The sequence below is a fragment of the Salvelinus fontinalis genome, chromosome 21 (genome assembly GCF_029448725.1).
Source record: "Salvelinus fontinalis isolate EN_2023a chromosome 21, ASM2944872v1, whole genome shotgun sequence".
Classification (NCBI taxonomy): domain Eukaryota; kingdom Metazoa; phylum Chordata; class Actinopteri; order Salmoniformes; family Salmonidae; genus Salvelinus; species Salvelinus fontinalis.
In genome coordinates, this window is record NC_074685.1 from 42,281,994 (window position 1) to 42,354,082 (window position 72,089).

A 72,089-nucleotide genomic window follows, 5' to 3' on the forward strand; every position below is an offset into this window, starting at 1 on the left:
CTGAGCTGCCTGCCTGACCACTCTGCCTGCCCCTGACCCTGAGCCTGCCTGCCGTCCGGTACTGTTGCCCCACCTCTGATTTACTGACCCCTGCCTGCCTCGACCTGTCTATTGCCTGCCGCTGTTGGATTATTAAACCATTGTTAATTCGACGTTGTCTGCATCTGGGTCTTACCTTCATACCCGATAAGATAGCTCTGAATTCACGATATGGCAAAAGTTGAAAAGCCATAACAAATACGTTTTTTCAACAACAGGTTATGGTCAATAATATCAAAGGTTGTACTTAAATCTAACAGTACAGCTCCCACAATCTTCTTCTTCTTAATTTATTTCAATCAATCATCAGTCATTTGTGTCAGTGCAGTACATGTTGAGTGCCCTTCTCGATAAGCATGCTGAAAGTCTGTTAATTTGTTTACAGAGAAATAGCGTTGTTTGGTCAAACACCGTTTTTTTCCAACAGCTGGCAGCAAGCTGATAGGTCTGCTGTTAGAACCAGTAAAGGCTGCTTTACCACTCTTGGGTAGCGGAATTACTTTGGCTTCCCTCCAGGCCTGAGGACAAAGACTTTCCTCTAGGCTCAGATTAAAGATATGACAGATAAGAGTGGCTATAGAGTCAGCTACCATCCTTAGTAGCTTTCCATCTAAGTTGTCAATGTCATTATTGATCGATAACAATATTGTTCCACCTCTCTCACACTAACTTCACAAAGTTCAAACTTGCAAGGCTTTTCTTTCTTTATTATTTTTTGTATGCATGAATACGATGGCTCACTATTCAAGATTGCCCACTTTTCAATGATGTAATCATTAAAATAATTGGCAACATCAAATGGTTTTGTGATTAATTTGATTCGATTACCATCTGATTAGATGAAATAATTTCATTTAAAGTACTCCAAAGTTTTTTTTCCGTCATTCTTTATATCATTGATCTTGGCTTCATAATACAGTTTCTTCTTCTTTTTGTTGAGTTTAGTCACATAATTTCTCAATTTGCAGTAAGTCAGCCGATCAGATGTGTAGCCAGACTTATTAGCCACTCCTTTTGCCCCATCTCTTTCTACCATACAGTTTTTCAATTCCTCATCAATCCATGAAGCCTTAACAGTTGTAACAGTCAGTTTCTTACCAGGTGCATGTTTATCAATAATTGGAAGAAGCAATTTCATAAATTCATCAAGTGCAGCATCTGGATGCTCCTTATTAATTACATCAGACCAACAAATATTTTTAACATCATCCTTATGAGAGTCACAGCTAAATCTTTTGTATGAACTCTTATACACTATTTTAGGCCCAGTTTTTGGAACTTTGGCTTTCCTGGATATAGCCATTAAATTGTGATCACTGCATCCAATGGGTACGGACACAGCTTGAGAACAAAGTTCTACAGTATTAGTAAAAATGTGATCAATACATGTGGATGATCTTATTTCTGTAGTGTTTGTAAACACCCTGGTAGATTGATTAATAATCTGAACCAGATTACAGGCACTGTTTACAGTGAGAAGCTTCCTCTTGAGTAGACAGCTGTAACGTAACTCTAAATCCTCCTCCTCCTCAGACGAGGAGAGGAGAGAGGGATCTGAAGACCAATGTGCAGCGAGGTATGATGACATGATTTATTTAAGACACGACAAAACAACAAACACGACGTAGACAGAAGACGAACTATACTTGAATAAACTACAAAACAAATAAACGATGAAAACAGACCTGGACACGAACTTACATATAACTTGAAGAACGCACGAACAGGTACACGACTACAAACAAACGCTACAGTCCCGTGTGGCACGAACATACATACAGACACAGGAGACAACCACCCACAAACAAACAGTGTGAAAACACCTACCTTAATATGGCTCTCAATCAGAGGAAATGAAAACCACCTGCCTCTAATTGAGAGCCATATCAGGTCACCCTTAAACCAACATAGAAACAGAAAACATAGACTGCCCACCCAAACTCACGTCCTGACCAGCTAACACATACACAAACTAACAGAAAACAGGTCAGGAACGTGACAACAGCTTGATGAAAACCAGTCAATATTCAGGTCACCAAGAAAGTAGACCTCTCTGTTTACATCACATACATCAAGTAGTGATGCACCGATACTACATTTTTGGCCGATACCAATATCCAATATTTTCCTTGACAAAAAAAACTATACCGATGCCGATAACTGATATTTAAAAAATGCAGCCTTTTAAGCATTCTAGTACAGTTAAATAGATAACACACACACACGGACACAGCGGTCTAAGGCACTGCATTTCAGTGCAAGAGGCATCACTACAGTCCCTGGTTCGAATCCAGGCTGTATCACATCCCGCCGTGATTGGGAGTCCCATAGAGCGGCACACAATTGGCCCAGCGTTGTCTGGGTTTGGCCGGGGTAGGCCATCATTGTAAATAAGAATTAGTTCGTAACTGAATTGCCTACTTAAATAAAGGTTACACACACACCACACTGACCCAAAAATGATTTTGTTGGCATTTACGTATGTCCCCAGTACCAGTAAAACATAATCAAAATCTATTTCTTTCACTTACTTGCTGTGCCGTTTCGTTGTTCACTTGTTCAGTCGTTTCATTCTCAACCAGGATTTCATCATACATGTCAAACAGTGAAGTTTCAACTCTGTCTGTCCTTAGCCTCTCTTCCTCGGTGCCCACTGTCGCTGTGTCTGTGTCCATCTTGTCCAGCTGTGTATGTAACATTTCACTTTAACCCTGTTTTTTGTCTGCATCAAAGTAGCGGTCCTTGTACATAGCTTCGAGCATGGTGGCGACACTGTAAAGAGAGAATGCCACCGAATCGCTTGTTCAACGCCTGTGTCGGCAGTTTTTTGAGCAGGCGTTTCAATGCCATGACATAAGGTATCACGTCTGCTACAGGTGCAGTTGAGCTTATTTCTAAAGTCAGTTGTTAGAATTAAGCTAGCTAGTGTGTTCATGTTTCCAAGTTTCAAACATGTTCTCGAATGCCATTGAAATGGCAGAAGCGATGTGACAACCAGCATATTCATGAGCATGCAATACGACTTTCCTCAGTACGAAATCCTTGACGACCCACTGTGCTGTCAGACTCAACATGCTTATGGGGCTGATATTGCTGGTCCAAATGTCAGTCGTGAAGCTAATAGCAGTGATGCTATTACTGTGTAACTCCGGTATGGCAACATCTGAAAAATAGGGCAGTTGGTAGTGTGCTCGACCAGTCAGCGAAAGCCAACATCACCCACGACAGAGAACGGTTGATTGTCAAAGATAATGAATGCCATTATCTTGGCGTTAATGGATTTCGCCTTTGAGTTGACTCGCTGAAATTTTCAAATGACTTGTTGACTATTCGACTTGTTGACTACTCGATCCGCACAGCACACATTGTGTGCTAGTTTAGGAATGCTGTGTTGCACGTGTAGTGCAAAATTTTACGTTGTGTCATTACGTCATGTACCTACATTATATAGGTATGCAAGTCAGCTTTGACATCCGTTTTGCACATCGGCGTTAAACTAGACATCGGGCCAATACCTATGTTGGCATTTGTAGCTAATATCATCTGATTCCGATATGTTCCCCGATATATCGTGCATCCCTACTATCAAGCATTTCACAAATATTATTTAGATACTGCCTGTTAGCACTTGGTGGCCTATAGCAACACCCCAAAAGGAAAGGCTTTAGATATGATTAGAGAACCTGCAACCACAACACTTCAATAACACTTGACATAAGATTTTCTCTAAGCATTACAGAGATATGGCTCTGAACACATGTCAAGTTGGCATGAAGAGATTCGGGAGACAGGCGCAGCAATGCGTAATAGTTTTTTTTATTCAGCCCAAATTACGGCGTGCTGTGTAAAGGCACGGGGAAGAAGACCAAACAAACACGTAACAAAAACACAGGATTGAAACTCAAACAAAAGAGCGAGGAGTACCTTGAATAAATAACTAAATAACACACACAGGATGATTAACACACTGGCCGAGACCCGTAATCATCTGCGCAATCCACAAGGGCACGAAAGCCCAAAACACACAGCACAGGTACTCACACGAACCAACGGACATAGTAACAATAATCGACCCCACCATGGTGAACAAAGGGCACATATATACAAATACAATCAGTGGGAATAGGGGACAGGTGTGCGCAATGAAAGTTCCAGAGGGATCCGGAACAAACACCTCTCCCATAAGAATTTCTGTCTCTTCTATAGATGTTATATCCTTGTATTGCTACTTATGTATCATCAAATGAATTATCTAAGTGAGAATATATGAACATTATCTGATGTTAGCAAGTTATGGATTTCATAAACATTATTTCTAAGGCTACATACAGTGCATTCGGAAAGTATTCAAACCCCTTGACTTTTTACACATTTTGTTACGTTACAGACTTATTCTAAAATTGATGAAATTATTTTTTTTCAATCTACACCTAATACCCCCTAATGACAAAGTGAACAACTCTTAAATACCTTACATGAGTATTCAGACCCTTTGCTATGAGACTCGAAATTGAGCTCAGGTGCATCCTGTTTCCATTGATCATCCTTGATATGTTTCTACAACTTGATTGTAGTCCACCTGTGGAAAATTCAATTGATTGGACATGATTTGGAAAGGCTGTCTTTATAAGGTCCCACAGTTAGTGCATGTCAGAGCAAAAACCAAGCCATGAGGTCGAAGGAATTGTTCGTAGAGCTCCGAGACAGGGTTGTGTCGTTGCACAGATCTGCTGAAGTGTACCAAAAACTTTCTGCAGCATTGATGAACACAGTGGCCTCTATCATTCTTAAATGGATGAAGTTTGGAACCCCCAAGACTCTTCCTAGAGCTGGCCGCCGGGCCAAACTGAGCAATCGGGGGAGAAGGGCCTTGGACAGGGAAGTGACCAAGAAACCGATGGTCACTCTGACAGAGCTGCAGAGTTCCTCTGTGGAGATGAGTGTCAATGGTGGGTGTAGCTGGTGCAAGGAAGTCAGGCGCAGGAGAGCAGAGATGAATGGCCAATGCACATTACTAAGGCAATCATAATACAGAACGCAACCGCGTCACAAAACAAATGCCCACAGCACAAGTGAGGCAGCAAAAGTACAAAACCCAAGTACAAAGTACCGGCTGCCACAAAGCACGGGTAAAACAAAACTCGGCGTAAACCAGCCGGAAGCGTGCCAACCTTGACAAGTAAACAATACCCCACACAGACATGGAGGGAACAGAGGGTTAAATACACATGTTAATTAGTAGGAGATGTAAACCAGGTGTGCAGGAAGACAAGACAAAACAATGTGGAAAATGAAAGGTGGATCGGCGATGGCTAGAACTGAGCCGAAGGTTCAGACTGAGCCGAAGGTTCACCTTCCAACAGGACAATGAGCCTAAGCACACAGCATTGACAATGCAGGACTGGCTTCGGGACAAGTCTCTGAACGTCCTTCGGTGGCCCAGCCAGAGCCCGGACTTGAACCCAATCAAACATCTCTGGAGAGACATGAAAATAGCTGTGCGGGCCTCCCGGGTGGCGCAGTTAGCACTGCGATGCAGTGCCCTAGCCAAATAACTCCTCATACCCGGCCCTGGTCTGCAGGATCACTGACACTGGACACAGAGTAGCAGGCGCAGCAACTGATGCCAACTGCGTGGCAGGATCCAAACTAAAAAGTTAGCTAGCTACTAAGAAACTTTCCAATACACTTTCAAAACAACAACCTTTCCAAAACAACAAACCCCCTTGTTCCGCGTGAAATCAGGAATTTAAAAAAATCTATTTCAGTACTGTTCTGAGTTCACACCATATAACGAAGACAAATGTTGACCTCGGCTGCCTTGAGCTACATTGACAAACACCAGCCAAATAGCCCAAGTAGAAATATGACATAACTAAATGTTGATATCTTTATTATCCTCAGCAGGAGCTGTTTCTGAAAACCCAGATAGAAATCCTTGGAATTTCCTTTGAATTCCCACAGGGATGTCTGCTGCAGCTATACATTACAACCCCCTACACACACACACACACGCACACACACACACACACACACACACACACACACGCACGCACGCACGCACGCACGCACGCACGCGCACACACACACGCACGCATGCAGCACGCACGCACACACACACACACACACACACACACACACACACACACACACACACACACACACACACACACACACACACACACACACACACACACACACACACACACACACACACACACACACATTCCTCCAGTGTCTGGGTAGGCAGCTGTCATGCGGTTTGGCAATACTCTATTAGCATATGAAAACATAAACATAGCAGATCAATGCGAGATTTCTAGGACACAATAGTTTAAGAGGTTACAGGCATTCCTACTGTATAGAAATACTGGCAGTGGAGGAGGAAGAGATGGTTTGGAAAGGTGGTTGAGGGAAATTATAGAGGAAAAAAAGAGAGAGGAGGGAGAGAGCAGAGGGAGAGCAGCTCAATCTAATCAAGTTGGAAGTTTTCTTAATTACACATATGGCTCGGAACTGTGTACGCGCAAGTGTAAAGCTAGTATGTGTGTGTGTGTGTGTGTGTGTGTGTGTGTGTGTGTGTGTGTGTGTGTGTGTGTGTGTGTGTGTGTGTGTGTGTGTGTGTGTGTGTGTGTGTGTGTGTGTGTGTGTGTGTGTGTGTGTGTGTGTGTGTGTGTGTGTGACAGAGAGGGTAACAGAGGGAGTGTTTCAGTTTCAAAAGCAAGAAGAGGTAGAAAGTGTTAAAGGAGTAGAGAGGATATGACAGAAAGAAACAGAGAGAAAGAAACAGAAAGAAACAGACAGAGGGGAGAGAGCAGTGGTGTAAAAAGTACCCAATTGTCATACTTGAGTGAAAGTAAAGATACCTTTATAGAAAATGACTCAAGTAAAAGTGAAAGTCCCCCAGTAAAATACTACTTGAATAAAAGTCTAAAAGTATTTGGTTTTAAATATACTTAAGTATCAAACGTACATTTAATTGCAAAAACATACTTAGGTATCAAAAATAAAAGTAATAGTATAAATAATTTCAAATTGCTTATTTTAAGCAAAACAGACGGCTCCATTTTCTTGTTTTTTTATGTGTGGATAGCCAGGGTCACACTACAACATGCAGACATAATTTACAAGCGAAGCTTTTATGTTTAGTGACTCTGCCAGATCAGAGGCAGTAGGGATGATCAAGGATGTTCTCTTGATAAGTACGTGAATTGGACCATTTTCCTGTCCTGTCAAAAATATAAATAGTAAAGTACAGATACCCCAAAAAACGACTTAAGTAGTACTTAACATTTTTGCCTAAAATGACATACCCAAATCTAACTGCCTGTTGCTCAGGACCTGAAGCAAGGATTTGCATATTCCTGATACCATTTGAAAGGAAATTTGTAAGATGGCACCGGAGAAGAAGGCAGACGTTTTACGTGTCCACAGCCGATTGTGTTTTTTTGTTTGTTTATTTGTGTTGTTTGTAACTTATTTTTTAAACTTATTTGAAAACAATGTTGAAGCTACTGTCTCTTATGACCGAAAATAACTTCTAGACATCAGGACTGCGATTACTCACCACAGACTAGCATAATCCTTTTTTTCCTTTCATGTCTCTGACGAGCCCGACGTGAAGGATATAATGCTTCCTCAGGAACAGGCTCCGATCCCCGTGATCTGCGTGAAAAGAAGGCGGAGAAAGATTAAACTACCAACGGGACATTAAAAACTGTACTTCACAGAGTCTTATACTTCACAGAGTCGTGGCTGAATAACGACAATATCAACATACGGCTAGCTGGTTATATGCTGTACCGGCAGGATAGAACAGCGGCGTCTGGTAAGACAAGGTGCGGCATTCTATGTAATTTTGTAAACAACAGCTGGTGCACGATATCTAAGGAAGTCTCGAGCTATTGCTCGCCTGGGGTAGAGTATCTCATGATAAGCTGTAGACCGCACTACCTACAGAGTGAGTTTTTATCTCTATTCTTTGTAGATGTTTACATAGCACCACAGTCAGAAGCTGGCACTAAGACAGCATTGAATGAGCTGTATTCCGCCATAAGCAAACAAGAAAACGCTTACCCAGAGGCGGCGTTCCTAGTTGCCGGGGACTTAAAGCACCAGTGACTCGTTCAATAAAAAAGTAGTCAGATGAAGCAGATGCTAAGCTACAGGACAGTTTTTCTAGCACAGACTGGAATATGTTTCGGGATTCCTCTGATGGCATTGAGGAGTACACCACATCAATCATTGGCTTCATCAATAAGTGCATCGATGACGTCATCCCCACAGTGACCGTATGTACATACCGCAACCAGACGCCAGGGATTTCAGGAAGTATCCGCACTGAGCTAAAGGCTAGAGCTGCCGCTTTGAAGGAGCAGGACTCTAACCCGGAAGCTTGTAAGAAATCCCGCTATGCCCTCCGACAAACCATCAAACAGGCAAAGCATCAATACAAGACTAAGATCGAGTCGTACTACACCGCCTCTGACGCTCGGATGTGGCAGGGCTTACAAACCATTACACACTACAGATGTGTACTGCGAGCATGCGCTGCCCAACTGGCAAGTGTCTTCACTGACATTTTCAACCTCTCCCTGTCCGAGTCTGTAATACCAACATGTTTTAAGCAGACCACCATAGTTCCTGTGCCCAAGAACACTAAGGTAACCTGCCTAAACGACTAGCAACCCGTAGCACTCACGTCTGTAGCCATGAAGTGCTTTGAAAAGCTGGTCATTGCTCAAATCAACACCATCATCCCAGAAACCCTAGACCCACTCCAAGTTGCATACTGCCCCAACAGATCCACAGATGATGCAATCTCTATTGCACTCCACACTGGTCTTTCCCACCTGGACAAAAGGAACACCTATGTGAGAATGCTATTAATTGACTACAGCTCAGCGTTCAACACCCTAGTGTCCTCAAAGCTCATCAATAAGCTAAGGACCCTGGGACTAAACACATCCCTCTGCAACTGGATCCTGGACTTCCTGACGGGCCACCCCCAGGTGGTAAGGGTAGGTAACAACACATCCGCCACGCTGATGCTCAACACAAGGGCCCCTCAGGGGTGCGTGCTCAGTTCCCTCCTGTACTTCCTGTTCACTCATGACTGGCACGACTCCAACACCATCATTAAATTTGCAGATGACACAACAGTGGTAGGCCTGATCACCGACAACGACGAGGCAGCCTATAGGGAGGAGGTCAGAGACCTGGCCGTGTGGTGCCAGGACAACAACCTCTCCCTCAACGTGATCAAGACAAAGGAGATGATTGTGGACTACAGGAAAAAGAGGACAGAGAGTGCCCCCATTCTCATCTACAGTGCTGCAGTGGAGCAGGTTGAGAGCTTCAAGTTCCTTGGTGTCCACATCACCAACAAACTACCATGGTCTAAGCACACCAAGACAGTCGTGAAGCGGGCACGACAAAACCTATTCCAACTCCGGAGACTGAAACGATTTGGTATGGGTCCTCAGATCCTCAAAAGGTTCTACAGCTGCACCATCAAGAGCATCCTGACTGGTTGCATCACTGCCTGGTATGCCAACTGCTCGGCCTCCGACCGCAAGGTACTACAGAGAGTAGTGCGAACGGCCCAGTACATCACTGGGGCCAAGCTTCCTGCCACCCAGGACCTCTATACCAGGCGGTGTCAGAGGAAGGCCCTAAAAATTGTCAAAGACTCCAGCCACCCTAGTCATAGACTGTTCTCTCTGCTACCGCACGGCAAGCAGTACCGGAGCACCAAGTCGAGGTCAAAGAGGCTTCTAAACAGCTTCTACCCACAAGCCATAACACTCCTGAACATCTTGTCAAATGTCTCCCGAGACAATTTGCTGTTCCCCCCCCCACCCCCTCTTCACACCACTGCTACTCTCTGTTGTCATCTATGCATAGTCACTTTATTAACTCTAACTAAATGTACATACTACCTCAACTAACCAGTGCCCCCGCACATTGACTCTGTATCGGTACCCCTCTGTATATAGTCTCGCTATTGTTATTTTACTGCTGCTCTTTAATTACTTGTTACTTTTATCTCTTATTCTTATCCGTATTTTTTTGAAACTGCATTGTTGGTTAGGGGTTCGTAAGTAAGCATTTCACTGTAATGTGAAAGCACCTGTTGTATTCGGTGCTTGTGACTAATACAATTTTGATTTGATTTGAAACAATTTTAAGTTTGTGGAAATGTGAAATGAATGTGGGAGAATTATAACATATTAGATCTGGTAATAGATCATGTAAAGAAAAAAACATACGTTTCAAAAAATGTAATTGTACCATCATCTTTGAAATGCAAGAGAAAGGTCATAATGTATTATTCCAGCCCAGGCGCAATTTAGATTTTGGCCACTAAATGGCAGCAGTGTATATGCAACGTTTAAGACTGATCCAATGAACCATTGTATTTCTGTTAAAAATGTTGTATTAAGACTGCCCAAATGTGCCTAATTGGTTTATTAATAACCTTTCAAGTTCAAAACTGCACTCTCCTCAAACGATAGCATGGTATTCTTTCACTGTAATGGCTACTGTAAATTGGACAGTGCAGTTAGATTAACAATAATTTAAGCTTTCTGCCAATATCAGATATGTCTATGTCCTGGGAAATGTTCTTGTTACTTACAACCTTATGCTAATAGCATTAGGCTACGTTAGCTCAACCGTCCCGTGAGAGACCCACCGATCCTTTAGAGGTTTTAAAGTATTTTACACCACTGGGAGAGAGAGAGACAGAGAGAGAGAGGATATGACAGAAAGAAACAGAGAGAGAGAGGGGAGAGACAGAGGGGAGACAGAAAGAAACACAGAGAGAGAGGGGAGAGACAGAGGGGAGACAGAAAGAAACAGAGAGAAGGGAGAGACAGAGAGAGACAGAGAGAGAGGGGACAGAAAGAGAGAGAGATAGAATGGAGAGAGAGAAAAACAGAGAGAGAGAGGAGAGAGAAAGAAACAGAGAGAGAGAGGGTATAGAGAACGAGAGACATAGAAAGAGAGAGGGGAGAGAGAGAGATGAGACCCGAGCTGTGTGTGTGTGTGTGTGTGTGTGTGTGTGTGTGTGTGTGTGTGTGTGTGTGTGTGTGTGTGTGTGTGTGTGTGTGTGTGTGTGTGTGTGTGTGTGTATCTGTGTGTGTGTGTGTGTGTGTGTGTGTGTGTGTGTGTGTGTGTGTGTGTGTGTGTGTGTGTGTGTGTGTGTGTGTGTGTGTGTGTGTGTGTGTGTGTGTGTGTGTGTTTGTTGAGGGCCCCGTGCTGCAAATTGCATCTGTTCCTAATTACAGAGTGCTAATGAAGGCCTGTGTTCCTGGTGGGCCCACTGAGAGACAGCCTGGCCCCAGACTCTGTGTCATAGCATAGAAGAGAGAGAGGAGAGGGGAGGAGGGATAGAAAGAGAGGGGGGAGAGAGAGCGGAGAGCGGAGAGAGAGAGAGAGAGAGAGAGAGAGAGAGAGAGAGAGAGAGAGAGAGAGAGAGAGAGAGAGAGAGAGAGAGAGAGAGATAGAGAGAGAACAGTCAGCCCACTGACACCCCTATCAGACCACAGCAAAATCACAGTCTACTTGAACAGAGCAATACTCAATCATGAAGCATCAAAGCCAAAGGAACTGAGTAACATAAAGAAATGCTATAGATGGAAGGAATGCAGTTTGGAAACCTACCAAAAAACAATTAGGCAACAACAAATCCAATCCCTTTTAGACAATTTCCTGGGTAAAACGTTCCACTGCAATAGTGAAGGTGTAAACTTGGCAGTAGAAAATCTTAACAGTATATTTGACCTCTCAGCTTCTCTATCAAATCTAAAAATCTCAAATAGAAAACCGAAGAAAATGAACAACAATGACAAATGGTTTGATGAAGAATGCAAAAATCTAAGAAAGAAATTGAGAAACCTGTCCAACCAAAAACATAGAGACCCGGAAAACCTGAGTCTACGCCTTCACTATGGTGAATCACTAAAACAATACAAAAATACACTACGGAAAAAGAAGGAACAGCACGTCAGAAATCAGCTCAATGTAATTGAAGAATCCATAGACTCTAACCAATTCTGGGAAAATTGGAAAACATTAAACAAACAACAACACGAAGAATGATCTATCCAAAATGGAGATGTATGGGTAAACCACTTCTCCAATCTTTTTGGCTCTATAACAAAGAATAAAGAGCAAAAACATATACATGATCAAATGCAAATCCTAGAATCAACTATTAAAGACTACCAGAACCCACTGGATTCTCCAATTACCTTGAATGAGTTACAGGACAAAATAAAAACCCTCCAACCCAAAAAGGCCTGTGGTGTTGATGGTATCCTTAATGAAATGATCAAATATACAGACAACAAATTCCAATTGGCTATACTAAAACTCTTTAACATCGTCCTTAGCTCTGGCATCTTCCCCAATATTTGGAACCAAGGACTGATCACCCCAATCCACAAAAGTGGAGACAAATTTGACCCCAATAACTACCGTGGAATATGCGTCAACAGTAACCTTGGGAAAATACTCTGCATTATCATTAACAGCAGACTCGTACATTTCCTCAATGAAAACAATGTACTGAGCAAATGTCAAATTGGCTTTTTACCAAATTACCGTACAACAGACCATGTATTCACCCTACACACCCTAATTGACAACCAAACAAACCAAAACAAAGGCAAAGTCTTCTCATGCTTTGTTGATTTCAAAAAAGCCTTCGACTCAATTTGGCATGAGGGTCTGCTTTTCAAATTGATGGAAAGTGGTGTTGGGGGTAAAACATACGACATTATAAAATCCATGTACACATACAACAAGTGTGCGGTTAAAATTGGCAAAAGACACACACATTTCTTCACATAGGGTCGTGGGGTGAGACAGGGATGCAGCTTAAGCCCCACCCTCTTCAACATATATATCAACGAATTGGCGCGGGCACTAGAACAGTCTGCAGCACCCGGCCTCACCCTACTAGACTCTGAAGTCAAATGTCTAAAGTTTGCTGATGATCTGGTGCTTCTGTCACCAACCAAGGAGGGCCTACAGCAGCACCTAGATCTTCTGCACAGATTCTGTCAGACCTGGGCCCTGACAGTAAATCTCAGTAAGACCAAAATAATGGTATTCCAAAAAAGGTCCAGTCGCCAGGACCACAAATTCCATCTAGACACTGTTGCGCTAGAGCACACAAAAAACTATACATACCTCGGCCTAAACATCAGCGCCACAGGTAACTTCCACAAAGCTGTGAACGATCTGAGAGACAAGGCAAGAAGGGCATTCTATGCCATCAAAAGGAACATACATTTCAACATACCAATTAGGATCTAGCTAAAAATACTTGAATCAGTCATAGAGCCCATTGCCCTTTATGGTTGTGAGGTCTGGGGTCCGCTCACCAACCAAGACTTCACAAAATGGGACAAACACCAAATTGAGACTCTGCATGCAGAATTCTGCAAAAATATCCTCCGGGTACAACGTAGAACACCAAATAATGCATGCAGAGCAGAATTAGGCCGATACCCACTAATTATCAAAATCCAGAAAAGAGCCGTTAAATTCTACAACCACCTAAAAGGAAGCGATTCCCAAACCTTCCATAACAAAGCCATCACCTACAGAGAGATGAACCTGGAGAAGAGTCCCCTAAGCAAGCTGGTCCTAGGGCTCTGTTCACAAACACAAACACACCCCACAGAGCCCCAGGACAACAGCACAATTAGACCCAACCAAATCATGAGAAAACAAAAAGATAATTACTTGACACATTGGAAAGAATTAACAAAAAAACAGAGCAAACTAGAATGCTATTTGGCCCTAAACAGAGAGTACACAGCGGCAGAATACCTGACCACTGTGACTGACCCAAACTTAAGGAAAGCTTTGACTATGTACAGACTCAGTGAGCATAGCCTTGCTATTGAGAAAGGCCGCCGTAGGCAGACATGGCTCTCAAGAGAAGACAGGCTATGTGCTCACTGCCCACAAAATGAGGTGGAAACTGAGCTGCACTTCCTAACCTCCTGCCCAATGTATGACCATATTAGAGAGACATATTTCCCTCAGATTACACAGATCCACAAAGAATTCGAAAACAAATCCAATTTTGATAAACTCCCATATCTACTGGGTGAAATTCCACAGTGTGCCATCACAGCAGCAAGATTTGTGACCTGTTGCCACAAGAAAAGGGCAACCAGTGAAGAACAAACACCATTGTAAATACAACCCATATTTATGGTTATTTATTTTCCCTTGTGTACTTTAACCATTTGTACATCGTTACAACACTGTATATATATAATATGACATTTGTAATGTCTTTATTGTTTTGAAACTTCTGTATGTGTAATGTTTACTGTTAATTTTTATTGTTTATTTCACTTTTGTATATTATTATTACCTCACTTGCTTTGGCAATGTTAACACATGTTTCCCGTGCCAATAAAGCCCCTTGAATTGAATTGAGAGAGAGAGAGAGAGAGAGAGAGAGAGAGAGAGAGAGAGAGAGAGAGAGAGAGAGAGAGAGAGAGAGAGAGAGAGAGAGAGAGAGAGAGAGAGAGAGAGAGAGAGAGAGAGAGAGAGAGAGAGAGAGAGAGAGAGAGAAGTGGAGACAAGCATGGGGAAAGAGAAAGAGGGGGCAGGGAGAGAGAGGGGGGAGAGAATACAACCCATATTTAAGTTTATTTGTTTTCCCTTTTGTACTTTCACTATTTCGTTTGTTACAACACTGTATACATACATAATATGACATTTGAAATGTCTTTATTCTTTTGTAACTTCTGTGAGTGTAATGTTTACTGTTAATTGTTATTGTTTATTTCACTTTTGTTTATTATCTACTTCACTTGCTTTGGCAATGTTAACATATGTTTCCCATGCCAATAAAGCCCTTGAATTGAGAGAGAGGGGGGAGAGAGGGAGGGGCAGGGAGAGAGAGAGGGGGGCAGGGAGAGAGAGAGGGGGAGGGAGGGAGAGAAGGGGCAGGGAGAGAGAGGGGGGGGGGCAGGAAGAGAGAGAGGGGGGAGAGAGAGGGAGACAAGGGTTTGCTAGTTAGCCTTTCACTAACAGGAAGATTGGTGAGTGATAGTTTGATTTGGTTAGATTGGTTTGGTTAGCATGGTTTGGTTAGCTTGGTTTAGTTAGCTTGGTTTGGGGTTGCAAGAATGTTGATTGTACACCACATACATGTAGTCAATTAAACACTTACCCTCGCAGTAGATGTGACCTGTGTCAAACAAGTTCTCATTTGCACTGTATGCCAGAGGTCTTAGGGCTTTGGCCCAGTGTGTGTGTGTGTGCGTGTGTGTGACCCTAATGAAAGCAGCAGGCGTAATTAGCAGGGATTTCTCAGCTAACGAGTTTTCTCCCCGCAGCCAGGGGAGTGGTGCTAGTGGGGTGGCCCGTGTACGACATTCCCACACCCTACTGAGAGGGCAGGTGGCCTCCACACTCACCCCACCCTCCCTCCCTCCCTCCCTCCCTCCCTCCCTCCCTCCCTCCCCTCTTCCCATCTTCCCTCCCTCCTTCCAACCTCCCTCCTTCCATCCTCCCTCCCTCCTTCCCCCTCTTCCCTCTCTTCCTCCCTCCTTCCCTCCTCCCTCCTTCCCTCCAGCCCAACATTTGTGAAAGGCTTTCAAAACCACTCCTTCCTTTGTGTCAGTTCCCTGATGTCCGCTACAAGTTTGCAAGACATTTGTTAGCAGCAAGTCACAAGAAATGAGATGTTGCTTAGTCCTTTCAAGTGGCTGGCAGGTCAGTGTTCATGAAAGAGAGGAGACAAGGAAAGGAAGCTATTTAGAGAAGCTTTTGCATTGATCTGTGGACTTGAAAACCATCAAACTACCTTCAATATATCCTCTACCCTCAATATACCCTCTCCGTGTTCTTATTTACTGGAGTGTGTAATGGTTGTAAGATACTCAGCTAGATAGTGCCAAGACACTCCCCCTTTGGTCTCCAAGATTACACATATTCCGACCACTGTCATTCGCCAGCCTGTCTTCATTTCCCAGGACCCTCCGAGTACCAAACCGTTGAGGCGACACATGCTCTGTGTAATGAAGACAGTGTGTGTGACATACTGTGTCTCTCCCCCCACCCCCATTTGACAAAGGGATCAGCCTGTATCTTATCCCCCCTCCCCTCCAATTACTTGGGGTAACTTGTGTAAACAGACCCCCCCCCCCCCCCCCCTCTGTCCCTCCCTCCCCCTCTCCTCATACCCCTCCCGGGCTCAGCTGTCATGCTCCTTTGATCAGGGCCCCCGGCTCATTAATGCCCTTATCTTTAGCCTTAATTAGCGCCCAGGGTCACTATGGCCTCTAGAAACAGACGCGGGACCTGCTGCGCGGCGTGGCCGCCCCTCCGTTAGACTGTCAGACTCTGATCCCAGCCGATGGGGTCATTGACCCCGGGTTAGCGTGGTGGTGTGGGCTGTGGGTGGGTGTCATGTTGACAATAATGATGATGATGCGTGTGGCCAACTGAGAAGCGTTTGGCTGAGAAGTGCAGAACTCCAAACTTCAAGTCAGGGTAGGTCATTGGTCATAATTCAAAAACTCTGCTTTGACTGGCTGTAAAAGGTCTTGCTTTAACTGATCCCATTACTTCTGTGATTGCTTCTGGGAAGGATGAATGGATGATGGATGGATAAAAATGGTTGTATGGGAGGGACACTAGAGGAATAACACTGTCAGACCCCAGCATGGCTCTCATAGACCACTATAATCAAATCAAATCAAATTGTATTGGTCACATACACGTGATTAGCAGATGTTATTGCAGGTGTAGCGAAATGCTTGTGCTTCTAGCTCCGACAACATCTGACAAGTAATATCTAACAAATTACACAACATATACCCAATACAAACAAATCTAAGTAGGAATGAATTAAGACTATATACATATGGACAAGCGATGTCAGAGCGGAACAGACTAAGTTACAGTAGAATAGTATAGAAAACAGTATATACATATGAGATGAGTAATGCAAGATATGTAAACATTATTAAAGTGACTAGTGTTCCATTCCTTAAAGTGGCCAGTGATTCATAGTCTATGCCTATAGGCAGCAGCCTCTAATGTGCTAGTGATGGCTGTTTAACAGTCTGATAGCCTTGAGATAGATGCTGTTTTTCAGTCTCTCAGTCCTAGCTTTGATGCACCTGTACTGACCTCGCTTTCCGGATGATAGTGGGGTGAACAGGCAGTGGCTCGGGTGGTTGATGTGCTTGATTATCTTTTTGGCCTTCCTGTGACATCGGGTGGTGTAGGTGTCCTGGAGGGTGGGTAGTTTGCCCCCGGTGATGTGTTGTGCAGACCGCACCACCCACTGGAGAGCCTTGCGGTTGCGGGCGGTGCAGTTGCCGTACCATGCGGTGATACAGCCCGGCAGTATGCTTTCAATTGTGCATCTGTAAAAATTTGTGAGGCTTTTTGGTGACAAGCCAAATTTCTTTAGCCTCCTGAGGTTGAAGAGGCTCTGTTGCGCCTTCTTCACCACACTGAATGTGTGGGTGGTCCATTTCAGTTTGTCAATGATGTGTACGCCAAGGAACTTGAAGCTTTCCACCTTCTCCACTGCGGTCCTGTCGATGTAGATAGAGGGGTGCACCTTCTGCTGTTTCCTGAAGTCTCTACTACTGTTGTGTCGTCTGCAAACTTGATGATTGAGTTGGAGGTGTGCTTGGCCACACAGTCTTGGGTGAACAGGGAGTACAGGAGGGGGCTGAGCACGCAACCTTGTGGGGCCCCAGGGTTGAGGATCAGCGGAGTGGAGGTGATGTTTCCTACCTTCACCGCCTGGGGGCGGCCCATCAGGAAATCCAGAACACAGTTGCACAGGGCGGGGTTCAGACCCAGGGCCTCGAGCTTAATGATGAGCTTGGAGGTACTATGGTGTTGAAGGCTGAGTTATAGTCAATGAACACTTGTGTGTGTATAAGGTAGTAGTTGTGGAATTGTTAGGTTAGATTACTTGTTGGTTATTACTGCATTGTCGGAACTAGAAGCACAAGCATTTCGCTACACTCGCATTAACATCTGCTAACCATGTGTATGTGACTAATAAAATTTGATTTGATTTGATTTGATTTGATTTGAACAGCATTCTTACATTGTTATTCCTCTTGTCCAGATGGGATAGGGCAGTGTGCAGTGTGATGGCGATTGTATCTTCTGTGGATCTATTGGGGCGGTAAGCAAATTGAAGTGGGTCTAGGGTGGCAGGTAAAGTAGAGGTGATATGATATGATCCTTGACTAGTCTCTCAAAGCACTTCATGATGACAGAAGTGAGTGCTAAGTCATTACGTTTTGCCTTCTTGGGTACAGGAACAATGGTGGCCATCTTGAAGCATGTGGGGACAGCAGACTGGGAGAGGGAGAGATTGATTATGCCCGTAAACACACTAGCCAGCTGGTCTGCGCATGCTCTGAGGACGCAGCTAGGGATGCCGTCTGGGCCGGCAGCCTTGCGAGGGTTAACATGTTTAAATGTTTTACTCACGTTCGCCACGGAGAAGGAGAACCCACAGTCCTTGGTAGCGGGCCGCGTCGGTGGCACTGTGTTATCCTCAAAGCGTGCGAAGAATGTGTTTAGCCTGTCCAGAAGCAAGATGTCGGTCTCGGCGACATGGCTGGTTTTCCTTTTGTAGTCCGTGATTGTCTGTAGACCCTGCCACATATGTCTCGTGTCTGAGCCGTTGAATTGCGACTCTACTTATCTCTATACTGAAGTTTAGCTTGTTTTATTGCCTTGCGAAGTGAATAACTACACTGTTTATTTTCTGCCATATTAACAGTCGCCTTGCCATGATTAAATACGGTGGTTCGCGCTTTCAGTTTTGCGTGAATGCTACCATCTATCCACAGTTTCTGGTTTGGGTAGGTTTTAATAGTCACAGTGGGTACTACATCTCCTATACACTTCCTTATGAACTCAGTCACCGTATCCGTGTATGCGTCTAGATTATTTTTGCAAGTTACCCGAAACATATCCCAGTCCACGAGATCAAAACAATCCTGAAGCGTGGATTCCGATTGGTCAGACCAGCGTTGAATAGTACGAAGCATGGGCACTTCCTGTTTGAGTTTCTGTCTATAGGATGGGAGGAGCAAGATGGAGTCGTGGTCAGATTTGCCGAAAGGTGGGCGGGGGAGGGCCTTGTAAGCATTCCGGAAGCAATGAATAGCAATGGTCGAGAGTCTTAGTAGCGCGAGTAGGACAGTCGATATGTTGATAGAACTTCGGCAGCCTAGTCCTCAGATTTGCTTTGTTAAGATCCCCAGCTACAATAAATGCAGCCTCAGGATATGTGGTTTCCAGTTTGCATAGAGTCCAGTGAAGTTCTTTGAGGGCCGTTGAGGTTTTGGCTTGAGGTGGGATGTAAACGGCCGTAGCGATGACAGAGGATAATTCTCTTGGGAGATAATATGGTTGGCATTTAATTGTGAGGTATTCTAGGTTGGGTGAACAAAATGACTTCTGTTCCTGTATGTTCCTAGAATTACACCATGAATCGTTAATCATGAAACACACCCCTCTGCCCTTCTGCTTCCCGGAGAGATATTTATTCCTGTCTGCGTGATGTACTGAGAATCCTGCTGGCTTTACCGACTCCAACAGAGAATCCCGAGAGATTCATGTTTCCGTGAAACAAAGTATGTTACAGGCCCCGATGTCTCTCTGGAAAGAAATCCTTGCTCTAAGCTCATCAACTTTGTTATACAAGGACTGAACATTAGCGAATAATATACTCAGAAGCGGTGGGTGGTGTGCGCGCGTCCTAAGTCGAACCAGCAGGCCGCCTCGAGTGCCTCTCCTCCGCCGGCAATGTTTTAAATCGGCCTCTGGAATAAGATCAATTCCTCTGGGGAGAGTGAACAAAGGATCTTCTCCAGGGCAGTCGTATTCCTGGTCGTAATGCTGGTAGTTCTGGTGAGTTACTGCCACTCTAATATCCAATAGTTCTTCCCGGCTGTATGAGATGACACCAAACATTTCCTGAGCTAATAACGTAAAAAATAGTACATAAAAAAACAAAATACTGCAAAGTTTTCTAAGAGCTAGTCGCTATGCTGCCATATCCATCGACAACTGGCTCTGCTGTAACTTCAGGTCAATTCAATTCAAGCATAGATTAGGTCCTGAGCAAGGCCCCAGAGTGTTGCCTTGGAAGACAGAAGCTGAGAAAGGCCCCAGAGTCTTTCCTTGGAAGACAGAAGCATTGAAAGACCCACAGATAGGGTCTACGGTGGAAATATATTCAGTTTTCTCATTCATTAGTGATCGTGAAATAAAATAAACCAGGAAAGAAATGTTTGTTGTTACAATGTCCCTAACTTATTGCTATGAGTACACAGGAAAAACCATAGTGGTATGGACCAGCCCGACACAACGGAAAGAGAAATGTAGAGATTCATCCTCACTTTCTCTCCACCCCTTTCATTTTGTAACGTCACCAGTATCCAGAGACCTGAGTGAAGAACCAATTAATTTAATATGCAAATCACTCCCTTGTCAGTCCGTGCGATTTCTGTTAATTAGTTTCCAGGATCCCCAGATTGAGATGGAAAGGAAGGATAGGGGGCAGAAGGTTGGTTCCCTGGGGGGAGATTGGAGAGAAGTGGAGGTGGTGGATCCTGTGAATGGAAAGGGGCCCAATGAGAGTATCAGAAACAACACATGTCAGGTCTAATTGGTACAGGTGTGTCCCAATAGTCTATAGTGGCATCCTCTCCTTGTCTTTTCTCCTTTGTGTGTACCTCATTTGAGGTCACAGGAAAGGGAGAGCCATTTGCTGGTTGCATACTATGTGTTCCATACCCAAGCATGTTTCTATGTGTTCCATACCCAAGCATGTTTCTATGTGTTCCATACCCAAGCATGTTTCTATGTGTTCCATACCCAAGCATGTTTCTATGTGTTCCATACCCAAGCATGTTTCTATGTGTTCCATACCCAAGCATGTTTCTATGTGTTCCATACCCAAGCATGTTTCTATGTGTTCCATACCCAAGCATGTTTCTATGTGTTCCATACCCAAGCATGTTTCTATGTGTTCCATACCCAAGCATGTTTCTATGTGTTCCATACCCAAGCATGTTTCTATGTGTTCCATACCCAAGCATGTTTCTATGTGTTCCATACCCAAGCAGATGAAGGAATGGAGACAAGGAGAGGAAGCCATTTTAGACTATTGATATGCATCCCTAGAAAAAATGTGATAGCATTAGCTAGTGAAGGAGAAAGGTCTTCACTCTCCTAGAACAAAGTAGGAAAGTCCAACGGGAGGGCAGACTGATTCTCACTAGACACACAGACAGACACATCCGTACCCCCGAACCATTTATCATACTCTCCAGTGAGTGTGCAGTGTTGCATCCTAGCATTTTTTAGGATACATTAGTAACTGCCAAAGCCCTCTGACAGTGTGTCAATAATGATTCATTTCATTAACAGCAAATGTGTTGGAATGGAAAGGTGTATGTGTGTCTGCAAGAGAGAGAGAATGAGGGTGTGTGTGTCTGCAAGAGAGAGAGAATGAGGGTGTGTGTGTGTCTGCAAGAGAGAGAGAATGAGGGTGTGTGTGTGTCTGCAAGAGAGAGAGAATGAGGGTGTGTGTGTGTGGAGTTATTTGGGAAGAGTGCACTGTGTGGGAGGTGGGGTGTAAAAATCAAGCGGGGACCCTCAATGTTGCTAATTCATTTACAGATTTAATTAGATGGATGGAGCCCTTGCCGTTATTAAAACAGGGGGGAGAGAATGTTGCCAGCACTACAGCACTTTTTAATTACGACTCCACAGCCCCGCGTGCTGACGTCTGGGGAACCAGTTAATTAAAATGCTCATTATTTTACTTTTAATTAGTTCCCCCCTCTTTTGTTTCCTCCCGCCATATGGCCATGTTCCGTGGTCAAATCAACTTAATTGAGCTAATTAAGTTGATCAGTTTAATTATTCAAAGCGCTCTGATTGGATGGAATTGTTACCCCATATACCCCCCTCGCTCCAAACCCCTCCCCTCCCCATAAAGTTGACGGTGGAATATTGGTTTCTGTTGCTTACTGATAGTTTGGCGCATCTTATCGCCGCAGTGCATTCACGCATGGAAATAGAAACTTAATATGTTCAGTCATATCTATTGAGCACAAACAAAGATCCTTCAGCCAAGAGGGCCCATTAAAATATGGGAGTTTTGGCCCACCGTCAACAAATGGAAAGGCAGCGGCCCCATACGTTTTGTCCTTACCGCTGACCCTAAACAGTGCTGACATATGATACTCTTTATTGATCCTTCGCCAATGTTATTAGCTTAGCGCTACGCTGTCTTGCTGCCTGATGACTGAGGGCCCACTAGGCTAGCTGCATTCATTAAGCTGCTTTACAGGGTCAGTCTCTCCTCTGGCTAGGCTAATGACTCACGTTAATGAGAGCTGATTCATCCCAGTCTGTTGCCAACAACACCTCACAACTTTCCTCTCTCACCACCTCGTTTGTTTTTCCGTCTACAATAAAAAACGTAACATGTATTTTTTAAATCCACCCTTTCTGAGCCCGGGACATCCAACCACTTCCTCACAGCCCTGGACCGTGACCTTTGGCGCGGTGTCTACGGCAGCACCTACCATGGTAAGACTTCTCAACCCGGGCAACTTCAGAGTTCAGACAGACAGCCCTTACCACTCTATATCTAGGTTCCTCGCTTCCTCTTTTTCCATTTTCCTTACAATGTTTTTTCTTTATTCTCTCTAGCCATCATTTCCAATCTTTCCTTGTCTCTCGCTCTCTCTACTCATCTTTCCTAATCTTTCTCTCTACTTGTTCTTCCCCATCTCTTCTCCTCCTCCCTCTCTCTCTCTCTCTCTGTGGCAGTCTTTGGCACGACCATTAATTTCCACTGTTGCGGCCTTGCGGGAGCCAAACAGCTGTGGGAAAGGGAATGAAAAGCCCAGCTGGTATACTACACTAGTAACACTGGTGTGAGGTGGGAGGTCTACACAGACTAGCCTCCATTTACCATGAATGAGTAGGGGGTTTTGAAACAGGGTGACACAGGGAGTTACTACTACTGAACTTGTCCAATAAGAACAAAGATTGTTTTCCATTGTTTAAAGGTTTTGCTGAAGATAACCCATGCTTCGCCTCACATGGACCCAAACAGACAGAGTAAAAGCTATGACTCCAGCATCTTGCAAGGGGTTATGTCATTAAGCAGGATGAATGATTGAACCGGCTAGCTTTCATACACTGAACAAAAATATAAACGCAACATGTAAAGTGTTGGTCCCAGGGCGGCAGGTAGCCTAAGAGCGTTGGGCCAGTAACCAAAACGTTGATGGTTTGAATCCCTGAGCTGACTAGGTGAAAAATCTGTCAGTGTGCCCTTGAGCAAGGCACTTAACCCTAATTGCTCCTGTAAGTCGTTCTGTATAAGAGCATCTGCTAAATGGCTAAATGGCTAAAATGTAAATGTTTCATGAGATGAAATCAAAGATCCCAGAAATGTTCCATATGCACAAAAACTAAGTTCTCTCAAATGTTGTGCACAAATTTGTTTACATCCCTGTTAGTGAGCATTTCTCATTTGCCAAGATAATCCATCCACCTGACAACTGTGGCATATCAAGAAGCTGATTAAACAGCATGATCATTACACAGGTGCACCTTGTGCTGGGGACAATAAAAGGCCACTCTAAAATGTGCAGTTTTGTCACACTATACAATGCCACAGATGTCTCAAGTTTTGAGAGAGCATGTAATTGGCATGCTGACTGGAGGAATGTCCACCAGAGCTAATTTAATGTTAAAACTGTCAGAAATTCATCTGTGTGCTCGACGTCCTCATCAGGGTCTTGACCTGACTGCAGTTCGGCGTCGTAACCGACTTCAATGGCCACTGGCATGCTGGAGAAGTGTGCTCTTCACGGATGAATCGCGGTTTCAACTGTACTGGGCAGATGGCAGTATGGTGTTGTGTGGGCCAGCAGTTTGCTGATGTCAACATTGTGAACACAACTGCATTTTATCGATGGCAATTTGAATGCACAGACATACCGTGATGATCCTGAGGCCCATTGTCGTGACATTTATCCGCCACCATCACCTCATGTTTCAGCATGATAATGCACCACCCCATGTTGCAAGGATCTGTACACAATTCTCTGAAGCTGAAAATGTCCCAGTTATTCCATGGCCTGCATACTCACCAGACCTCAATGTCTCCCATTGAGCAGGTTTGGGATTCTCTGGATTGACGTGTTCAAGTTCCCGTCAATATACAGCAACTTCACACAGTCATTGAAGAGGAGTGGGACAACATTCCACAGGCCACAATCAACAGCCTGATCAATTATATGCGAAGGAGATGTGTCGCACTGCCTGAGGCAAATGGTGTTCACACCAGATACTGACTGTTTTTCTTATCCACGACCCTCCCTATTTTTTTTAGGTATCTGTGACCAATTGATGCATATCTGTATTCTCAGTCATGTGAAATCCGTAGATTAGGGCCTAATGAGTTTATTTAAATTGACTGATTTACTTATATGAACTGTAACTCAGTAAAATCTAAGAAATTGTTGCATGTTGTGTTTATATTTTTGTTCAGTGTAAATATTCTGAAATAACTGCTCATTTCAGAGTTCGTAAAGAGAGACTTGCGATAGGCATGGTGTAACGGACTCCACGCCCTGCATATAAACAGTGTAGTTATTCCCTCCGCAGGGCAATCAAACAAGCAAAATGTCGGTATAGGGACAAAGTGGAGTCGCAATTCAACGGCTCAGACAGGAGCCGTATGTGGCAGGGTCTACAGACAATCACGGACTACAAAAAGAAAACCAGCCACGTCACGGACACCGACGCCTTGCTTCCAGACAAACTAAACACCTTCTTTGCCTGCTTGAGGATAATACAGTGCCACCGATGCGGCCTGCGAACAAGGACTGCGGACCCCCCATCTCCTTCTCCGTGGCGAACGTGAGTAAAACATTTAAACGTGTTAACCCTCGCAAGGCTGCTGGCCCAGACAGCATCCCTAGCCGTGTCCTCAGAGCATGCGCAGACCAGCTGACTGGTGTGTTTACGGACATAATCAATCAATCCCTATCCCAGTCTGCTATCCTCACATGCTTCAAGATGACCACTATCGTTCCTGTTCCCAAGAAGGCAAAGATAACTGAACTTAATGACTATTGCCCCGTAGCACTCACTTCTGTCATCATGAAGTGCTTTGAGAGACTAGTCAAGGATCATATCACCTCCACTTTACCTGCCACCCTAGACCCACTTCAATTTGCTTACCGCCCCAACAGGTCCACAGACGATGCAATCACCATCATACTGCTCACTGCCCTATCCCATCTGGACAAGATGAATAACAATGTAAGAATGCTGTTCATTGACTACAGCTCAGCCTTCAACAACATAGTATCCTCCAAGCTCATCATTAAGCTTGAGGCCCTGGGTCTCAACCCCGCCCTGAGCAATTGGGATCTGGACTTTTTGACGGGCCGCCCCCAGGTGCTGAAGGTAGGAAACAACATCTCCACTTCGCTGATCCTCAACACTGGGGCCCCACAAGGGTGCATGCTCATCCCCCTCCTGTACTCCCTGTTCACCCATGACTGCGTGGCTACACACTCCTTCAACTCAATCATCAAGTTTGCAGACGACACAATAGTAGTGGGCTTGATTACCAACAACGACAAGACAGCCTATAGGGAGGAGGTGAGGGCACTTGGTGTGTGGTGTGGACTTCAGATGATCGTGGACTTCAGGAAACAGCAGAGGGAGCACCCCCTTATCTACATCAACGGGAAAGCAGTGGAGAAAGGGGAAAGTTTTAAGTTCCTTGGCGTACACATCACGGACAACTGAGATGGTCCACCCACACAGACAGTGTGGTGAAGAAGGCGCAACATCACCTCAGGAGGCTGAATAAATTTGGCTTGTCACTTAAAACCCTCACAAACTTTTACAGATGAACAAATGAAAGCATCCTGTCGGGCTGTATCACCGCATGGTACGGCAACTGCACCGCCTGCAACCGCAAGGCTCTCCAGAGGGTGGTGCGGTCTGCACAACACATCATCGGGGGCAAACTACCTGCCCTCCATGACACCTACAACACCCGATGTCACAGGAAGGCCATAAAGATCATCAAGGACAACAACCACCCGAGTCACTGCCTGTTCACCCCGCTATCATCCAGAAGGCGAGGTCAGTACAGGTGCATCAAAGCTGGGACCGAGAGACTGAAAAACAGCTTCTACCTCAAGGCCATCAGACTGTTAAACAGCCATCACTAACACAGAGAGGCTGCTGCTTACATACAGACCTGACATCATTGGCCACTTTAATAAATGGATCACTAGTCACTTTAAATAATGCCACTTTAATAATGTTTACATATCTTACATTACTCATCTCATATGTATATACTGTATTTTATACCATCTATTGTATCTTGCCTATGCCACTCGGTCATCGCTCATCCATTATACATATATTCTTATTACATCCCTTTACATTGTGTGTATTAGGTCGTTTTTGTGGAATTGTTAGATTACTTGTTAGATATTGCTGCACCGTCGGAACTAGAAGCACTAGAAGCACAAGCACTTCGCTACATTCGCATTAACATCTGGTAAACCATGTGTATGTGACAATTTGATTTGATTTTGATTTGATGATCATGAGTGGTTCTGCTTTGTGATGCACCCCTCTGCTGGCCTCAAATCAAGCTATTTCTCCAAAAACCTGGAGAAGAGTTTGAATTTTCTGCAAGTGATCTGGCCCTTTTGGGATAGGCACATTGCATAATTGACCAGAAGGGATGTTTCAGAGGTAGAGATTTCACGACAGAAAGATCACTGTTTGTTGGCTTGTAAAAATAGTCTCATACTAGACAGTCTACACAAAATCCAATTTACTTGACATCTTCACAGTTCATTATCTGCTATAAGCAAGTTCACACTATCGAGCTAGTTACAGATTTTCACACTGGCACCTCAATAGTTAGCTAGCTATAGTTTTGTCTGTCACTGGCAATAACGTTGCATTATACCTAGAGCTGCAGCTACTCCTGGCCTCCAAATTGTATCTGCAGAATGGGAGAAAGCTCTGTGAGTTAGCTAGCATTGTGTCCTTGGTTAACCAAGGCGTCTGCTGGCAACAGGATGACAATGTCAGATACATTCATGATTTTACACCATGATATTGTTTAGCTAAGACAATACACGGCATTAGCCTTGACTGTCTGTGTGTTCAGATAGGAAAGTCATTGACTCCGTCAAGGAAATTGCATATGAGCTCTGTCATGTAGACAAAAGATGCCAGGAGCTGATATTTGGTTATTGCTCTACCTCTGAATAGCTTTCGTATAACTCAAAGGACACCATTCCTAATTAACAGGATGTTAAGAATCATACAGTGCCTTGAGAAAGTACTGACACCCCTTGACTTTTTCCACATTTTATTGTGTTACACAATTTAAAATTGATTACATTTAGATTTTGTCTTACTGGCCTACACACAATAACCCATAATTTGAAAGTGGAAATATGTTTTTAACATTTTCTACAAATGAATACAAAATTAAAGGGTGAAATGTTTAGTCAATAAGTATTCAGCCCCTTTGTTATGGCAAGCCTAAATAAGTACAAGAGTAAAAATTGCTTAATAAGTCACATAATAAATTGGATCGACTCACTGTGTGTAATAATAGCGTTTAACGTTATTTTTCAATGACTACCTAACCTCTGTACCCCACACATACAATTTTCTGTAAGGTCCCTCAGTCGAGCAATGAATTTTAAACACAAAGACCAGAGAGTTTTCCAATGCCTCGCAAAGAAGGGCACCTATTGGTAGATGGGTAAAAACAAAAAAAGCAGACACTGAATATCCCTTTGAGCATGGTGAAATTATGAATTACACTTTGGATGGTGTATCAATACACCCAACACTGGGCCAATTGTGCGCAGCCCTATGGGACTCCCGATCACGGCCGATTGTGATACAGCCCGTGATCAAACCAGGGTCTGTAGTGACGCCTCTAGCACTGAGATGCAGTGCCTTAGACCACTGCCCCACTCAGGAGCTCTAATACTGACATGTATTGACTCAGAGGTGTGAATACTATGTAAAGGATTTATTTCTGCCTTCCATTTTCAATAAATTTGCAAACATTTCTAAAAACATGTTTTCCCTCTGTTATTATGGGGGATTGTGTGTAGATGGGTGAGAAAAAAACATATATTTAATACATTTTGAATTCAGGCTGTAACAACAAAATGTGGAATAAGGGGTTTGAATACTTTCTGAAGGCACTGTATGCCCTCATTTCCCAGAGTGCCATGTGAAGGCCGGGGCATTTGGTGCAAGGTTTACATTGGTCTTAGAAATGTGAATTACATCCGACGGATTCCCTGATAAATTGAAGGGATGTCGTATGTAAACTCAGCAAAAAAAGAAACGTCTTCTCACTGTCAACTGTGTTTATTTTCAGCAAACTTAACGTGTAAATATTTGTATGAACATGACAAGATTCAACAACTGAGACATAAACTTAACATAAACTGAACAGACATGTGACTAACAGAAATTGAATAATGTGTCCCTGTACAAAGGGGGGGGGGGGGGAATCAAAAGTAACAGTCAGTATCTGGTGTGGCCACCAGCTGCATTAAGTACTGCAGTGCATCTCCTCCTCATGACTGCACCAGATTTGCCAGTTCTTGCTGTGAGATGTTACTCCACTCTTCCACCAAGGCACCTGCAAGTTCCCGGACATTTCTGGGGGGAATGGCCCTAGCCCACACCCTCCAATCCAACAGGTCCCAGACGTGCTCAATGGAATTGAGATCCGTGGCAGAACACTGACATTCGTGTCTTCCAGGAAATCACGCACAGAACGAGCAGTATGGCTGGTGGCATTGTTATGCTGGAGGGTGTCAGGATGTCAGGATGTCAGGATGAGCCTGCAGGAAGGGTACCACATGAGGGAGGGGGATGTCTTCCCTGTAATGCACAGCGTTGAGATTGCCTGCAATGACAACAAGCTCAGTCCGATGATGCTGTGACACACCGCCCCAGACCATGACGGACCCTCCACCTCCAAATCGATCCCACTCCAGAGTACAGACCTCGGTGTAACGCTCATTCCTTCGACAATAAACGAGAATCCGACCATCACCCCTGGTGAGACAAAACTGCGACTCGTCAGTGAAGAGCACTTTTTCCCAGTCCTGTCTTGTCTAGCGACGGTGGGTCTGTGCCTATAGACGATGTTGTTGCCGGTGATGTCTGGTGAGGACCTGCCTTACAACAGGCCTACAAGCCCTCAGTCCAGCCTCTCTCAACCTATTGCGGACAGTCTCAGCACTGATGGAGGGATTGTGCATTCCTGCTGTAACTCGGGCAGTTGTTGTTGCCATCCTGTACCTGTCCCGCAGGTATGATGTTCAGATGTACCGATCCTGTGCAGGTGTTGTTACACGTGGTCTGTCACCGCGAGGATGATCAGCTGTCCGTCCTGTCTCCCTGTAGCGCTGTCTTAGGCATCTCACAGTGCGGACATTGCAATTTATTGCCCTGGCCACATCTGCAGTCCTCATGCCTCCTTGCAGCATGCCTAAGGCACATGCATGCAGATGAGCAGGGACCCTGGGCATCTTTCTTTTGGTATTTTTCAGAGTCAGTAGAAAGGCCTCTTTAGTGTCCTAAGTTTTCATAACTGTGACCTTAATTGCCTACCGTCTGTAAGCTGTTAGTGTCTTAACGACCGTTCCACAGGTGCATGTTCATTAATTGTTTATGGTTCATTGAACAAGCATGGGAAACAGTGCTTAAACCCTTTACAATGAAGAACTGTGAAGTTATTTGGATTTTTACGAATTATCTTTGAAAGACAGAGTCCTGAAGAAGGGACGTTTCTTTTTTTGCTGAGTTTATGTACTGTAGGGATTGTGTTACAAATGCAGGAAAACATCTGCAGATAGGATTTGTTAAGAATGCACTTTGGAAGGTCAGCTTTCTCTGGTATTGGGTCTCGCCTCCTCAAAATGCATTGTCTCCTCCCGGGGACCTTTTCTTAAATGTGTTTTGAAAAGGAGGCGAGGGGAGAGGAATCGAGGAAAGGCAATTGAGGAAGAGCAAGGTGTTCCATCTGTGTGCTGTGTGGCTGATAGTGAGCCTGCAGGCCTCACACTCTGCTGGTGGCATCACCTCTCTCACCTGGTCCCTGCGGTGAGGGGCAGGTCTATGGGACATCTGTCTTTCTCTCTCTGGCATCAGGTAAAAATATCTTCGCTGTTCCATTGCTTCCCTGTTTTTTCTTTCTTCACACAACATGAGGTGACGAAACAATGCAATTACACCAATTTGCATGTGTTAATTTGATTAATTAGTGAATTGAGGAAAAAGAAAAAAAAGCTAACTCCACTTCTCTCGAGGAAGGAACATTGCACATTGCAAAACTGTGCACCTGAAAACTTTTCTTGTTCCAGCTCGGCTCAAAAAGAAAAGCTGTGCGGCGGAGAAGCTATTTGAGAGACCCGTTAATTGGTTTTTGAATATGTTGAGCTAATTAGTTATATGCAGATTAGGCTTGATTGGTTTGAATGCAAAGTGTAACTTGCACCACAGAGGGGGATTGGTAGATTCCCTCCCCCCTTTTACTTATCAAGATATAGAGATAATTGCAATTAGGGTCATTTGCATACGTTAATGAATTTGTCTGATGCTTCTCAAAATCACAGACGTGGGATAAATAATTGATACCATATCAGCACATGGGCTGGGGATGTCAAGCTGCCACCCTGCAGAAGGGTGTGGAGCTACAAATAAAACCTTGCCTTCACTGACTGACGATTTGCTATTCATTATCTCTGGCAGATATATTGAGTCAAAGAATTGCAAATCAGCAAAAAGTGTTTATTTATGGAATCCCCTGTGAATAAGATAACGATAATACAATTGCTTCGGTTTCTTGATCATTTTCAGTGTCTATCTTTAAACCTAAATTGAACAGTTAAGAGCGATTTTCTGATACATTTTCCCATGTATTTTGATGAGATGACTGGCCAAGTATTAGTCAAGCTACTGGATCAAATGGTAATTAGACTAGGTATACACATGAAATATTGCGTGCCACATTGGTTAGAACAGGTATAGAGACGGTTTGTGTGGTTGTTATCAGTATGCAATACTCCTACGTAAAAAAAATTAACTGATTTTAAAAAATCCACACGGATCTAAAATGACTGGATAGGTACCTCCAATACGATAACAGGTTCTACAATATGTCAGATAGGTACTTCTGTAGGTGTTCTTATATATATTGGGTATATTTCTTTCCCTTACGTAGTTCTTTCAGATCAGGTTTATTCTGGTTATTATGATTGAACTCCACTTGTGTCTATGGAAGTATGGGAGTCCAATTAGAAACAAACTGAGGAATGCCAAAAATACCTTAACAAAAACGTTTTTTTTTTTTTAAAGATTTGAAACTCATGCTCAGGTTTGGATTATGTTTGAAGAACCCGAGGAATGTGTTCATCCTTTAAAACCATTCTACATCATTACCAAAGAAATGCTTTGAAATCCAGCCATTAAAACACTCATTGTTATTTTGAGTGTGAACCTAATTGGCTAACCCTAAAAGAGTCACTGCTGAGACACCGACACACCACAATGCTTATGGTAGACTTTTCTCTGGGAACATTCATTTGAAAAGTCACAGCTGGCTACTTCAGTTTTTTCCCACTGTCTTCTTTGTAGGCCTATTGCATGTTTGGTTTCTCTCTGTAGAAAAGTCACGGAATAAGAAATAAAAGAAGATCATAAAAGCTGACTGTGATTTCTAGGCCAAAGGTACCTATAAGATGGAAGTTTAATTAGCTAATTAAATAAACAAGATCTGAGGGGGTGTTTTCATGCCAAGAAACAATTCTGACATGCCCTTCAGTACTATATGTAGAGGCCCTATACCCTAACTTCCAAGTAAAGAACTCAACAAAGAAGTGAAAATGTCAAATTCATACGCAGTGAAGAAAGAAAAGTTATATGGAGTTTAAGGTAAGAGAAAAAGGGTTGTCTTATTTCTTTCAGTTTGTTGTTGCATTGTGAGCACTGTAAAGTCAACAGCTGGACTGCTCTACTCAGCACCCACAGGAAAGGGGTCCCTCCCTTTTAATTAGGCCAGCTCACCAGATTAGGCCTCATTAGACTCCGGCACAGGACTTCAGCTAAAGCCTGGGCCTCCAGCGTATCCCACTTTAATTGCTTCTGTAATGGCCCCAGCTCAAGCCTTTGAAATTCCATTCCTGAGGGTAATCGGCCATGTTTGTCTGAGTCCGGGAGCTTTACCTTTCGGTGTGAAAGCGCTATTTGTCACACCTCGCTACACACGCGCACACACAAACGGCAGGTAAATATTATCCAAACACTCATTACAGACACGACACAGGTGACTGGCAATATTATGATTATTATAGTTATTTAGAAAGTACTTTTTTTCTCCATATAGATGTTTTAGGCCACACAAAGACTCAATTCAACCATAGACCACAATACAATAATAGCACTAGAAAAGATATGTACAGTTATTACTTCTCTCCATCCCTATGCCGCTTCCCTCTTCCCTCAACCTGGGTCGTGTTCATTAGGTACCAAACGGAAGAAAACGGCCTGAAACAGCGAGGGACTACATGGCCTCTCCAATAACAAACACTTATTTTTGTTTTCTGTTTTCTATTTACAGTGAGCCCTACTCAACACGACCCTAGTTATATGGGGACCAGTTCAACTTTGACCTTGTCCTCTTCCACCACCACACAACAACAATACATTTAAGACCTATAGAGCACTGCTGCAAAGTCATGTTGGAATAACAATTCTCACCGGCCAAATTTTTTAAACAACAATTACAAATGCATATTTGTATGTTCCCATAAACAGGAGTACATTTACTAACCCCAGGAACCATCTTCACCTGAAAACATAACTAAATATCGAAGACAATCGAGAATCACAAGGCAACCACTTGCAGTACAAAATAATCATGAGACTAAAAGGTATGTTTTGATGAATATTCTACAAGCATTCTTCATTTAGTACACAGAGAGTATATTTTTGAAAGTAGACGAGACATCCAGGCAGGTGTATTTGATCATTCCTCGTTCGGCCTAACTCGACCGTTCGAGTGAGCCAATGAGAGTTCAGGAATGAGAGTTCAGGAACGTCCAGGGGGCAAAAGCTACGGTCGCATAGCACTACAACCAAAGTATTTCCTGTTTCCCCCAATCCGACACATGAAAGGGCCTAGAGTCTGAGCTCAGAGAGTGTGTGTCTGTGTATTCATGTGGCGATCTTGTTTTGAACACACTCTTCGTGTTTCGGGAGTCATTAAACTGTAGCTTGGTTGAAACAGCTCTGGACGAGAACCAGTTTATATTTATTGGTCTGTGGCATCTCACTCTCCCTGTAGTTTTGTGCTGGCTAGGGAAAGGTGCTACATCAAGGATGGTCCATCACTAGAAATGCCATAGTCCTCTCAGGGCATTACAAGTCAGTCTTATGCAAGTCAGTCACCAATGGACTTACCGAAAACAGACACTGGTTTGACAGTATAAATCATCCTCTTCCATCATCAACAGTCTTTCCCTCCTCCGCATCTTCCCCTTGAAGCAGGAGACTTCAATAATGTCAAGGTTGAGAACATGATTCTCTATGACCAGAATAAACATTATTTTGGGGGAAATGCCGTGTAACTGGGAAAGCTAATGGACACTGGCAGCAGTATCTGGAGTACGGATATCGGAATATCTGAACGATGGGATGAATGGTGCAGGACAAACTTATGGGTGGAAAAGGAAGAAGAGCAGGAGGAGGAGGCGGGGGAGGAGAAGGCACACGTTGCTTTGTCACCCATTCTTCTTCAGCAGACCTGAGATCAGGAGAAAGAGGTGATTATTGGTACATTGATTATGCATAAATACAAGACTACAAGAACAAAGACAGCAAGAAAACCACAGTCCAACACCACTTTGAACAGCATTTCTAAAAAAGCACTCTTGGAGACGTCCGAATGCACATTCATTAATTAAATCACATGGATTGGTTCTATCAGAACCCATCCCTTCACCTTCTGGTCGGGCATCATGCCGTTCCCCTGCAGCGAGGTCAGGTGACTGCTGAGCAGGGCGCCCCCTGGCCGGTCGTGCTCACAGAAGATGGTGCCATTGACATAGTGGAAGCGGTCGCCCGGCACCAGCCGATTTCTACAGGTGGCACAGGTGAAACACTGCAGAGAGCGAGGGACATAAGGAACTTTAAGAAAGAGCAACAGAAGCATGGGTTTCTCGCTGAGTCATATCGCTGTGTTATAAAGGGCCTCAAAAAATGTATGTGGCTTCTGTTGGCATCCCACTGGGCTAAGACGTCAGTTCAACGACTAGTTTTGATTTACATTTGGTTGAGTTGTCAACTAACGTGAATTAAACCCCAAAAAATCCCCATCATTGGATTTAGGTTAAAAGTTGGGTGAAATAATATGAAATTCCCTTACGTTGATTACTTTTTTCAAATCCAATCAGTTTTCCACGTTGACTCAACGTCGTCACATACATTTTGTTGTTGTTATGAAGTGGAAACAACGTTGATTCAACCAGTTTTTGCCCAGTGGAAAGAGTCTTTACTTTTAGGCTGAAGTTCCTCTTACCTTGAGGTGGTACACATTGCCCTGTGCCCGCATCACCATCTCACTGGCAGGGATGGACTGGCCACAAGCGCTGCATGCCCCGCTGTGCCCGAACAGCCTGTGGATGAACAACCCGTGTCAGACCACTGCAACCACTCACACCACAAACACTTCAACACATTACCCCTCTGACCAAGTCACACCTCATTTTCACAATGAAAGCAATGCTGTTGTTCAGCACCACACTTCTTATATCTGATTCTGAATCAGCTCACCCTTTGCCAATCCTAAATAGAAATATCTCGAGCAATAAAAGGAAATACGTCCCAGACCAGTGGTTGAAGTCATGAATGAAGTCAAGTATAGGTCTAGATTCTAACACAGGGCTGTCAAACTCATTCCATGGAAGGCCTACTGTCTGCAGGTTTTTCCTGTTTTTTCTTTCAATTAAGACTTAGACAACCAAGTGAGGGGAGTTCCTTACTAATTAGCGACCTTATTTCATCAATCAAGTACAAGGGAGGAGTGAAAACCCGCTGACACTCAGCCCTCAATGGAATGAGTTTGACACGTGTTCCAGCAGGACTGAATGGGAGGGATGCAGCATTGAATAGTGTTGGTGGTGGTGCTGAGACATGTGACTCAGGTCTTATGAGTGCTCAGCCGGCGGCCACAGATTCCATGTGGGGTTTGAGCTGCAGATGAAGTCCATGGCAGGCTACTGGGAGAGCCAGGAAATATTTTACAGCTGATACTGGTGAAGAACCCTGATGAAGGGCTTTTTCTCCACAAGTCACGGAATACCTTCTGTAGATGCTGGTGATGTCATTGTTTGGTGTGAAGTGTAAGACAGACTACGGTCCACTACAGGCCTTTTGGAAGCAGACATTGCGTTGCTGATGTCGAACAGTTAGCCTCATTGTTAGAGCGTGACCAGGTAAGTCCATTTTGTGAAACTTCCAAACCACATTTAGTAGACTACCCAGAGCACATTAGCCCATCCCTCAGAGAGCCTAGTGTGTAAACAGTTCAACTGTTCAGTCTTAATAGAAAGCCTCTCAACCGCTCTCACCTTTATTACACCCCCTCCTTGTGACACCTACCAGACTGGTTTGGCTGCTATACCCCCCCCCCCCCCTCCTTGTGACACCTACCAGACTGGTTTGGCTGCTATACCCCCCCCCCCACCCCCCCCTCCTTGTGACACCTACCAGACTGGTTTGGCTGCTATACCCCCCCCCCCCGTGACACCTACCAGACTGGTTTGGCTGCTATACCCCCCCCCCCCCCCTATCTGTGTCCCAGCTCTGACTGCACACTGTAATGAATTTTTGATCTTAATCCAAACAGTAATTTAATAAGCGAGCGCCCGAGAGGAACCCTGTTCTCCCTAATTAAGGCTCCCTCTCTCTCCCCGCTCTCTCTCTCCCCTCTCTCTCCCCCCTCTCTCTCTCCCCTCTCTCTCTCCCCTCTCTCTCTCCCCTCTCTCTCCCCCCTCTCTCTCTCCCCTCTCTCTCCCCCCTCTCTGCCTTTATCGGACCTCAGCGGCACAGCGGCACTCGGCAATGAGAGCCTTGCCCTTTTCCACTAACTGTATTATACATTTGATAAGCTTCGTACTGCATCTCGTTCTGCATTAGAAATATCTGCGAGGATGGACCTTGAGCGTACATGGACACAAGGTGCTGCACTATGTTTGACCATCGTTAAGCAGCAGTGCACAAGTACCATAAACCCCTTAGAAATATGAATGGTGTCCTTCCATATTGCTGATTAATTAACAGAGCACTTTTTGGGGCAAAAACACCTTTATATTTTTCTTGTGCAATTCCCATTTATTCATGTGGGCTGCAAGCATTGTAATGAGGAGTTATTATTGGCACAGGAGTCAAGGTGATATTTATACAATACATAGCTAGTAGGCCTACATTCAATTTTGCAACCATACATCTTTCGGTAGATCACATTGTAGGGAAGTAGAAGTGTTCTATTTATTCTGGTGGGAGTGGCTTTAAATCCTCTGTATACTTACTGGGCTGATGTACAGTGCCCAGTGTCTCTGCTCTACCCAGCAGGCCTCCCTTCGTGCGGGCGCTCTTGGGCTGTGTGGGTTTCCAGACTGTGCCTGATCTGCCCCAGTGTTTGCCCTGGAGAGCACCAGTGCCTCAGAAGTGCCAACGCAGGCACACACACACAATCCCAGTCTGTGTTGGACCAGCCAGCCTCTCGCTCTCTCTCTCTCTCACACACACATAGTCCAGACTGGACAAGACATTATTAAGGCAAACAGTGTAGGAGCAATGCTGTGGTGATGGAATTGGCTAATGTGTAGTCTTTTCCCGGTTTCCCCTCATCTTACGCAACTCCTTAGGTTTTGTCATTAAAATGTGCAAAAAGTAGTGAAAGAGAGTTGGTCATGTCTTGAGAGGTTAGAGTAGCTGTCAGAATCTCCTTGTTCCCCGAGATCCACACCCAACCCTGCTGTGAGCATATTCCTCTTTCATAACACCCTCCAGTCTCTGATATCCTGCCACACCCTACCTGACCGCATTCACACCCAAACACCTGGTGCCTTTATGCGTGTGTAGAACAAACAAAAAGAGAGAAAAGTACTTGACAAATTCCTCCACTTTTCCAACTGCTTTCAGAGCTGTCTCTGCTTGTCTGACCTAGCATTAACAGACTCATCAGGCGGGATCAGTTGTGGAAAGTGGATTTCCGTTGCACTTTCACTATTAACTCGTTATTGAAGGAGAAGCTCACTAAAATTGACTTTAGGTTGTAGGCTAACCATCTCTCAGCTGTTTTAGCTATCTTCAACCATTTTTGACCTGGGCTGTGTTGAATATTTAAAACACTTTAATTTCACTTTGTCAACATAGCCCAGGTCCAAAATGGTTGATGTTACCTAAAACATTTGAGAGACCGTTAGCTTACATACAACCTATGGTAATTTCAGACTATATAACATAGGCAAATCATTTCCCCATGTACTTCCCCTTTCCCCACCCCTATGTCACCCTAGTATGGTAGTTTCCAATCAAATATTTTTCCTCCATCTGCATCACCAATATGGAGGCAGACACTACACCTGCCTACAAGACGGTGAGGAGGAGCCATTATCGTGCTGCATCCACCCCCACCCAGAGTCCTTTGTTATTTGAATGCTGCCTTCCCTGAAGCTCACCTGATGTAGTCGTTCTTGCAGAGGATCATGCCCCCTTTGCTGTAGCAGGTGGTGCCGATCTCGCCCAGCTGGGCGTGGCAGCAGGAGCACTTGAGGCAGCGCGTGTGCCAGTAGCGCTCCATGGAGAAGAGCAGGAAGCGGTCGGCGATGCGCCCACCACAGCCCGCGCATGACCTGCCTGCCGAGCCACCGCCGCCTCCCGTCACCGCCACGGCTGATGCCTCCACCCGGCTGTTCACCATGGTTGGCCTGGAGAGAAGAAGGGGGGGGGGGGTGTGAGAGATATAATGTTGCCCTGAGTAAGGATGATAACAACAAGGGTGGGCGAATGGAAAAGTGTCTATTCAGCAGTACGAGAATGTTTGAGCTTAACATGGACAGATGGAATTATATTTCTGTTTTAAAGACATTAACAGTCCAGGAAATAACACCACTGACACCTTTATTAACAGGCTTTATTTCAATTTAGGGTATTTGGTAGATGTTTACCACAGCTTCTACATTCTATTCCGGAAACCCACAGAACATTCAGGAAATCAAGCTTCCTCTCGGGCATCCCCGTTATCATGGTTACCCTAAATACATCTGTGCCATACCGTACTGTACACCCACCTGGAACGTACCATACTGTACACCCACCTGGAACGTACCATACTGTACACCCACCTGGAACGTACCGTACTGTACACCCACCTGGAACGTACCGTACTGTACACCCACCTGGAACGTACCATAATGTACACCCACCTGGAACTTACCATACTGTACACCCACCTGGAACGTACCATACTGTACACCCACCTGGAACGTACCATACTGTACACCCACCTGGAATGTACCGTACTGTACACCCACCTGGAACGTACCGTACTGTACACCCACCTGGAACGTACCATAATGTACACCCACCTGGAACTTACCATACTGTACACCCACCTGGAACGTACCATACTGTACACCCACCTGGAACGTACCATACTGTACACCCACCTGGAACGTACCATACTGTACACCCACCTGGAACGTGCCATACTGTACACCCACCTGGAACGTACCGTACTGTACACCCACCTGGAACGTACCATACTGTACACCCACCTGGAACGTACCATACTGTACACCCACCTGGAACGTACCGTACTGTACACCCACCTGGAACGTACCATAATGTACACCCACCTGGAACTTACCATACTGTACACCCACCTGGAACGTACCATACTGTACACCCACCTGGAACGTACCGTACTGTGCACCCACCTGGAACGTACCATACTGTACACCCACCTGGAACGTACCATACTGTACACCCACCTGGAACGTCCCGTACTGTACACCCACCTGGAACGTACCATACTGTACACCCACCTGGAACGTACCATAATGTACACCCACCTGGAACTTACCATACTGTACACCCACCTGGAACGTACCATACTGTACACCCACCTGGAACGTACCATACTGTACACCCACCTGGAACGTACCATAATGTACACCCACCTGGAACTTACCATACTGTACACCCACCTGGAACGTACCATACTGTACACCCACCTGGAACGTACCATAATGTACACACCAGGGGTAGGTAACTAGATTCAGCTGTAGGCAGATTTTTGTCAGAGCAGATGGTCGGGGGACCGAAACATAATTATAATAATTTGTACACTGTAAATGAACCACAACCAAGCCCAAAAAGAGATTGTATTTGAAAATAACATAATTTAATACCTTAATTAAATTGCAACACGATCACATACGTCTTGCTGGTGATTTTAGTATTTTTTGGACAAAAACTAAAATCCCCTCAAAACTAATATTATGACTTTGGGGGGGGGTCAAACAAAATAAAAATACTTGTGGGCCGGTTTTGGCCCGTGGTCCACCTTTTGCCGACGTCCGAACTGTACATCCACCTGGAATGTCCAAACTGTACTGTACACCCACCTGGAATGTCCAAACTGTACTGTACATCCACTTGAAACGTGGGTGACGAGGAGAGAGAAGCCCCACAGACAGGAAAGAGCGAGGCCTCGGATTCCCAAATGTGAGTTTTGGCACGTTAACCAATCGGTTGGCTCTGGGATTTGTTGGCAAAGAGAGCTTAGGCCTATTCATTTAAGGGATATGGCGGAAGGGGGGGGTACAGTTTCCTGAAAAATATGCGCCTCAGAGGCGACTGGCACCCTGGAAAGCAGCTGTCCCACGACAACCTCCACACAAACCTCTTCTTACTAACCAAAGCCGCACTGTCTTTGAGCCGGCTGCAAATATACCCTCTCATTGCAACTTGATAATGTGTCCCAGAAGAGAGGTCTTTGATGTTGCAGAGTCTTGCTCATTGAATAATGTTGTTGGGTCTTTTGTGTTGTTGGGTTGCACTGGGTGAGTAGACTAGTCGACAGAGGTTTTTTGAGTGATTACAAATTATGCAAAACTTTCGTTAGGGTTACGGAGTTGACATTCCGGTATACCAGTATATAAACCTTCTTGTGGTGTAACGGAGATGACATATGGAGTCCCATAGCCTTTGAGACACCAGACAACCAATGGTAATCTACATGATGTCTCCACATTCCAAGTGTGCCATTATCGGTTCATTTCTACTGTATATCCGAACTTCACACTTTTACGTTTCAAAACTCAACTGATTTCATGCACAGCTGGGGATAATATTGCTTTCAAATCACACTAACAAGAACCATACCAGCGTGCAACTCAGCAATGAGTCAGCCATTGCTTTTCACCGGCTTCATGATTCATAATTATGGCCAACAACAACACTAAATAATTGCAGCGACGGATTTCATTTTCCAAATTAACAACAGCGTCCTAATTTGTCCTCCAGTGGTTCTAATTTAAATGAGGGCATGTTTTGCTTTACGAGTGCCCTTCCCACAAGACATTTCAGTCCGCTGCTGGTCCACCACAGTTATGCACTCTCTGCTTCGGACACCTGGCTCCAATCAAGGAGAGCTGAGCTCCATAAGAGAGGCCCAGGGCGACGCTGGACTGACCCCAACAAAGTGCCTTCACATGGGGCACCAACCCTGCACCTCAGGACCCATACAGAGGAACACGACAAAGAGCTAAGGGACCAAACCCTGGCGGTAAAGCTTTTTCCACAGTGCTACTCTGCAGTATCTAGTTCAATAGATGCATGTGCTGCGTTCACTAGACTCTTTACATGTAGCTGCTGTAACCAACCCATCTATTGACATTTGGACAGGTGAGATTTTTTTATACATTCTTGACATAGGTCAGCACTTGACTTATCACAGGCCTATCAGTACATGCAGTACGTGCACACACACACAGACACACAATATCAATCCGATCGTGAATTTCAGCACAAGACATTTCTCCGTTTGATTGATGACCGTTACGCTAGGCTGTTTCCACAAACCCCTTTTAAAAAGGCCGCTGTCAATTTCTCTGTGGATTTGAGAGTCCCTGAACCAGGCAAGGCTGGTGGAAGAAAGGGGGAAAGCTTATACTGTTGCCTTAAATCCAAGGTATTGTATGAGGGAGAAAGAGAGCTTGGCATCTGCATGTGGGGGATTGCCTGCCATCTGGGACTCTATCACGTTATTTCCTCTAGCTGTTCTTGGACCGAGGTCAAGAGGCAACAGACAAGAGATGCCCTGGGGAGTTCAAAGGTCATCCACAGAGCTGCTCTGATTGGGGATGTCAATCGGGGGTCGGGGAGGGCCAAGTTGCCAGAGGAAGGCAGTGTGACCCCTTCCTGGAGGGGGGCCATCCCGGGGCACATTTCAGCCTTTACCAGTCGGTTTCAAATACCAGCTGGCAATGTGCTGTCTCAGAGTCAGGGTCAAAGACAACCCTGACAAACTGGAGACCAGAGGCAGCAACTTGAGAAAGAAAAACTCAAAAATACCTGGGGGCAACAACATTGTTTTCCAACTTACTCCTAGCAATGGGTCCCACAGCTGCATCCTAGGATGGGGAATTGAAATCAAATTGAAATGAAAACACTTGATGCCAGATTTGTTCGGGCAATGTGGGGCATCATAGTTGAGGGGATGGATTTTCCCACCTAAGGAACAGTAAGGGAAACATTTAACAGTACTGTGCAGGGGGGCAGAACCTTCTGCAACTATCATAATGGCATATAGCTATAAACAATTATGCAATTAGTGCAATGAGGTCATTGTGTATGATGAATACACAGCTTGTCTAGGGCATTTACAGTTTGGAACACAAGACACCTTACATGGCCCATTTCTGCTTGCTGCTTTGCAGTCCATTTCCTGTGTTCAGAGCCAGACTCCTCGGGCAGTGAATTACCAGCGTGAAATCAATTACTATACCCCGAAATACAAGAGCCTCCACCCTCGTGAAATAAAAAGAGGAATTCTGGTCAAATCTAGGAACAGAGGCGCCAATGTGACCTCTGTTTCTCTTCCTCTCTCTCATAGCTCTCATAGACATGCACTTGAGTATGAGCTATACCCTGTTTTTCTCTTTTAAAAGAAGGACTGGGTAGAGTGTCTATATGGTATGGAAACATTTCCTCTTGACTACAATATGTCAACAAGTCCTAAGCCTCAATGCTTTTTCTGGCTATCTGGCAATTTGCCTGTAGAACCAGTTAGTCTCCCTTGACTCCAAACAGATCATAACATGTACCGTGAAGCCACGGCAGACCAAGTACAACCCAAGGTGAGAAGAGGCTACCCTTAAATTATGATTATTTCCCTGTTTGTTTGCCTTCCTACTGAAGTCTCAGAAGAACTGCTGCAGTGCAGCTACGTGAAAGTCTCAAATGGGTGCAGAAATACTACTCACTTTTTTTGCATTCCTCACCGTACCTGCGACAAGTTGCGGCAGCACAGCAAATGCAATCACACAGACCCACACCTGCAGAAGCCTCAGCCGTAAGCGAAGACGAGCCAAAATAACCTCACAAAAAAAAACTCACTGATCTCATGAAAATGCAAATCCTACATTTAATCATCTTTCGCAGCACACGGCAAACTCTGAGACAATACCTGAGCCATGCCCTGAGGAATGTCATCAGCATCGGAGGGGGAGCCAGTGATATTTCAATGCAGAGCAAGCCCCAACAATTACATTACCCTAAACGGGACTTAGACAAGCTTATCCCCCCGCTGAACACAGTAGACACCCACCTATTTTAGAGGGCGCAAGGACTTAGTGTTCCTTCTTATCAACACCCTGCAGAACTTTGGTGAACGCCATATCTTCATAACGCTGATTTGTAACCAAAGCCTATCGCTAAAAACAAGCTAGGGCATTTCTCCTGGCAAAGGAGCATATTGGCTTTCTAAATACAAAGAGAAAAGGGGGTTAGGAAAGTCTATGCAAGCCAGATAGATGAACGAGCGGCACACAATGAGGACAAAGTTTAGAGGGGGTGACGGAAAGAGTTATTTTTGTTGAGATGAGTTTTGGAGACCGCCCGAGTCTGTCCTTGACTAGGCTACTACTTACGCTCCTTCCATTGATAAACTGGAGTCCTTGTTGAGCGATAAGAGTCTGTGGGCTCTGATTTGTAATAAACTCGGTCTCCGCTGCTGCGTTTAATGATAAATGAATGATCAGGCAAAACAAAGGTTAGTGAGGAGGAGAGACAGCTGTGTTCCGCTCTAGTAATAGACTGATTGATGAAATAACCATTAAAAACAGAGGCTAATGAGGAGGAACACAATACCTTGGCTGTCTGAGGATAGACTGATGGATTGCATGTGGTTTCGGGTTGACAGAGCAAATAATGGTTCACTCGTCATTACCCAATTGCATTTGGCTCTTCTTCATTGAAATACTCACTTGTTGGTGATAAATACATTGTCAGCTCCCAATCATTTAGTCTTCTTGTATTGTTACGCTTATTTTGGATAGGAACCTACATAGATAGCATAGGCCTAATAGGCTGCGTTTACACAGGCATCCCAATTCAGATTTATTGCCCAATTATAAGCAAAAGAGCTGATCTGATTTGTCTAAAAGACCAATTAGCGGGGGAAAAAGTCAGAATTGGGCTGCCTGTGTAACAGCCTTATAACCTTGTTTTTTCAACATATGGTGAATACTAAACTGTGTTTTTATAAGACCACTAGGTATTTTTAGGCTTGGGCATAGTTTCTTTATCTTGTTGATGTGCATCAACAAGTCCCATATCTCACCAAAGTGGCTCGGATCAAATTTCACATTACACCAGTCACTTTGTAGAGAAGTATTGCTCCCTGTGCCTTTGGTAAACCTACACTAATTAAAACCTGTCAAAGCCCAACGCCCATCCCCCCAGTTTAAATTAACAAATAACCCCGCTCACACAAGCAAGGGGAAGTCGTTTGTAATTAAAATAAATAAGCCTGACTGCACCATTAACAGCCACTATAAATAGTACAAATAGTACAGTGAGCAATGGTCAGGCCCGCTTGGCACCAAGGCAGATTAGCAATATATCCTTCTCTTTTAATAATGCGCTCAGGGGCCATAACTACACGCATCGCTGTTTCATTAAAACGGGTCTCTTTTAATTAACACTACGGCGGGCGCACAACTCCCCATTGTACCAGGGCTGCCTTGATGCAGAGATGCAGTCAAGATACCGGAGAAGACACCCCCCCCAACAACAAAAGCATGGACGAACGGTTAAGAAATGTGTGATATGATAAGGGGTAAAAGTAAGTCATGTTCACCACGGGATAGTCAGAGGGAAATGTTGAATCACGGACGAATAGCTTGCGCTCAATAATTGTTCGAACATGACAGACAGAAAAGGGGACCAACATTTTCTGGCAATAATACCCTGCCGTTCATTACTGTGTAATAACACATATACTAGGCTGAAACTTTTAACGATATACAACTATTGTTAACAAATGTGTGGAAAAATGTGACGCGCTGCTGTGCTCACCTTGCCGTCGTGGTAGTTTATGTGAAGTAACCGCGAGGAAATGATCACGATGGTGGTGCGCGCTACCACGAGACGTGCGCAACTTCAACCAAGTCGTGGACTGCTGCTTGCAATGGTCAATTGTTGCCGTTCACAAGATGTAACAACTTCAAACGGTTGTTATATATTCCGATTGGAGAGCTTGCAAACTAGTCCAGAATTAGTCTAGGCTAAGTCTTCCTCTTCTTGTTTCCTTATTTTATACTGCGTTGGTCGACTTCATGGATTTCCTATAGACATCTGAAACAGTAAACTTGGTGATGAAGTAATTCTCTCATATCAGATAGTCACAGCTCGGCTAAAGGAATTTGGTTCTTAGTTCTTGTTCATGGACATACAGCGCTACTATTTGTGAGAGGAAAGGCGGCTACTCCAGTTCAAAGCCAAGAGGGAATACACATTTAAATCACTCCTCCTATGACGCGTCGAGGTTCAGCCCCCGCAGCCATTGAACAGCAAGGGGGGTGTGGCATTTGACATAATGATGGATGTCTGTTTAAGGAACTTTTGCCTATTTGTGGCTGTTTTAAATAGGCCATAATCACCACCGCTGAGCAATGTTGAAAAAGCAATTCATTAATCCTTAACCCAGCCCCCAACCTCCCTAAGGCAGAAGACGTCCTGTTCCAATTTCTTTTAGGACTGCTCTGACTCAGGCATAACTGGACAGTGACCCTTTCTTAACTAATGAAACGCCTTATACTGTACTAGCCTAGCCTGTATGCCTACAGTTACAATTAATACATTCACATTTTGGTCATTAGCAGACGGTCTTATCCTAAAGCAATGTTTTACTTACGGGATGTTTATTTGCGGTAGCTATAGCAATAAATAGAATATAATATCACATTTAGTAGGTTATTATTTCTATATTATTAATTTACCAGTGCAGAAACCACGAGTCTTATATACGTGTGTGTGTGTCTATATATATTATTATTATTTAATTGATAATTTAATGTTTGACACGGATGAACAATCCAATAATAATGAGGACAATTGACTTTGTTTCCCATGCCTACAGAGAACTGCTTCGATTGAAGTGAGAGGGAGGTAGTGACAAAATAAAATGCACCGGGAGGCCAACATTGAGGTATTGTGAGTGCCAGTGGTGCTAAACGCTGGGCAGCTCACTCAACAACAGGAACAACATCTGGCTGGGAGAAAGAGACAATTACTTATGTGTGGTAAACTCTAGTTTCACCTGACAATCAAAACAGCAGCATCATTGAACAATTACAGCATGGAATGTATGGGTAATCAACGCATTCTCTTTGAATTGCACCCCCCATTATTGGTTAGTGAGATTCATTTTGGCATAACACGGTCGTGCTGCACATGTAGTGCTCTGAGCTTTGGCGCAGGACATGTAGTGATGTATGCATGTAGTGACATATAGGCATGGTCAGCCTACATGTCACTACAATTTGGTTGTGCATCAGCAATGTTCCTTAAGTTATGTCAGTCAATGACAGTCACTCAATTACATTTTTTAGATTGGTAAGTTAGTCTAGCCAGCTATCTAAACGTGCAGTAATCATGTCCACATTTCCATCCGGGCATAAAGGGCACGTGCACAGGGGGCCCTGACCTCCAGGGGGCCCTGACCTCCAGGGGGCCCTCCAGGGGGCCCTGACCCCCATAATTTTGTTAGCCACTCTCACTCATTTTAACATGGCATATGTCATGGAAAAATGTGTAGAATCAGGATATTAGCTTTAAAACTGCTAAAAATCTCTAGCTTTTTGGGCCCCTAAAGGTTAGAGCCGGCTCTGCTTGTGGGACCTCATTGCTAAGAACAATGTGGGATTCAACTGGAACGAATAGCGGGTCCTGTGTGGACCCCTGTCAGCGCCTTTAATTACGTGGTTATTTATATACCTGCTCCTTCTCCTGGCCCAACTAAAGCCGTGCCACAGCCATATATCACAACACCTGCAGAGGCACGTAATAACTACAGCAAATGTTTACTTTCTGTGAGAGTCCAGCTTGGGGACCACGCGTCCGAATGGTTATTTGGTTGTGTTATTTTTATAGGCTTATTAACCACATTTGCGAACGCGTCCAATTCTCAATATGCCTTTTTGTCAATTTTAAACATAACGGTGCGCAATTATACACAGACTTTCAATTGACCATGGGCCTAAACAGCTATGTTGGTTGTCCCTTGATCAAATATGCTGTACCCTATGATGATTGTGACACACTATACACTCACTTGGCTATGGATGAGTTCTTATTCTTGTGTTAAAATGATTTCTCCTCAATTGATCCTTTTGTTTTATTGTGCTGATAATACCTCTGTGGACATTTTTATGGTGACTCTGGAGGATGAGCAAAGTTATTAACATTTTCATTCCATAACTTAATCCAAACATATTTCTTCACACCAATTACCAGTTCATAAACTAACTCAGGTTTAGCTCTGTCGAGAGTCAGTCATTTGTATTGGGCGACACCTTGTGGATATATTGAATTCAAAGGGGTTTTATTGGCATGGGAAACATATTTACGTTGCCAAAGCAAGGCATAGATATCTCACAAGTGCTCCTCCTAATTCAGCAATCCAATGTCAAGATATAACATGTCAAATATTATACTAGCTCAATCACACAATCGAACACGTCTACAGTAAACATGTTGTTCCTCACGAATGATGTCGCGCTCCTCCTTGTCAACTAATAACTAATAAGCAGTAGTCCTCCATAGGAATGGGGAATTCTACGGTATTTTAATGTAATGTTTTGAGGACAATATTGCATCCATTTAAGTATTTATTTGTTGTAATGGGGACAGGAACATAAGTACTCCCTGAAATATATATATTTTTTTGTATGTTTGTGTATATATATAAAAAAACTTTGCTGCGGGGACTTGCTTCCTTTCAGCCACAAGAGCATTAGTGAGGTCGGGCACTGATGTTGGGCAATTAGGCCTGGCTCACAGTCGGCGTTCCAATTCATCCCAAAGGTGTTCAATGGGGTTGAGGTCAGGGCTCTGTGTAGGACAGTCAAGTTGTTCGACACCGATCTTGACAAACCATTTCTGTATGGATCTTGCTTCGTACACGGGGGAATTGTCATACTGAAACAGGAAAGGGCCTTCCCCAAACTGTTGCCACAAATTTGGAAGCACAGAATCATCTAGCATGTCATTGTATGCTGTAGCATTAAGATTTCCTTTCACTGGAACAAGGGGCCTAGCCCGAACCATGAAAAACAGCCCCAGACCATTATTCCTCCTCCACAAACACTTGGCATACTTAAAAATACTCACTTAAAAATCATACAATGTGATTTTCTGGATTTTTGTTTTAGATTCCGTCTCTCACAGTTGAAGTGTACCTATGATAAAAATTACAGACCTCTACATGCTTTGTAAGTAGGAAAAACTGCAAAATCGGCAGTGTATCAAATACTTGTTCTCCCCACTGTATTGTAATGATCTGACTAGATCATAAAAGAACAACTGTCCAGACAGAGGATTGAGTTTACGAATGGACGGTTTATTAAACCAACTTTACACAGGCTACTGTTTGGCCGTAGCCCACGCCAAATAAATGAAAGATAACCCACAAGCCAATCGTGACCTTCTCTTGTGAAGCCCAGACGTAAGAGAGAGAACAAAGGCAAAACCTGGTCTTAACTTCCAATGCTCCATCCCCCTGCCCAACCCCCCTCCACGCCACTCCGCCAACCGCCAGGATGCCCGGCATCAGAACATTCCAGGCATTCCCGTGATTGGCAGATAGCAGGTTGATTGACATGTCGGACCCCGCGAACACAACCACCTACTAGCCTAACACAACACACAGCTGTCTGTGCGGGTCGCTACACAGCCCCCCCACCACAAAGTCCCTCGTCCCCGAGGGAACAAACAAAGTCTCTGAAGCGACCCGGAGGTCTCCTTTGCCTGCGTGGCCGTGATGGCCGCAGAGTGCCCCTCTGGGAACCAGGGGATGAAGTCAGGGATATGGGGGACAAGGAAGCGGGAACGGGTAATACAGTCCGTGGCTCTGGGGAACCACGCGGTGACACAGGGGGGGAGACATGGGGAGTGGGCTGTCTGGAGCCTTGTCTGCGGCACCTGGGGGTGGGTGCCTGGAGAATGGCATTGCCAGAGAGGGGAATTGTGGGGGTTCCTGGGGTTTGGGGAGAAGAGGCCCCTCTGTATGGGGCTAACCTGTCCCGGTGCAGTGCCACCTTTCTCCCCCTGGGAGGAAGCTGCACCCGGTAAACAACCTCCCCTACCCTCTCCAGGACACTGCAGTGTCCCACCCAGTGACTGTCCAACTTGGGGCATCTGCCTTTTTTCCTTAGCGGGCTGTAGACCCAGACCAGCTCCCCAGCCACAAAGTGCCTTCCCCGGGTGTGCACGTCATAGTTCCTCTTCTGCCTCACACCTGCATTCACCAGCTGCTCTCTGGCGAAGGTGTGGGCTGTCTCCAGGCGGTCCTGGAGTCTCCGGGCATACTCCGGCCCCGGGGGAACATGAGGGCTATCCAGGGGCCGACCAAACGCCATCTCCGCAGGGGTGCGGATCTCTCTCCCCAGCATGAGGAGGGCAGGCGTGCAGGAGGTGGAGTCTTGGACAGCGGAGCGGCATGCCATGAGGACCATAGGCAGGTGCTTGTCCCAGTCACGCTGGTGTTTGGAAGAGACGATGGCCAGCTGCTGTCCAAGCGTTTTATTGAAGCGCTCCACAAGGCCATCACTTTGAGGATGGAGAGGAGTAGTGCGGGTCTTGTGCATACCCAGCCTCTCACACATGGTGGCGAACACACGGGACTCAAAGTTTCTGCCCTGGTCGCTGTGGATGGACTCTGCAGCTCCAAACCTGCTGAACATCCCCGCTGTCAGGGCGTCGACGATGGTCTCTGCCTCCTGGTCAGGCAGAGCATAGGCCTCGGGCCATTTTGTGAAATAGTCCATGGCCGTGAGCACCCAGCGGTTTCCACTGTCTGTGGTGGGGAACGGCCCAACTACATCCACTCCCACCCTCTCCATGGGAGCCCCCACTGGGAACTGTTGGAGCTGAGCATGAGAGCGGCCTGGGGGGCCCTTTCTCACTGTGCAGTTGTCACAGCGGCGACAAAAGTCCTCCACATCCCTCTTGTGCTGCCCCCAGTAGAAGCCCTGACGGAGACGGCGCAGTGTTTTTGTGACCCCAAAGTGTCCAGTCCCCACCCCGCCATGAGTACTCTGGAGCACAGCCTCCCGCAATGCTTTTGGGACCACCACCTGCCACCTCTCCTCTCCCGTAGCTGACTCCTTCCATGTCCGCTGTAGCACGCCATCAGCCAGCCGCAGTCTCAAACTTTGACCACAACCCTTTGGTCGCGAGTGAGAGCGCTGTCACCTCTTCCCATGGTGGTCTCACCTGCGCCTCTACCCACTGTAGCACTGGCTGTAGGTCTGTGTCCCGTCCCTGCTGCTGCCGCCATTCAGCCACGTCGACAGTCTGCAGCTCACAGCAGACAGGCCCGCTCGCCCGACACACTGTGGCACAGACCCCCTCTGCACACAGCTCTCTCTCCCGTCCCTCTCTCCGTTCACAGTGGCGGCAGCCGTCTGCAGTACAGGGCCGACGGGACATGGCGTCGGCGTTGGAGTGGCGTGCCCCTGCCCTGTGCACCACTGTAAAGTCATACGGCTGAAGCTCCTCCAACCAGCGTGCCACCTGCCCCTCTGGCTCTCTGAAAGACATGAGCCACTGGAGAGCAGAGTGGTCAGTCCTTACAGTAAAGGGCAGACCACCCAGGTAGTACTTGAAGTGTTTGACGGAAGCCACAACAGCCAAGAGCTCCCGCCGGGTGACACAGTAGCGGCGCTCATGTTTGTCAAATGTTTTGCTGAAGTACGCCACCACTCTCTCCCCCTCTGGCCCCACCTGGGCCAGCACCCCACCCATGCCCACATTGCTCGCTACAGTATATATATACAATTATTAGACTAATTGTTTTCCTCAGGATTCATTTTATTGTTAAACAAACACAATGCTCTCAGTCAATCCAACATGTTATTGAACCTCAAACCTGAATGTTTAACAAAAGAAAAGTGAGTTTTGTCTTTCTCAGGGGAATATATAAGTGTGCAGAAGTATTAGGCAACTAAATTACAAAAATAATTTCTCCCAAAAATATTCAGTGACCAATATAGCCACCCTTCTTTTCAATAACTGTCATGAACCTTCCATCCATGGAGTCAGTTTCTTGATCTGTTCAACCACAGCCTCCCAAATGTTGTTCAAAGAGGTGTATTGTCTTCCCTCTCTGTAAATCTCACATGTGAGATAATATAGGATTTAAGTCAGGTGAGGAAGGGGGCCAGGTCATTATTCGGGCATCTTTGAGGCCTTTGCTGGCTAGCCAAGCAGTGGAGTACTTGGATGCATGTGATGGAGCATTGTCCTGCATAAAGATCATGGTCTTCCTGAATTCTGAGGACTTCTTCCTGTACCACTGCTTGAAGAAAGAATGTTCCTGAAACTGGCAGTAGGTTTGAGAGTTGAGTTTCAGTCCATCTTCAACCTGAAAAGGTCCAACTACCTCATCCTTAATGATAGCAGCTCATACAAGTACCCTCCTCCACCTCGCTGGCGCCTGACTCAAATTGGTGCCCTGTGTCCATTACTGATCCAGCCATGTGCCCATCCATCTGGTCCATCAAGAGTCACTCTCATTTCATCTGTCCATAAAACCTTTGAAAAATCTGTCTTCAGGTATTTCTTTGCCCAATCTTGACGCTTCAACTTGTGAATCTTATTCAGTGGTGGACGTGTTTCAGCCTTCTTGACCTTGGCCATGTCTCTGAACACTTGACACCTTGTACTTCTGGACACTCCAGGTAGGTTGCAGTTCTGGATTATGGTGGCACTGGAGGATAATGGGTTCCTGGTAGCTTGACGTTTAATTCTTCTCAAGTCTTTTGCAGTTCATTTGTGCCTTTTCTTCTCCATGTGTTTTTGCACCCCAGTTGACTATTTGCAACAAAACGTTTGATTGTCCGGTGGTCACGCCTCAATACTTTAGCTATTTCAAGAGTGTTTCATCTGGCAAAACACCAGTCTCAATGTCAAAAGTGAAGATGTGACTCCGGGATGCTGACCTTCTAGGCAGAGTTCCTCTGTTTAGTGTCTGTGTTCTTTTGCCCATCTTAATCTTTTCTTTTTATTGGCCAGTCTGAGATATGGCTTTTTCTTTGCAACTCTGCCTACAAGGCCAGCATCCCGGAGTCGCCTCTTCACTGTTGGCGTTGAGACTGGTGTTTTCCGGGTACTATTTAATGAAGCTGCCAGTTGAGGACTTGTGAGGCGTCTGTTTCTCAAACTAGACACTCTAATGTACTTGTACTCTTGCTCAGTTGTGCACCGGGGCTTCCCACTCCTCTTTCTGTTCTGGTTAGAGCCAGTTTGCGCTGTTCTGTGAAAGGAGAGGTACACAGCATTGTACGAGAGCTTTAGTTTCTTGGCAATTTATCACATGGAATAGCCTTCATTTCTCAGAACAAGAATAGACTCACGAGTTTCAGAAGAAAGGTCTTTGTTTCTGGCCATTTTGAGCCTGTAATTGAACCCACAAATGCTGATGCTCCAGATACTCAACTAGTCTAAAGAAGGCTAAAGAAGGCCAGTTGTATTGCTTCTTTAATCAGAACAACAGTTTTCAGCTGTGCTAACATAATTGCAAAAGGGTTTTCTAATGATCAATTAGCCTTTTAAAATGATCAACTTGGATTAGCTAACACAATGTGCCATTGGAACACAGTGGTGATGGTTGCTGATAATAGGCCTCTGTACGCCTATGTAGATATTCCATAAAAAATCTGCCGTTTCCAGTTACAATAGTCATTTACAACAATAACAATGTCTACACTGTATTTCTGATCAATTTGATGTTATTTTAATGGACATTTTTTTCTTTTTTCTTTCAAAAACAAGGACATTTTTAAGTAACCCAAACTTTTGAACGGTAGTATATATACTCGTACCTTATACCATCTATTGCACCATTCCTATGCCGCTCATCCATATATTTATATGTACATATTCTTATTCCTCGATTTAGATTTGTGTGTATTAGGTAGTTGTTGAGGAATTGTTAGATTACTTGTTAGATATTATTGCACTGTCAGAAATAGAAGCACAAGCATTTCGCTACACTCGCATTAACATCTGCTAATTATGTGTATGTGACCAATAAAATTTGATTTGAATGTTCCTGAGTGGCCTAGTTAGAGTTTTGACTTAAATTGTCTTGAAAATCTATGGCAAGACTTGCAAATGGCTGTCTAGTGTGACAGTATAACTTTATGGCGTCCCCTCGCCCCGGGCGCGAACCAGGGACCCTCTGCACACATCAACAACAGTCACCCACGAAGCATCGTTACCCATCGCTCCACAAAAGCCACGGCCCTTGCAGAGCAAGGGGAACCACTACTTCAAGGTTTCAGAGCAAGTGACGTTACCGACTGAAAGGCTGCTAGCGCGCACCACCGCTACCTAGCTAGCCATTTCACATCGGTTACACTAGCAATGATTAACAACTAACTTGACAGAGCTTGAAAAATATTGTACAATCCAGGTTTCGCAAAGCTCTTAGAGACTTACCCAGAAAGACTCACAGCTGTAATCACTGCCAAAGGTGATTTTAACATGTATTGACTCAGGGGATTGAATACTTATCTAATCAAAATATATTAGTGTTTTATTTTCTTTCTTTTTTAGAAATGTTCTTCCACTTTGACAATAGAGTATTTTCTGTAGATCGTTGATAAATAATGACAATTAAATGTATGTCAATCCCATTTTGTAACATTAAAGTGTGGAAAAAGTCAAGGGGTGGGAATACTTTCTGAAGGCACTGTTTGCTTCTTCAAAGTTTGGAATTTCAGTTGTTTACTATAGCACCCCCCTTTGGCCAATCAGTGCAATTTTTTTTAATTTTGGAAATGCGGGATCTCTATGGCAAGTTGCATCATTTACCCAAGTTTAGTCAAAATCAGGCCAATACTGTCGAGATATCGCATGTGACGAATTTACAGAGACAGCTCCACAGTCCCCTCATCGATTTCATCGTGGAGGACAACTAACACCTCCAATAATAAAACTGAAATGCAAATCCATTATCATTTGCATTCATACAAAAATAGAATGTCAAAGCAGGTTCAATGGTGTGTCAGAGAATCAAATAACATTGTAAATGTTTCTTCTTTCCAAAGTACAATACAGACGTTTAAGTGTGTAGAATCAATAATCAAACGCACAGGCATGTTAGTAGGCTCTTAAGTCATCTTATTATCATTTCATGGTTGGTTTACTTTCCACGCCACTCCATGCACATGCAAGTATCTCCCGCTGGCTCCGGGCTTCTGCATCCATCCCATCATTAACATGTATATTACCTGCTCAGGGGTTATACCGTGGTCACCATGGACCCCTCTGAAACTCCCTTTCTCCCGTGTGTCATTGGTGTTGGTTTCAAAGAGGAAGACAGCAGTTTGTGATTGTATTCAAATCCCCTCCTGCATACAAAGGCTTCAAACATGCCCTCACCCTTTCCCTCAAAGCCCCAAGGGTGATCACAACCAATCTCTCTTTGATGGGACACAAGAGTCCCCACCCCTCTCACTGACTGCCAGGGTGAATGTAGGAGGGGTCCTCCCTTATTCTGATCTTTGATCCTCTTGAAGCTGATACCATTCCTGAGTTAGAGGAATAGTGACATGGGGAGGAAGACAGTTAAATGAGAGGGAGATAACTGCAAAATGTAAATGTAGAGGGTGTGCCCTGTGCCAAGAAACTAAAAAAAGAGGAACAACTTATGTCTGGTGTGCAAGGAGCCCATCCAGTCTGTGGTGCTCACATATCTCAGCAAGAGCGCTAGGTTAAATTGTGTTTGAGAGCATTTTTTTTACTCTATATGGTTAAAGTTGTGAGAAATGGATGCAATTGTTGCAATAATTTGTAAGTGGGTGTAACAGATGTAAATCGTACTCTCCTTGCGTTGTGTTTTGTCCAAATAAATCACATCAGCCAGTGGTCCCAGTTGAGCATAATTTATTTCTGTTGCTGTTGTTAAATAGGAAACAGCACGTTAGTTGTGCAGGCCTTAACGGTATTGATGGCTGTAGATTTCAAAATCCCTTGCATCACATTTTCATACTGGGCAAACAAAATACAAAACAAAATATAACATTTGTAAATACCTGTTGTTAAATGGGAAACAGCACGTTAGTTGTGCAGGGCGTAACGGTATTGATGGCTGTCGATGGCAAAATCTGTAGCATGAAGACAGCTGTGTTAGCAGTGGGTTTATGTGACCATTACATCGGTGTATGCTAGCTAACACACTTATTTACAGCAATCATATGCCAAAGCACATCCCAGAAAGCCCCTCAATCCCTAACAGGTACCATATACCCACACATGTATAAATCAGTAACGTACAACAAACGTGTACACATTGTAAAATATAAAACAGTATTCAGAACATGCCCTACCCTTGGCATCACATTTTCATACTGGGAAGACCTGACGTTCGCGATCTCCCCCTATCTGCAAGCGGGGCCAATCACAACACACCTTATTGTCATCAGAGTTGAACCAACCAATAAGAATGATTGAACATTAAATACACATTTCTTTAGAGGCAAGTGGAAACATAACCAACCCTGTTACATGGGCAGCATAAACTAATATGGGAATCCTGCACCGAGTAGATCTGCCTCAGCATGGTAGCTAAATTGGCTAGCTTAGCTAGATACAATATTACCCTAAATACTAATATGACCTGTTATGTTATTATGGAATAAATAATAAAGAAAGTCTTTATGTGAAATGCTAGCTCAAACAATCAAAGATGTCAACACAAGTTAGGAAGTTAGAATATCAAGCTAACTTAGCTATTTACATTTAAAAATCCATATGGGCTAGCTAGTTAGTGGCTCACATGGGAAAAATGCTGAGCTGGCTATTAGCCCGCATTAGATAAATTAGGTGGCCTAGCTAGCATGGCATGGCTGGCTGGTTGTTGGTCCATGGTGACAAAATGTGTGCGCTAGCTAGAGCCCTGCTTTTTTGTCATGGACCAACATAGCTAGCTAGCTAGCAAGAAAATAAAAATCAATATGAATTTAAAGGGATACTTCGGGATTTTGGAAATGAGGCCTTTTATCTACTTCCACAGAGTCAGATTAATTTGTGAATACCATTTGCATGTCTCTGTCCAGTATGAATGAAGTTGGAGGTAGTTTCACGAGCCAACGCTACCTAGCGTTAGCGCAATGACTGGAAGTCTATGGGTATCATGCTAGATGCAGTAAAGAGGTCAATCGAACTCAACCAAAACAATGGTATTTCCATGGAAATGCTTGGGGGAAAGCGCGCGAATATCCCCATTGCCCCCCAGCAAAATGTATCTACATTTAGGCTATTGTTTATTTGTGTATTTCACACTATGTTAAGGTAAGAATCGGAGTATAATGCTTGTATGGATGTCAACCCCAACACATGTTCATGTCATTGTCACCAATCAACTGCTGAAATTTTGCGAGTGGGGAGAGAGCGAGAAAGGATGGGGGAGGAGGCTTGGAGCGCTGGGCATCTTGTTGTTATGACATGTATTATCTGAATTCTTCTCGAATAAAAAAATCTCTCTCCCTAATTTCTGAATCCCATTTGTAACGCCAATAGGCTACTAGACTACACTTCGGTGGGGCTGGGGAAGGTTTCCTACACACACACTGACTGGCAGAGATTTTCAGCTTCCAGGCAGGCGTCCACTGGAGGTTTCTGAGTGACAGAGTGTGGGCTTTGCATTTGTGCTTTGTTTAGCATTTTTTTGTGGGGATGGAAAAAAATTACGTTATTAACCTGTTCATATAAAAGAGGCTACCTGCCGCCCCAGGATACTAAGCTACCTGATGCTCCAGATACTCAACTTGTCTAAAGAAGGCCAGTTTTATTGTTTTTTTAATCAGAACAACACAATTGTGCTAACACAATTGCAAAAGGGGTTTCTAATGATCAATTAGCATTTTAAAATGATATTCTTGGATTAGCTAACACAATGTGCCATTGGAACACAGGAGTGATGGTTGCTGATAATGGGCCTCTGTACGCCTATGTAGATATTCCATAAAAAATCAGCCGTTTCCAGCTACAATAGTCATTTACAACATTAACAATGTCTACACTGTGTATTTCTGATCAATTTGATGTTGATCACTTGAGTATCTTACCAGGTTATTTTCAGATGATCTCATTTTGCAATTAGTTTGTTTCCCCTCTTCTCCCTGCTCTCCCTCACAATTCTTCAATTCCTCCTCTTCCCTCCCCCTTTTCTCCTTCCCTCTCCCTCCTCCCCTCTCCCTTCCCCCTTCACCTCTTTCCTGTCTGTCTATCTGTCTACCTCTCCATTTGTTTGTCAATCAGCCTCTTGTATATTTCTCTGTCTTTCTGTGCCAATCTGTTTGTCTCCTCCTCCATGTTCTGTTTGACTGTTACAGCATACCGTTAATTTGAGAGGACTGTTAAAAAAGGAAGGAGAAAAGGAAAATGCTGTTTGTTTTTTATCCAGACATTCGGCAGCTCACTCAAAACTCTTGAGAATCTCTGGTGTAAAAGTAAAGTAAAACTGGATTCATGTTTTTTAATTGTTTTATCCAGATCTTCAGGAGAGCAGCTCATTCCAGGATTTTGTGTATCTCTTTTCTTAAAAAAGACAAAGAAAAGATACTGATGGTTCATGGCATGTTTTAAGTGCCTGTGTTGAATAAAACAAAATGTTAATTTAGCATTGTTTTCATCAATTATTCCACTGAACAACCAGATAAACATAGTATTAGTGTATATCTAAAATAATTAGCTAAACAAAAGTTGATAGAACTTTTTACTGTTGTTAATGCAATTTCCCTTTGATTCAAATATTCAAATTTTTTACTGACTGGTAAAAAATAAAATACCGGTAGACTATCGGTATCTGTTTGTGTAATATGTGCATTACCCTGTTAACAATATTTTAATTTATTTTACCTTTATTTTACCAGCAAGTCATACTGAGACCAAATTCTTAAACCTTTATTTTTGGCATCTCCATATATACTTCCATAAATGTTTTCAACTGGTACCGGGGGACCTTCAGACGAGTCTTGTGAGAGCAAAACAACCGACATGTACAGTACCAGTCAAAAGTTTGAGCGCACCTACTCATTCAAGGTCAAATAACCAAAAAAGTGTTCAAGAAATCAAAATATATTTTATATTTGAGATTCTTCAAAGTAGTCACCCTTTGCCTTGATGACAGCTTTGCACACTCTTGGCATTCTCTCAACCAGCTTCATGAGGTAGTCACCTGGAATGCATTTCCATAAACAGGTGTGCCTTATTAAAAGTTAATTTGTGGAATTTATTTCCTTCTTAATGCATTTGAGCCAATCAATTGTGTTGTGAAAAGGTAGAAGAAGATAGCTCTATCTGTTAAAAGACCAAGTCCATATTATGGCAAGAATAGCTCAAATAAGCAAAGAGAAACGACATTCCATCATTACTTTAAGACATGAAGGTCAGTAAATGTAGAACATTTCAAGAATTTTGAAAGTTTCTTCAAGTGCAGTCGCAAAAACCATCAAGCACTATAATGAAACTTGCGCTCATGAGGACCGCCATAGGAAAGGAAGACCCAGAGTTACCTCTGCTACAGAGGATAAGTTAATTAGAGTTACCAGCCTCAGAAATTGCAGCCCAAATAAATGCAACACAGAGATCCATAAACAGACATCTCAACATCAACTGTTCAGTGGAGGCAGCGTGAATGGGGTCAAATTGCTGCAAAGAAACCACTACTAAAGGACACCAATAATAAGAAGAGACTTGCTTGGGCCAAGAAACACGAGCAATGGACATTAGACCGGTCCAAATTTGAGATTTTTGGTTCCAACCGCCATTTCTTTGTGAGACGCAGAGTAGGCGAACGGATGATCTCCACATGTGTGGTTCCCGCCGTGAAACATGGAGGAGGAGGTGTGATGGTGTGGGGGTGCTTTGCTGGTGACACTGTCAGTGATCTATTTAGAATTTAAGGCACACTTAACCAGCATGGCTACCACAGCATTCTGCAGAGATACGCCATCCCATCTGGTTTGCACTTAGTGGGACTAGCATTTGTTTTTCAACAGGACAATGATCCAACACACCTTCAGGCTGTGTAAGGGCTATTTGACCGAGAAGGAGAGTAATGAAGAGCTGCATCAGATGGCCTGGCCTCCACAATCACCTGACCTCAACCCAATTGAGATTGTTTGGGCTGAGTTGGACTGCTGAGTGAAGGAAAAGCAGCCAACAAGTGCTCAACATATGTTTGAACTCCTTCAAGACTGTTGGAAAAACATTCCAGGTGAAGCTGGTTGAGAGAATGCCAAGAGTGTGCAAAGCTGTCATCAAGGCAAAGTGTGGCTACTTTGATGAATCTAAAAAATTAAATCTATTTTTGTTTGTTTCATAATAGCTTTAGCTTTATTTGTGACCTATGCACAAATTAGAATCGTTTGATAGCAGAGCATAAGAGAGTTGCCACATCAATGTTACACTAGTTAACACTAGTTAATTAGTTAAGTTATTGTTAATAAATGTTATATTCCAATGTTATTTAATGTTTTTAGTTATATTCCATTCCAATATTATATTCCAATTAATATTCTTTTTTATGAATTAAAAACAACTATTGAAAACAACTTTAGTTCTCGGTTTTCAAGATTTTATTATCTCGATCCACAACACACATCGCTGTTGTTTTCTATTGCCAGTAGAGGGTAGTATTTCCATTGCCTCCAAAGATCCAGGATTGGGTATATACAAAATTACTTCCTAGAATACAGGCTGTTCTATTGTGGCTGTATTCTATGATTTCGTAAGTGAAAATTCAAAAAAAAATCTGCCATAATCTATAAAACCTGGCATAAATTACCCTGCTTTTCTTGATTTAAAAAAAGTGGTATACATGGTGCTTGTATCATATGAACATTTGTGTTTGATTACTCTGTGACCTCTCCCACCCCTTCCTTCCCCTGTCAATCCCGTCACATCCCACCTGCGGGACCCCAGGCTTCCGACATTCAGTGTTTCCTGTTCCTCCGTCAGGGCCGTGCTAACACTCACAGCTCTCTGCGAGGCAGCGCTACACCTGGGCCTTCCTGTCTGCTCTCACAGCCAATGTACACTCCGACATTAGTTACACACAATTCTACACACAATTCTACTCTCTGCGAGGCAGTGCTACACCTGGGCATTCCTGTCCGCTCTCTCAGCCAATGTACACTCCGACATTAGTTACACACAATTCTACACATTATACCAACTCACACACCCACAAAGGATTCCAGCTGTACAATCCCACGCTTCTCCTCCTTTCTCCTCCCTCTTGTACTTTCTTTTCCTGAATTACATGCCCTTGGCCTGCTAACAGCTTAAAACATTCTTACCGTTTTTTTATTAATAAAGTTGATCACAATGAGAATAATAGTGCATTTTATTCATATGTATAGTGTTTTTCCAGGTCCCAAGGGCATTAATGCATCACATTGATCATTGACATGAAAAGTCTATGAAAATCAAGGTGAAACTATTTTGCTAAATTTGGTAACAGTTGCAAATGTAAGACTTTCTACCTCAATATTGACAACATGAGTCTTGAACAAAGAAGGGAATGCCACCCTCGTATATAAAAAAAATGAATCTGGTTTCTGTAAAAACATAAGTGCCTCTTCTCACAACACTTTAAGGTTAGACTTTAAGGTTTCCCGGTAAACATTTAATTTATTCATAGCAGTAGTGAATACCACCAAGATTTCTACGACCACTGCTACAATATTTAGTTGTTGTTGTTGCTCTTGTAGTATGGGTGGGTAGTACCATGCTAGTAATTGCAGCAGTGGTCGTGGAAATCATGGTGGTATTAGTGGCATGCAGTAGTAGTGGCAGCAGTGGAAGTAATCATCCTTGGCTTCACGGCTGACATCAAGTATGCATCGGCATGGTGTGGGGAGGTCAGTGTGGATAGTTAGTCACGGAGCGCGGAGGAGAGTGTCGGGTCTGAGAAACAAGGATACAGTGTGTGGTATTTGTGAGACGGCTGCAATGTTTGCCATGTGAAACTGGGCCTGGACTCTGTGTACTAACCTACAGGAACTTGAACCGAGGCCTTAACCCTAGTCCACAGTTCCACAGCAAATAACACTGTCAGGTGGGTCTCTCCGTCCCACTAGTCTCTTATTGAAACCTTCCCCTGTCCGTCCCCCAGTCAGCTTCAGGGTGTTCCACCTGGCTCTCTTCTGGGTCTCATTACAAAAATCTCATTCACTGATTTGTGATTGACAATGGGGACTGTATCATATTTGTACACAAATATCTAGTAATGATATCTATACAAAATAATACATTTTAGACTGTAGAGTAATCAAACCAAATCACAGACTAGATGTGTGGGTGTGTGTACTGGTAAACAGAAAAGTGGGACACAAATTATGGGGACAAAATATCACGCACATTTGTTTTTGTAGAAATACATATATTTTCATGGCGTTTGTAATTTTTTTACAAGAGGCACTTTCATTATAAGACATTTATTGAATATATTAATCAAAATAAAGTGATATAAATTAACATATAACATTCTCGGTCCACTATTGTTTATATTCTGTGCACCTCGAAAAAGGAGGTAATATCCAAAACATGTCACTCCATCATTAAGTGAAGTCTGTACAGATAGAGACGATACGAAACAGACATATATACCTAATGACAAACAAATCAACATTGCCTAACTGTACAAAGTATAGTAAATACATATTTACAAGTCATCACTACAATAATTAAACATGAATAACTTACAAAAGTCCATTTAAAACCTCTGTGTCTATAACAATGATGATTCATATTTGAGAGTGTAAACCATGAACACCTGTGCATTTATATTCTTGCCCATCAAATTTGATAGGAGGTCCACTGACAGAGATCATTTGTAGAATGCACACAATCGCCCACAGATCTGCCACTTACTGAACACAAGCAAAACAGACAAGTGAAAAGGGCAGTAAGGCTCTAAAGACGTTTGTCAGAAGGGATGCTACGCAAATGTCTCTGTGAGATTGCCTGTCTGAAATTCAGTCTAACCTTTCTCATTGGGTAGTTATAAGTACAGTCCCACAGAGTACAATTCACCATTCCAAACTACAGTAACACAGAAGCACCCCCAACTGTCTTTTAAATTCAGTCAGTCAGTCCATCACTGAAGTTATATGGAGGTGCTGATTTTTGGGTGTGACTGAAGACCAAACCAAAACCATTGGATTATGGGGGGAGTTACCACCAGTGAGAGAATGAGAGAGAGAAAGTGTTGGGTACACAATTAGGCAGCTGTAAGAGTAAAACAGTTCACTACATCGCATCAGTGTCCTTCCCCCAGCTGATGGAGCCTTCCATATGGGGTGAGGGCAGACTGGAGACAGGGCAAGTGGGAGTCCTGGGGTAAAGGAACACAGACTGGAGACAGGACAGGGGGAGTCCTGGGGTAAAGGAACACAGACTGGAGACAGGACAGGGGGGAGTCCTGGGGTAAAGGAACACAGACTGGAGACAGGGCAGGGGGGAGTCCTGGGGTAAAGGAACACAGACTGGAGACAGGGCAGGGGGGAGTCCTGGGGTAAAGGAACACAGACTAAATACAGGACAGGGGGGAGTCCTGGGGTAAAGGAACACAGACTGGAGACAGGGCAGGGGGGAGTCATGGGGTAAAGGAACACAGACTAAAGACAGGACAGGGGGGAGTCCTGGGGTAAAGGAACACAGACTGGAGACAGGACAGGGGGGAGTCCTGGGGTAAAGGAACACAGACTGGAGACAGGACAGGGGGGAGTCCTGGGGTAAAGGAACACAGACTGAAGACAGGGCAAGGGGGAGTCCTGGGGTAAAGGAATACAGACTGGAGACAGGGCAGGGGGGAGGCCTGGGGTAAAGGAACACAGACTGGGGTAAAGAGGCTACGGCAGCAATAAACCCTGGGGTTAGGGAACAGGAAACGTTTTTGGAACGAGGGAAGGTGACAGTGAGATTAGGGAAAAGGTGAACCCTGGAGTCGAGGGCCAGAGTCAGGTCAAGGGCATGTTCTTGTGGCGAGAAATGCTAGTGTTTAGACATGGGGCTCAGTGGGAGAAGGTATGGATGTCGTTAGGCAGGCTGAGAGAGCCCGGGGAGGCAAGCCCTTGACTTTGACAGCTCTGGCTGCAGCGGCAACGCTGGATCCACATCACGCTACGGGTAAAGTCCTGCCTGCCCCCGGGACAGCGGAAGTGAAGGTTCACCGTGCGCGTCAGAGAAGGAGTGCAGCAGCTGCCTTCGGCACACAAACCACAGGAACGAGGACGATACTGGCGCGCTGTAGAGCAGCCGCTGAACTTGATCCGGACAGGTTTGCGAGGACGTATTGTGCGTTGGCACTTCTTCCCTTTCTGTAAGAGAAATGGGGTCACAGGTCAAAATACATACACCCTGACAGCACAGGAGGTTGGTGGCCCACCTTAATTGGGGAGGATGTGCTCGTGGTAATGGCTGGAGCGGAATTAGTGGAATGGTGTCAAACACATGGTTTGCATTTCATTAGCTCCGTTCCAGCCTTTATTATGAGCTGTACTCCCCTCAGCCTCCACTGTTTGACAGGAGGATAGCTGTGAATTACACATGGTACAATTCCATAACCTGTCTAGTGGTCAATTTATAGTAGTGTAATTCCCATTTGATGATCCTGGACCATTGTGTTTCACACATTGTCCATGTCTTACCTTGGGAGAAGGGGTGAGGGCAAGATCACACTGCCGGATCTGGCACAGTCGTGTCTCTCTGGCCAACCGACACTCAGCGTTGCTACTGGTTACTCGGCTGGACACGCCCATCCCACACGTGGCTGAGCAAGGCGACCAATCAGTGGTTTGCAGGAAGCAGGTTGAGGGAAGTAAGGCATGGGACTGGGGGGAGGAGATCCACTCTGTAAGAAGAGAGGGCCAAACATGATCCATGAGGAACACCATTCTCCTCTGATTGATACAAAACATTACAAATGTATATTTCATAACAAAAAAGAGAGTATCATTATGTACCTTGATATGACGCTCCAGCACTTGAGTCCCAGGGGGTGGGAGCCAGGAGCAGCTCATTGCTGGTAAGATCAGGGTGCTGGGGTGGGGAATGAGGTGGAGCGTGGTCAACCTCTCTGGAGTCCTCCTTGATATGGTTGTCATCGTCACAAAGCCACTCCTCACAGCAGCGTCCTGGCAGCCTGGCCAGCCGGGGCCGGGAGCAGTGCCAACCTGGTAGTGGTACCTGGTGTGGGCACAGGGGCATGCAGCCCACCACGCCGTCCATACAGCTGCACTGGTGCTGGCAGCTGGGCTGGAAGTCCTCCCCGTGTTGGTAGACCCGGCCGTTCAGCTCACAGGGACGACCCATGGCCTCAGCTGGGACAGGAGCAATGCATTTTTGTACAATCATTGTCGCTTTTGTGTATTTCATTATATTCATCAGAGTTAACATTGTCGATAATATTATCAGTGCCAATCGAAGGTGGATAGGGAATGTCAATCATAGCATAAGTATGTCCAGTCCCACCCTAGGCCATTTCGATGTCCATGCACTTACCTCGACACAGTCCTGTCTCCGGATCTCCTCCAGACCCTAGGTGGCAGTGCAGGCCCTTGATGTGGTCACAGGGCTGGCTAGGGCTGCAGTCCTGGTTGTACTGCCTGGCACACACCTTACAGCAGCCACAGGAGTCTGTCACCCAGCTGACGCCTGGTGGGCATGAGGGCGGTGAGGTGGGGCACGAGCACTGCCGCGGGCATCCACCCTGCACCTGGGAAGCACAGCGAGAGGATTGAGAGTTAGTGTGTATATGTTCACTGCAGGGCACAGGGGAAGGGTATCCCTTTGGTGTTGGAAGCCACCACAGAAGAGGGATTGTACAATGCTTGAGTAAATATCCAGAGGAGAAAAAATGGTGTAATCAAGTGTATACCTAGAATAAGGTTAACCAAAGATCTAAAGTCCTCTTGGCTATCCACAAGCAAAAACTCTTACTGCTATTTCAGACATGTTCATTTACAGTATGCAGGTCAAATATCAGCTAACACTCAGCAGAAATTACTCTCCAAATTCTCTGATTGTGTACCCAAATATCCTAATAATTAAACTGTGATTGTACAAAGGAATTTGATTTAGAACAATGCTTTCATTCAAACCGGCACCCTGTTCTAATCTTGTTAGGACACATTTCTGCTTCTACCTTTCTAAGCATGATTGTTACACATCAGCCTGGAGTAACTCAGACTAGATCATCAGGCTCAAAAGTATCAAACAAGCCCTAAATTCAAATGTATCTATGGAAATGATTTTATTAATTTGTTCAAAGATCCCTGTCTCCTTATTTCAGTCAATAGATGGACAATTTAATATGCATAATTTGAAATGAATTTGACCACAATATATACTTGCAATTTCTCAATTTTAATATTAAAGATGACATTGTATAATTTTTAAGAGCTTATGGTGAAGTATGTAGAACCCGATGATGTAAAGACACTCTTTTGAATGGAGAGTGGTAAAAGCACACATATGAAACACTTTAAAAAGTACTTACCAGCATGACAGTGCAAGATAGAAACACCACAGAGGAGATGCTTGCTTGTCGCATCATTGTCCACAAAGAAAACGTGATTTTCATGGGTTCGGGAAAAAAATGAATACAAAGTTTTCCCAATATGTCAGCTAGACTCTTCACTCTCAGGGCTAGCAGTGTCAAAAGACGCAGTGATCAAACCAATGTGAAGAAGAGGAGCTGTTCACTGCTTTCAAATGACATCTCCCTGTATCTTCTCATCTATCCGAAGGAGATGTGGGTGAGCCTGTCTGTTTTTGTGTTTTCTAAGGAGAAAATTCAAGTCCAACTTGATCCGTTTCTATGGAGAGGGAAGTAGTCAGCACAGCTCAGCTCAACTCAGGCTCTTCGCAACTTCATTAAGAGATTTTCACAGTGGCTCCCCCTTTTATAGAGGCCAGACGTCCCTGTGTGACATCATCACAAGCCCTCTCTCAGATGCTAGAGAGGGCAAAGGGGGGCAGGGAAATGATGACAGATGGACAGACAGAGGGGGGCAGGGAGGGAGATGAGAACAGACAGACAGACAGACAGACAGAAGGGAGCAGGGAGGAAGATGAGAGCAGACAGCGAGACAGAGGGGGACAGGGAGGGAGACGAGGACAGACAGACAGACAGACAGAGACAGACAGACAGAGGGGGGAGATGAGGACAGACAGATAGATAGAGGGAGGGGTATAGGAGGACAGTCAGACAGACAGACAGAGGGAGGGGTATAGGAGGGCAGCCAGACAGACAGAGGGGGGAGGGAGGGAGATGAGGACAGACAGACAGGGGGAGGGGTATAGGAGGGCAGCCAGACAGACAGAGGGAGGGAGGGGTATAGGAGGACAGACAGACTGAGGACTTGGACAAATGAAGTCAGAGGGTGGGAAAAGAGCAAGGTTGTAGTAAAGCAACAGGAAAAAGGCCATATTGAGATGATGGTATCTAAAGAACCTTGTAATGCATTTTCCTAACAATGGAGGCTCCTCGTTTGTTTCTCCAAGACAGAGGTTAAAATGTCAATGAAAGTGTTCTATTGTGGCACAGTGATGGTAAGTGGGTTGTAGGAGAGCAATACACTGGAAATATATCTCATTTGACAGCATACAGGAAATAAGTACCCTCCAAAGGGGTTCAGTCCCCATAGGATAACCATTTTTGGTTGCAGGTAGAACCCTCTGTGGAAAGGAGCATTTTAGTCATTTAGCTTACAGTAGTGAGTGAATACATTTTCATTAAAAACAATGTCAAACCAATCCCCAGTGGGAATGGAACCCACAACCCTGGCGTTGCTCTACCAACTGAGCCACATGGAACACACAACCCTGGTGTTGCTCTACCAGCTCTACCAACTATCAATGGTTACAATGACTTTGGAAATGAGGAAAAGAAGCCAAGTATGTTCTGTATGTACACTGACACACAGCTATGCCCCCCCCCCCACCACCACACACACACACACACACACACACACACACACACACACACACACACACACACACACACACACACACACACACACACACACACACACACATATACACACACACACACACACACACACACACACACACACACACACACACAAACACGTTCCAGGAAACAAAGATTCCCTGGCCTTAAAGTCTGCTTGTTTACACAGGGCCAAAGAACACCTCCATTGTCAAACCTGCGGGGACGTTACCTAAAAACGGCAAAAAAAGTGTTTATGTTTGACTTGAGCAGGAAGTCCTAGCGTCAGTAAGAGCTTGGGTAGTCGCTGTTATGAAACACAGGAAATGTAATTTAGCACATCTCAGTCAGGAGAACTGCTGAAAGGCAAGGTTGGTTCCTCTGACTAATGCCTCTCACCGTGGATGCAGACAGTCTGTCAGACTGGGCCCTCTCTCCAACAAACCACCGGGACATCACACACACACGGTACATATCTCCAGCTTGGGCCAGTGACACGCTCGGCCTGGGATCAAGCCTCAAAATATGAGAGCGGGGTCCTCGCGCTCAGCGAGAGTGAGAGGGAGAAGTTATGTTAGAAAAAATTATGATAAATGTGTTGTGGTGTACATGACAAAATGAGGTCACAGTGGAAGCCAGTTGAGTGAATAATACCATGGTAGTACAGTACTTGTAAGGTAAGGGGTGAATATGAATCAATGATGTGGATAGATCTACACATGAAGGATAATCGTCACGTGCAGACGCTATCACATGCATCCCTTAACATCCAGATGGATAGAAAAATGCAAGTGACTTGGCAAGTCTAAAAACCCTAAGTCTTGGGAAGGCAGAGGTGAGTGTTAGACGTGTGGGTCAGATGCACATGCTGAACAATCCATCACCCATAATCAATCCAAGCAGGAAAGGGGGGGGGGGGTTCTGTTGGGTGTGTTTGAAAGACAGACCATGTGTTGCCAGTTTAACCAATGATATGTATTAACCTTAGATGAGTCCCAGGGGGCGCTGTTTTGAAGCTGCCACGCAGCCATTTTGGTACTTTGGATTTTGATAGAAATGCATGTATTAATGTCTACATTCGTTTTTGAAAAGTATATTATATTACAAACGCCTTAATGCATACTTTAAATTATTTAAAAATGATATAGAGTATATAAAAACCTATTCCTTAAAGTATTTTTTTTAGAGAGTACTAATGATACTCTCCCCACTTTAACAAATAAATACCTAAATACATGTAATTTTGTCCTTATTTGGTCATTTATTTGAAATATTGTAGAATTCCGTTCATTCCTATGGAGGACTGCTCCTTCTGAGGAGTACCAATATGGCCGACCAGTGGCTTCAAAGCCTCTCATTGGACATTACATAACATCAGCAATCCTGGGTTCATATACATCATTGATTTCAACACACTCATACATTGTCAGCCGTCCAGACAGACATATCCAGGGTGACAGCCAGTCCAGGTCAGGAGGGTCGAATCCATACATCACCAAGAGTTTCATAAGCCTCACAGCTGAGAGATGAACCACCTGCACAGTGTGAGGATCGAAGACCAGGTGGACGCATACCTGTGTGTGTGTGTGTGTGTGTGTGTGTGTGTGTGTGTGTGTGTGTGTGTGTGTGTGTGTGTGTGTGTGTGTGTGTGTGTGTGTGTGTGTGTGTGTGTGTGTGTGTGTGTGTGTGTGTGTGTGTGTGTGTGTATTTGTGTGTGTATTTGTGTGTGTGTGTGTATTTGTGTGTGTGTGTGTATTTGTGTGTGTGTGTGTGTGTGTGTGTGTGTGTGTGTGTGTGTGTGTGTGTATTTGTGTGTGTGTGTGTGTGTGTGTGTGTGTGTGTGTGTGTGTGTGTGTGTGTGTGTGTGTGTGTGTGTGTGTGTGTGTGTGTGTATAGACCTCTTTTAGTGCTTGCATACCGGTGTGTTTTGTCTATGTACTTGTGGATAAAGGCTTGGGTGCAGCACACTAAAAATCGACTGACTTTATTTCCTGGGCCACAATTTAACAACCTTGCAGCGTTGTATCCCAACCACTTGTTTTCTATGTAAATGTTCCACCCCCACAAAAAGCTAATTCCTTCTCCTCTGTTTTACATCACAATACAAGTACAACAACAAAACAAACGGGTGGGAAATTACCATGGAAACCACTGACTGACAAGTCTGGTCGAAGGTGCTACCAGTCAAAGGACGTATTTGTGACAGGCACAATAACCCCCGCCCCAAAAGAAACAAGAAACGCCCTCAATCAAATTATTTCAACACGGTTTGTGAGATGGAGCGGTTAGGAACCAGTCAGGAAACAGGCTGTTATGTTTAGGATGTGGAAAAGAGGGCCTTTCAGTCTCCCTGATGCTGACCTTGGTTTGAGTGGCACTCTTCATGTGTAGATAAGGTACTGGAGTATTTTTGTGTAGATAAGGTATTGGGGCATGAAAAACAGCGACCTGGCTCTACGTATTTTCATGGTTTGTGACTCACTGACACTGCCCCCAGTTAGAGATGAATAAAGCAGCCCAAGAGTTAACACACACAGGAACTTTATTCACACACACTGAGGAAGATGAACACGGGATGTACACAGGGATGAACATTGGGAAAGGTAGTGGAATGATAGTGGTTCTGTAATGGACGGAAATAGAGGTAATGAATACACACATACCAAATGAATACACCAGGGAAAGATTGCACAGATACATAATCTTACAGAATAAAGCAGTAATAGATGTCAAATGACTGTATAGATTCCATATGCCACCTGCAGAGTATTACACAACACAGTAAACTCAGAGGGTCAACATACAATAGGCAATAGTAGTAACTAACTATAAAGACCAATATACAAATGTCACACAACTCACTTTGGGCACGCACACCATCCCACACGTGCAGAGATATGAGTGAGTCCAGTTGTTGATGGGCAGAGACAGAGATGTTGCTCTCTACCACTGCTTGAGGGTGACTGACAGGTGACTGACTGTATTGTGTGACCTGCAGAGTCAAGAGGACGGGCAGATGTCCGGCCCACTAGTAACCTCCCTAGCAACCTACTGTATCAGGGCACAGGACACATAGGTCAGGGAGAGTTTGAGAGGCAGGTTTATGGTTCCCCCCAGACTCTCATGCTCCGGTCCTAGGGGATGGGCAGTGGAGTGTGCAGCTCAGGGTTGTGAGGTGCTGCTAACAGTCATTGGCAGGGAATTTGTAACAGCCACCCCCTAAAACTGTTGGAGCTAGGAAAACAACATTTCACTACACCCGCAATAACATCTGCAAAATATGTGTATGCGACCACTGTGTCCATTGCCTGGGAGGAGAGAGGAGAGCAGGCCCAGCGGCGGCAGCTCCCCACCTAAGGCAGGCCAGGCCCCAGCAGTGGAGAGCAGGCATGGAGGTGGTTCCCCCACAGAGGTGGGCTGTGCCCCAGCAGTGGAGAGCAGGCACGGAGGTGGTTCCCCCACAGAGGTGGGCTGTGCCCCAGCAGTGGAGAGCAGGCACGGAGGTGGTTCCCCCACAGAGGTGGGCTGTGCCCCAGCAGTGGAGAGCAGGCACGGAGGTGGTTCCCCCAAAGAGGTGGGCTGTGCCCCAGCAGGGGAGAGCAGGCACGGAGGTGGTTCCCCCACAGAGGTGGGCTGTGCACCAGCAGTGGAGAGCAGGCACGGAGGTGGTTCCCCCACAGAGGTGGGCTGTGCCCCAGCAGTGGAGAGCAGGCACGTGGTGTGCCCCCAGTGAAGAAACCAGAGGACAGCCCTGGAGCACGTGTAACGGATGTGAAATGGCTAGCTAGTTAGCGGGTACGCGCTAGTAGCATTTCAATCAGTTACGTCACTTGTTCTGAGACTTAAGTAGTGTTGCCCCTTGCTCTGCAAGGGCCGTGGCCTTTGTGGAGCGATGGGTAACGACCGTGCTTCGTGGGCGACCGTTGTTGATGTGTGCAGAGGGTCCCTGGTTCGCGCCTGTGTTGGGGCGAGGGGACGGTTTAAAGTTATACTGTTACACAGGCACCAACTGGAGCCCTGGAGCAGGCACCAACGGTAGACCCAGAGTCAGGGCCAGATTAGGAGGCAGTGCTGGTAAGTCCAGGGCAGATGGTGGATCAGCTTGGACCCCAGGAGCAGGAATGGGTCGTGCCTCTGGGACAGGACACAGGGGGATGTCTGGGTGGTCACCCCGGTAGATTTGGCTGGTGATGATCTGGTGGTGGGGAGAAATAGGGTCCAGTCAGCAATATAGGCTCACTACCGTGTGGCGATGCTGCAGGAATCTCATAGGCCGCCCGAGTTGGGGAGAGGGTTCCCCCAGACTCCTCGACAGCGGAGGGGGGATCGGGAATGATATCTGGTGTAGGCTCCGTAGCAGGTGACTCCTCAGAGCCAGTGGGGGCCCAGGACTTGACGTGTCCCTGCCCGGTATCAAACGCAGCCGTGTCTGACCACGGTGCCGGGGCTGGATAGACAATATAGTCACACCCAATAGTCAGTCACACCTGGCAACAGTTCCGGGGCAGAAGAGACAACTTCTTGCTGCTGTCCTTCATATGACTGTCCCATGCTCTCCACAGCAACCTGTTGGAGAGGACTCCCCTGCCAGGAAGAATCCAAAGATCTGGTCTTCTGTTGCATAATGCCAAGAAGTACAATAATAACAACAGGACTGTATCTAATAACCAGTAGTACAATAATAACAACAGGACTGTATCTAATAACCAGTAGTACAATAATAACAACAGGACTGTATCTAATAACCAGTAGTACAATAATAACAACAGGACTGTATCTAATAACCAGTAGTACAATAATAACAACAGGACTGTATCTAATAACCAGTAGTACAATAATAACAACAGGACTGTATCTAATAACCAGTAGTACAATAATAACAACAGGACTGTATCTAATAACCAGTAGTACAATAAAACAACAGGGCTGTATCTAATAACCAGTAGTACAATAATAACAACAGTACGGTGTCTAATAACCAGTAGTACAATAATAACAACAGGGCGGTATCTAATAACCAGTAGTACAATAAAACAACAGGACTGTATCTAATAACCAGTAGCACAATAATAACAGG

The 72,089-nt window shown here is 44.6% G+C and overlaps 2 protein-coding genes across 2 annotated transcripts; both read right to left on the reverse strand.

Annotated features, from left to right (window-relative positions):
• Nucleotides 1–30,962: 30,962 nt before the first annotated feature.
• Nucleotides 30,963–45,283, reverse strand: lmo4a (LIM domain only 4a). Its single transcript, XM_055875305.1, has 5 exons — nt 44,839–45,283; nt 37,932–38,180; nt 34,766–34,862; nt 34,190–34,348; nt 30,963–33,991 (listed from the first exon to the last, which is right to left on the reverse strand). Exons 2-5 carry the CDS (start codon nt 38,171–38,173, stop codon nt 33,983–33,985), a joined length of 507 nt encoding a protein of 168 aa, XP_055731280.1. The 5' UTR covers nt 38,174–38,180; nt 44,839–45,283; the 3' UTR covers nt 30,963–33,982.
• Nucleotides 45,284–61,454: 16,171 nt separating this feature from the next.
• Nucleotides 61,455–65,935, reverse strand: ccn1l1 (cellular communication network factor 1, like 1). Its single transcript, XM_055875307.1, has 5 exons — nt 65,558–65,935; nt 64,561–64,774; nt 64,023–64,379; nt 63,708–63,910; nt 61,455–63,377 (listed from the first exon to the last, which is right to left on the reverse strand). The coding sequence occupies exons 1-5, from the start codon at nt 65,639–65,641 to the stop codon at nt 63,072–63,074; spliced, it is 1,164 nt and encodes a 387-aa protein (XP_055731282.1). The 5' UTR covers nt 65,642–65,935; the 3' UTR covers nt 61,455–63,071.
• Nucleotides 65,936–72,089: the final 6,154 nt, after the last annotated feature.

Bases quoted from the DNA above. Each gene is read 5' to 3' on its own strand.
- lmo4a (XM_055875305.1), bottom strand. From the start codon at position 38,173: ATGGTGAACAGCCGGGTGGAGGCATCAGCCGTGGCGGTGACGGGAGGC. The intron at 34,863-37,931 runs GTGAGCTTCAGG...GTTCATCCACAG, and splicing joins TGCAAGAACGACTACATCAG to GCTGTTCGGGCACAGCGGGG. The intron at 34,349-34,765 runs GTAAGAGGAACT...CGCTCTCTGCAG, and splicing joins GCAATGTGTACCACCTCAAG to TGTTTCACCTGTGCCACCTG.
- ccn1l1 (XM_055875307.1), bottom strand. From the start codon at position 65,641: ATGAAAATCACGTTTTCTTTGTGGACAATGATGCGACAAGCAAGCATC. The intron at 63,911-64,022 runs GTACATAATGAT...CTCTTCTTACAG, and splicing joins TGCTGGAGCGTCATATCAAG to AGTGGATCTCCTCCCCCCAG. The intron at 63,378-63,707 runs GTAAGACATGGA...TTTCTCTTACAG, and splicing joins CCCTCACCCCTTCTCCCAAG to AAAGGGAAGAAGTGCCAACG.